The sequence below is a fragment of the Scyliorhinus torazame genome, chromosome 25, assembly GCF_047496885.1.
Source record: "Scyliorhinus torazame isolate Kashiwa2021f chromosome 25, sScyTor2.1, whole genome shotgun sequence".
NCBI classification, from domain to species: domain Eukaryota; kingdom Metazoa; phylum Chordata; class Chondrichthyes; order Carcharhiniformes; family Scyliorhinidae; genus Scyliorhinus; species Scyliorhinus torazame.
In genome coordinates this window covers 7356869-7428957 of record NC_092731.1, presented here as the reverse complement: position 1 = coordinate 7428957, position 72089 = coordinate 7356869, and the positions used below count along the sequence as shown (strand labels likewise).

Genomic DNA, 72089 nt, shown 5'->3' with positions numbered 1-72089 from the left:
GCGGCACTCCCTCAGTACTGACCCTCTGAAAGTGCGGCACTGCCTCAGTACTGACCCTCTGACAGTGCGGCACTCCCTCAGTACTGACCCTCTGACAGTGCGGCACTCCCTCAGTACTGACCGTCTGACAGTGCGGCACTCCCTCAGTACTGACCCTCTGACAGTGCAGCACTCCCTCAGTGCTGACCCTCTGACAGTGCGGCACTCCCTCAGTACTGACCTCTGACAGTGCGGCACTACCTCAGTACTGATCCTCTGACAGTGCAGGACTCCCTCAGTACTGACCCTCTGACAGTGCGGCACTCCCTCAGTACTGACTCTTTGACAGTGCGGCACTCCCTCAGTACTGACCCTCTGACAGTGCGGCACCCCCTCAGTACTGACCCTCTGACAGTGCGGCACTCCCTCAGTACTGACCCTCTGACAGTGCGGCACTCCCTCAGTACTGACCCTCTGACAGTGCAGCACTCCCTCAGTACTGACCCTCTGACAGTGCGGCACTCCCTCAGTACTGACCCTCTGACAGTGCGGCACTCCCTCAGTACTGACCCTCTGACAGCGCGGCACTCCCTCAGTACTGACCCTCTGACAGTGCGGCACTCCCTCAGTACTGACCCTCTGACAGTGCGGCGCTCCCTGTTGGAAGGAGGTGAGGTTGAGGGGGTGGGGGGAATGGGGGGTAGAGGTTAGAATTAAGATGCAGTATGTGCCTGGGAGGGGTTAAGTGCGAGCTCTGGCTAAGTGGAGCCTCATAAACCCCTGCATTCTAACAATTAGACATCCGAATACAATTTTGGAAGTTTATTTAACAATTAACCACCGAGATTATGTATTGTTATTACTGGTAATTACAACATTCTCCCCCCACCCCCCCCCCCCCCCACCCCCCATCTCCTGAGCTGTGCCCCCCTCCCCCCTCACATGGCGGCTGTTGCTAAGCGATCCTGCAGGACAGTGAATGCTTGGGGCCCAGTGAAAGGTGGAACAGACACACAGCACTTCACAAAACCCAGGATTCAATTCGGTTTGCACAGATTGTCGGAATTCATTCCAATCCATTTCTCCCCAGAGCGAGTTACCCCGGCCTCATCCCCCAACAGACCTTTCGCTTAGCGTCAACCCCATTGCATTAGGGTCAATCCGGAGTCGTGCCTCAGTGAGCAGCAAACTTGCTCCCCAGGCAGAGGGTCTTGGGTTCAAGTTGCAGTCCAGGTCCTGGAGGAAAAAATCCAGACTGAGTCACACTGTGCAGTAGTGAGGGAGTGCTGCACTGTCAGAGGGTCAGTACTGAGGGAGTGCTGCACTGTCAGAGGGTCAGTGCTGAGGGAGTGCCGCACTGTCAGAGGGTCAGTACTGAGGGAGTGCCGCACTGTCAGAGGGTCAGTACTGAGGGAGTGCTGCACTGTCAGAGGGTCAGTACTGAGGGAGTGCTGCACTGTCAGAGGGTCAGTACTGAGGGAGTGCTGCACTGTCAGAGGGTCAGTACTGAGGGAGTGCTGCACTGTCAGAGGGTCAGTATTGAGGGAGTGTCGCACTGTCAGAGGGTCAGTACTGAGGGAGTGCCGCACTGTCAGAGGGTCAGTACTGAGGGAGTGCTGCACTGTCAGAGGGTCAGTATTGAGGGAGTGTCGCACTGTCAGAGGGTCAGTACTGAGGGAGTGCCGCACTGTCAGAGGGTCAGTACTGAGGGAGTGCTGCACTGTCAGAGGGTCAGTATTGAGGGAGTGTCGCACTGTCAGAGGGTCAGTACTGAGGGAGTGTCGCACTGTCAGAGGGTCAGTACTGAGGGAGTGCTGCACTGTCAGAGGGTCAGTACTGAGGGAGTGCTGCACTGTCAGAGGGTCAGTACTGAGGGAGTGCCGCACTGTCAGAGGGTCAGTACTGAGGGAGTGCCGCACTGTCAGAGGGTCAGTACTGAGGGAGTGCCGCACTGTCAGAGGGTCAGTACTGAGGGAGTACTGAGGGAGTGCCGCACTGTCAGAGGGTCAGTACTGAGGGAGTACTGCACTGTCAGAGGGTCAGTACTGAGGGAGTGCCGCACTGTCAGAGGGTCAGTACTGAGGGAGTGCCGCACTGTCAGAGGGTCACATTGATGCTGTCTGAAACACTATCGTCACTGCCTAAATGCTCAAGGGAATCTGGTTTTAATTTTTTTTGCCCTGAGCTGTGTTGATAGTTAGAAATCTTGGTGCGGTGCCCAGATTTCCCTGCTGCTCTCGCTCTATCGGGTCAATGCCCGCCTGACTCACTACACGGGCACCGTGTGACCAACCCCCCTCCACCCCGAGCCCCTCTGATATCAGTGTCCGCACCCCCCCAGTGATATGAATTGTTGCTTTGTTAGTCACTCCAAGCCTGGGGTGTAACGGTGGTGCAGTGGTTAGCACTGCTGCCTCACAGCGCTGAGGACCCGGGTTCGATCCCGGCCCTGGGTCACTGTCCGTGTGGAGTTTGCACATTCTCCCCGTGTCTGCGTGGGTCTCACCCCCACAACCCAAAGATGTGCAGGGTAGGTGGATTGGCCACGCTAAATTGCCCCTTAATTGGAAACCTTTGTTTAAATAGTCACCCCAAGGAGGTGGCAGAGGAGGGGGAGGGGGTTTGTGACCTGGTAACCATGTGTCTCACTCATCGCCTCCCACTGGCCGAATTCTGAAGGGCACCAGCCCAATACCACCGAGGAGCTCAGCCCAATATTCACATTTCCCGGTTTTGCTGGTGTTGAATTGTTATGAGGACCCCCTAAGGTGACAGGGAATCGTCGGCTGGTCTCCCTGTGGACCTCGGGGAATACAGGGTCCCCCATTGAGTGGGTGGAGGCTCGGCCAATAGGAATCATTCGGCGGCGAGCGTAAAACCCACAGCCCAGACTCATAGATTATCATAGATTATCATAGAATTTACAGTGCAGAAGGAGGCCATTCGGCCCATCGAGTCTGCACCGGCTCTTGGAAAGAGCACCCTACCCAAGGTCAACACCGCCACCCTATCCCCATAACCCAGTAACCCCACCCAACACTAAGGGCAATTTTGGACACTAAGGGCAATTTAGCACGGCCAATCCACCTAACCAGCACATCTTTGGACTGTGGGAGGAAACCGGAGCACCCGGAGGAAACCCACGCACACACGGGGAGGATGTGCAGACTCCGCACAGACAGTGACCCAAGCTGGAATCGAACCTGGGACCCTGGAGCTGTGAAGCAATTGTGCTATCCACAAGGCTACCGTGCTGCCCCTGATCGATTGCCCTCAGTGACCCGAGGCCGGAATTGAACCTGGGTCCCTCGCGCTGTGAGACGGCAGTGCTAACCTACGTGAGCACTGGGATACGTTCGCGAGGGAGGGGTTGCACCTTCAGCTGGGGTCTCTTGTGGCTGTTAAACTGGGGGCTTTTGGTAAATGTCCTGGCAACCATTTCGGGACCATGAGAAATATTAACAGGAGGAGGCCATTCAGCCCCTTGAGCCTGCTCCACCGTTCAATACCATCACGGCTGATCATCAATCTCAACTCCACCTCCCCGGGGTCAAAGGTGTTCCACCAACCCCTCCATCCTCCCCCCACCCCGGTACCTCAATCAATACTACCCCCTCACTCGACGCAATCAAAAGCAAGCTAACCGCCCTCAGCTCTAGGACAGGTGAAATGTTCAATCACCTCACAGAAAAATAAGAGAGGTGTTGTCACAGTTTTTCACCTTCCACTCATCAGGACAAATACAAGAATACCAAATTTCAAACAATCTCGACAATTTATACCGCAGGTGAAGAGGGTGCTGATTGGTTGGCAAGTCAACTCTGATTGGTTGAGGTGCTGCCCTGGCTGGAAGGAGAAGGTGGGTTGCCAACTCTGGCTGTGCACATTCCTGGAGGTTGCACCTACTGATCTCCCAAAGTCCAGCCAGCCCACCTGGTCGAACAGCACTTTTTAAAAATATTATTTTTTTCATTAGGTTTTCCTCCCATTTTTTATAAAAATAAATGCAACAGATAATAGTAGATTTTTTAAATTTTTATTAAATTAATTTGGAGGACCCAATCCATTTTTTTTACCAATTAAGGGGCAATTTAGCGTGGCCAATCCACCTACCCGGCACATCTTTGGGTTGAGGGGGTGAGACCCACGCAGACACGGGGAGAATGTGCAAACTCTACACGGACAGTGACCCGGGGCCGGGATCGAACCTGGGACCTCAGTGCCGTGAGGCAGCAGTGCTAACCACTGCGCCACCGTGCTGCCCGATAACAGAAGAATTGATGCCAAACAGGTACAGACGAAACCAGAGTTATTGCCAACATAAATGCAAGCAAAACATTACAGAATAGATTTGGAACGGAGCGGCTGGGGGGGCCCTAAGCTCTTGCCATTAATGCCGGATCAATCCAACAACCAGATACCAGGGGCAGCACGGTAGCATTGTGGATAGCACAGTTGCTTCACAGCTCCAGGGTCCCAGGTTCGAATCCGGCTTGGGTGACTGTCGGTGTGGAGTCTGCACATCCAACCCATGTGTGCGTGGGTTTCCTCCGGGTGCCCCGGTTTCCTCCCACAGCCCAAAGATGTGCAGGTTAGGTGGATTGGCCATGATAAATTGCCCTTAGTGTCCAAAATTGCCCTTAATGTTGGGTGGGGTTACTGGGTTATGGGGATAGGGTGGAGGTGTTGACCTTGGGTAGGGTGCTCTTTCCAAGAGCCGGTGCAGACTCGATGGGCCAAATGGCCTCCTTCTGCACTGTAAATGCTATGATAATCTATGATACCACAGCGAGCGGGCGGGAGAGGGGGGAAGATCCTGTTAACACAGAAGGACGACAATGCAGGTCACACACCCCAGAGTGTAGTGATTCAGACCAACAACCTGAGGTGAATTAAATTGAGTCGAGCTAAAATAAATTCGCCCGTGGGAAGATTAGCAAAAGCAAGTCAGCCAGGGTGAAGGGTATAAATTGAAGATCGGGGATCCATTCTTCTCGAGACGCATCGGATTTGGAACAGAGAACAGATGTCAAAAGTTCCGAGGGGCTGCATTCCATAATAAGCCCATGCCATTTTCGGCTAGAGGAATATTCACCACTAATCCAGGATGATTTTACAAGTGGCAAAGGTCACAATGTTATATCGCCTATCTTTTCATTGGAATCGATGATTCTCCGATCCAGGAGATGCAGGATGAGAAACGCAAGATCAGATTCTAAGGCTCTCCTAAAGATCCTCACCAGTAGCCTGACATACCTTTTTTAAAATAAATTTAGAGTACCCAATTAATTATTTCCAATTAAGGGGCAATTTAGCGCGGCCAATCCACCTACCCTGCACATCTTTGGGTTGTGGGGGTGAGACCCACACAGACACGGGGAGAATGTGCAAACTCCACACGGACAGTGACCCGGGGCCGGGATCGAACCTGGGACCTCGGCGCCGTGAGGCAGCAGTGGTAACCACTGCTCCACTGTGCTGCCCTAGCCTGAGCATACCTGACCAGTAGGACTGAATCTTGACACAGGTCCATAGACAATCGTCCTCGACTAACTGCCACTTTAGGCACATCGGGGATAAGGCAGGACCAAACCTGTGTCCAAGACGAGGTGTAATGTGAGTACGGCGTCGTATCTTGAACTAGATGTCCTTTATTTTATTGCAGACCCTGCATAATCCCATACGTTACCCCATGATTCCTCACCAATCCTGCTAGCTTAGTCATCTTCCCAGGCCTGGAGGGCGCTCAGCGCGGTGAAACAGGCCCAGCAGTTCAAACATCACAGAACTTACTCAACGATGGTTTAGGCTCCACAGAATTCAGGATTGTTTCAGCCGGGGAAATTGAGGAGTCAAGACGCAGGGAAGTCTTGCTAAGGATAAAGTCTCTGAGCTGTAAATATTTTAAAAAAGGATCATCTGGAGATGCAAATTGTTGACATAGCTGCACAAAGGAATCATCTCGGAAACATGTCTCCCAGCCGAGACCCGCCTCTAACGCTCCCAAATGTCGAATCCATGGTCGATTAGACCAGGTGGAAAGTATAGACTGCCCTGGTTAGGTGAGAGAGCGGATGTCAGTTTAGATCTCCCTTTTTTTTTAAAGAAACAATTTTATTGAGGTATTTTTGGCATATAAAACAATGACATTGTATAATACTGTACAAAGGGAAACGCAAATAACACATAGTGCAAACCACAACTCCATTCTCGCAAGGACCTGCCTAAACCACCCCCTACCCTACACTACCCTAGCACTAGTTGATAGATCAACCTCACATTGTGAATATTAATAATAACAATAGGATAATTCACACTCCGCAGAACCGGCCTTAAATTCACCGTAAAACAAGATCTGCGGAGGATTAACTGACCGTTCTGCTTCAATATCGAGCCAAGTCGCTCCTTCCTCAGCCAATTCCTTCAGAACCTTAAATGAGAGACCAGCTGACACAGCCTGACGTTTGGGAAACTAAACATCCTCCAGCACCTGGTAACCGGGGCTTGGCCAACTGAAGGCGAAGCCTCTTTTTGTTCCAAAATAAATGTACTAACCATTCCATTGATTACTCTAACAAGTCTGGCCGACAACAGAATAGGCAGCATTTGTAAAGGATGTAACAATGTGGGATATACGTTGGTTTTAATTAGGGCGATCCTCCCCAGCCGTGAAATCGGGAGCGCCGACCATTGAGTGAAGTCCCGTCTGGTAGCTGTAATCAATTGGGGAAAGTTGGCTCAATATAGGTGTTATAAGGGAGGGGTAATCCCATGGGGGGATCATCGAAAGGAGAAATTAGCAAGGGGGTGGTAGTTTACCCCTCAGCACCGCCCCCCCCCCCCGCCCCCCGCCCCCCACACCAGCATGGCCTCTGACTTAGCAAAATTAATCTTGTAACCAGGAAAGGCACTAAAACTGTCCACCTCTCCAATAATAGCGAGCAAGGGTCATCTCTGCTGTTTCATCCCCAATCCCAACCCTGATATCACAGAATTTACAGTGCAGAAGGAGGCCATTCGGCCCATCAAGTCTGCACCGGCCCTTGGGAAGAGCACCCTACCCAAGCCCACACTCCTGCCCTATCCCCGTAACCTAGTAACCCCATTTAACCTTTTCAGACACGAAGGGCACTTTATCGTGGCCTATCCGCCTAACCCGCGCATCTTTGGACTGTGGGAGGAAACCGGAGCACCCGGAGGAAACCCACGCACACACGGGGAGAACGTGCAGACTCCGCACAGACAGTGACCCAAGCCAGGAATCGAACCTGGGACACTGGCGCTGTGAAGCAACTGTGCTAACCACTGTGCTGTCGTGATGCCCTCAAGGTCCTAATGGCCTCCGCCAGTGACTCAATGGCCAATGCAAACAACAAGGGAGACAGAGGGCCTTCCTACCTCCTCCCCCTATAGAGCCCCATATTCAACGACCTTAAACCGTTTGGTGAGCACTGGACCAGCATACAATAACTGAATCCACTTAATGTAACTCCCACCCCAACCCAAAGCCTCTCGGCGCATAAGCCCGATAATTCGAACTTGGCCAGAGAGAGGATTAGAACCGGTTTCCGCGCCACAGTCAGGAGTCGCCGTTACCCCCCCCTTCCAACCCACTTTGCCCCAGAGGCACCAAACGACCCCCAAACCGTTCCGTTTGTGGCTACAAGACCCGTCTGGACCAGAGGAGGAGAGTCAACAACACAGAAACCCCTCCCATAAAAAACAAAAAAAAAGATTTAAGGGGACAGCCTTTGTTAAAACGGAGAACCTGGAGGATTATCACCACGGGATTAGCGCCGCGGGATTAACGCCACGGGATTAACGCCACGGGATTAATGCCATGGGATTAACGCCACGGGATTAACGCCACAGGATTATCACCATGGGATTAACGCCACGGGATTAACACCACGGGATTAACGCCACGGGATTAATGCCACGGGATTAACGCCACGGGATTATCACCACGGGATTAACGCCACGGGATTAACACCACGGGATTAACACCACGGGATTAATGCCACGGGATTAACGCCACGGGATTAACGCCACGGGATTATCAACACGGGATTAACGCCACGGGATTAACGCAACGGGATTAATGCCACGGGATTAACGCCACGGGATTAACGCCACGGGATTATCACCACGGGATTAACACCACGGGATTAATGCCACGGGATTAACGCCACGGGATTAATGCCACGGGATTAACGCCACGGGATTATCAACACGGGATTAACACCACGGGATTAATGCCACGGGATTAACGCCACGGGATTAACGCCACGGGATTATCAACACGGGATTAACGCCACGGGATTAACGCAACGGGATTAATGCCACGGGATTAACGCCACGGGATTAACGCCACGGGATTAACACCACGGGATTAACGCCACGGGATTAACGCAACGGGATTAACGCCACGGGATTAACGCCACGGGATTAACACCACGGGATTAGCGCCACGGGATTAACGCCACGGGATTAGCACCATAGGGTTATCGCCACAGGGTTATCGCCACGGGATTAGCGGCACGGGATTAACGCCACGGGATTAACGCCACGGGATTAACGCCACGGGATTATCACCACGGGATTAACGCCACGGGATTAGCGCCACGGGATTAACGCCACGGGATTAACGGCACAGGATTAACGCCACGGGATTAACGCCACGGGATTAATGCCAGGGGATTAACGGCACGGGATTAACGCCACGGGATTAACGCCACGGGATTAACGCCACAGGGTTATCGCCACAGGGTTAACGCCATGGGATTAACGCCACGGGATTAACGCCACGGGATTAACGCCACGGGATTAACGCCACGGGATTAACGCCACAGGGTTATCGCCATGGGATTAATGCCACGGGAATAGCGCCACGGGATTAATGCCAGGGGACTAACGGCACGGGATTAACGCCACGGGATTAACGCCACGGGATTAAAGCCACGGGATTAGCGTCACGGGATTAATGCCACGGGAATAGTGCCACGGGATTAACACCATGGCTAAACTGTTGTTAAAATCCGGATACCTTCTCCAGAACAAGGAGGAGAAAGGAAAGACGGACGCTCGGATACAATCTTAAAGGTCCCGGGGTAAAGAAGAATTCACTCTCAGAGCTGTGAGTTGTTTCAATCTTCATCGAAGCCCCGATGCTCGGCCTGTGCCAAACCTCAATCCCTCACGGAGCCAGGAACCTCCTCGCCCTGCCGTCGCCGTGACCCTCCTCGCCGTCTCCGGGACCCTCTTCGCCCTGCCGTCTCCGGGACCCTCTTTGCCGTCTCCGGGACCCTCCTCGCCGTCTCCGGGACCCTCCTCGCCGTCTCCGGGACCCTCCTCGCCCTGCCGTCTCCGGGACCCTCCTCGCCGTCTCCGGGGCCCTCCTCGCCCTGCCGTCTCCGTGACCCTCCTCGCCGTCTCTGGGAACCTCCTCGCCCTGCCGTCTCCGTGACCCTCCTCGCCGTCTCCGGGACCCTCCTCGCCCTGCCGTCTCCGTGACCCTCCTCGCCGTCTCCGGGAACCTCCTCACTCTGCCGTCTCCGGGACCCTCCTCGCTCTGCCGTCTCCCGGACCCCCCACGTCGTCTCCGGGGCCCTCCTCGCCGTCTCCGGGGCCCTCCTCGCCCTGCCGTTTCCGGGACTCTCCTCGCCGTCTCCGGGACCCTTCTCGCCGTCTCCGGGAACCTCCGCGCTCTGCCGTCTCCGGGACCCTCCTCACTGTCTCCGGGAACCTCCTCGCTCTGCCGTCTCCGGGGCCCTCCTCGCCGTCTCCGGGGCCCTCCTCGCCGTCTCCGGGGCCCTCCTCGCCCTGCCGTTTCCGGGACTCTCCTCGCTGTCTCCGGGACCCTCCACGCCGTCTCCGGGACCCTCCACGCCGTCTCCGGGGCCCTCCTCGCCGTCTCCGGGAACCTCCTCGCCCTGCCGTCTCCGGGACCCTCCCCGCCGTCTCCGGGTCCCTCCTCGCTCTGCCGTCTCCGGGACCCTCCTCGCTCTGCCATTTCCGGGACCCTCCTCGCTCTGCCATCTCCGGGACCCTCCTCGCCGTCTCCGGGACCCTCCTCGCCGTCGCCGGGACCCTCCTCGCTCTGCCGTCTCCGGGGCCCTCCTCGCCGTCTCCGGGACCTTCCTAGCTCTGCCGTCTCTGGGACCCTCCTCGCCGTCTCCGGGACCCTCCTCGCCGTCTCCGGGACCCTCCTCGCTCTGCCATCTCCGGGAATCTCCTCGCCGTCTCCGGGACCCTCCTCGCTCTGCCGTCTCCGGGACCCTCCTCGCCGTCTCAGGGACCCTCCTCGCTCTGCCGTCTCCGGGACCCTCCTCGCTATGCCGTCTCCGGGACCCTCCTCGCTCAGCCGTCTCCGGGACCCTCATCGCTCTGCCGTCTCCGGGACCCTCCTCGCTCTGCCGTCTCCGGGACCATCCTCGCTCTGCCGTCTCCGGGACCCTCCTCGCCGTCTCCGGGACCCTCCTCACTCTGCCGTCTCCGGGACCCTCCTCGCCATCTCCGGGACCCTCCTCACTCTGCCGTCTCCGGGACCCTCCTCGCTGTCTCCGGGACCCTCCTCGCTCTGCCGTCTCCGGGACCCTCCTCGCTCTGCCGTCTCCGGGTTCCTCCTCGTTCTGCCGTCTCCGGGACCCTCCTCGCTCTGCCGTCTCCGGGACCCTCCTCGCCGTCTCCGGGACCCTCCTCACTCTGCCGTCTCCGGGACCCTCCTCGCCGTCTCCGGGACCCTCCTCACTCTGCCGTCTCCGGGACCCTCCTCGCCATCTCCGGGACCCTCCTCGCTCTGCCGTCTCCGGGACCCTCCTCGCCGTCTCCGGGACCCTCATCGCTCTGCCGTCTCCGGGACCCTCCTCGCTCTGCCGTCTCCAGGACCCTCCTCGCTCTGCCATTTCCGGAACCCTCCTCGATCTGCCGTCTCCGGGACCCTCCACGCTCTGCCGTCTCCGGGACCCTCCTCGCCGTCTCCGGGACCCTCCTCACTCTGCCGTCTCCGGGACCCTCCTCGCCATCTCCGGGACCCTCATCGCTCTGCCGTCTCCGGGACCCTCCTCGCTCTGCCGTCTCCAGGACCCTCCTCGCTCTGCCATTTCCGGAACCCTCCTCGTTCTGCCGTCTCCGGGACCCTCCTCGCTCTGCCGTCTCCGGGACCCTCCTCGCCGTCTCCGGGACCCTCCTCACTCTGCCGTCTCCGGGACCCTCCTCGCCATCTCCGGGACCCTCCTCGCTCTGCCGTCTCCGGGACCCTCCTCGCCGTCTCCGGGACCCTCATCGCTCTGCCGTCTCCGGGACCCTCCTCGCTCTGCCGTCTCCAGGACCCTCCTCGCTCTGCCATTTCCGGAACCCTCCTCGATCTGCCGCCTCCGGGACCCTCCTCGCTCTGCCGTCTCCGGGACCCTCCTCGCTGTCTCCGGGGCCCTCCTCGCTCTGCCGTTTCCGGGACCCTCCTCCCTCTGCCGTCTCCGGGACCCTCCTTGCCATCTCCGGGACCCTCCTTGCTCTGCCGTCTCCAGGGCCCTCCTCGCTCTGCCATTTCCGGAACCCTCCTCGCTCTGCCGTTTCCGGGACCCTCCTCGCCGTCTCCGGGACCCTTAAGGATGTGGGAGGGAATGATTCGGGAGCTGGGATGAAACCACCCCCTGGCCTCAAAGATAAGACACTCTGTGTTCCGCTTTCGCAACCAGCTCGGGAAAAGGTGCCAGCCAGTCCTCGAAGAGACAGGCGACATCAAACAGCGTTTTATCGACCTCCTCCCTCACCAGCCAAACACAATACTTAAAATAAACCAAACAGTTTCCGCTAAGTCGTGGCTCCAGTTTTTCTGCCGGACCTGCCCCACAGCAGGGGCTCATTCCCGCGGACTCCTGGGCAACGCTGGAGGGTTGCCCACCTCAGATGGCCGGTAAACGCGGCCGTGTTTCGAGTGGCGCCAGGCCCAGTCGTGCTGACGCTCGTCGGCAACATCTGGATCAGCTAGCCCCAGGTCGGGTTCCGGACAAAGGCAAAGGCCATTCGGCCCCTCGAGCAGGCTCCGTCAGTCAATGAGATCGCGGCTGACGTCCGCTTACCTGCCCTGGTTCCGTTTCCCCTCACCCCCCTTAAACCAACAGAAACCTTTCAATCTCACTTTTGACGTTATCCATTCACAGGCCAGCCTCCTCGCCCATTGCGATGGGACAGACTTGTCTGGTTAAAACCCAGCCCAGGTTGCACATTCCTTTAGCTACGCTGCCCTCCAGTGGTGCAGCCCAGACCTGCAGCTTCTACCCAGCATCATATCCATAAAAGTCAAAATGGCAAAAAGGGCTTGAGGCAGCGTTGGCCTCACAGCCCAAAGCGGGGCCAATATGGGTCCAAAATAGGTCCATTTTCTGGCTGTTTGGTCCTTTTTAAAAGACTGCCTCGTGCCGAGATGTGACTCTTTAAAAAGATTTGCGGCTAAGCGCAGACACCACTTTGTCCCAAAGAAAACGTCACAATTCAGTATTCCCGCCACTAATCCACATCCCAGAAAAGGTGCTATCAAATCAGGAGTTCCCTGGAACCTGGGGCTTCCCAGAGAACTCCTAACGGATTCCGGGCAATTTTCAGGTCAGTTGAAAATTGTGCAAAATCTTTCAATGTATAATTTTTTTTTAAAAAACACTCAGTAAATGTTATATTTTTGTTTGACAATGTATACCGAGTGGGAGGAGGGAGGCGCCATTGGCAGTTCCACACAATTCCACAATATATTTGAGGGTTCCCTTGATGTGTTCTGCTTCTTCCTGTAGCTGCTCCTTGATGTATAATCTGACAAAGGAAGGTTCAGACTTGGAGATTGAACAGTTAACAATTCTCCTACTTGAGTTCGACTCTACTGCTAATCTTACTATAGTAACTCAATCTAACTACCCAGTCTGCTCTAACCCATGCGGTGGGTGTGATGCTTCCTGATCTGCCCCTGTCTCTCGGAGTGTCGCCTATGGAAAGAGAGAGAGCATGTGTGCCCTGTCCTTTTTTCTGGGTAGCCCCCTTGTGGTAGTATCACCTCTGGGTGTCTTGACTGCCCATTGGTCGTGTCCTATCTTACTGACCTATTCGTTGAGTGTCTGTGTGTTATGATGTCTCTGGTGCTCCCTCTAGAGTTTATTTAGTTCTAGTATATTTACATTAACCCTTTGTGCATTTACAGTGATGCATATCACCACAGCCCTAACCTAAAAAATGAAGGAATTGAACGCGAGCCGCTCTCCCGAGAGGTGGGGGCGAGGGGTGGGTGGTCGGAGCTCCAAGTTCCACTTCAGCACATTGTCCAGGCTGAGTTTTTTTAGCTCTGGTTGGAGGCAATCCTGGAGGTTTGGTCACATGATAGCCCGATCACATGACACCTGCAACCCTGCTGAATGGGTTGGGCCCTTTGGAAGTCGAGAACCTTGCTCCGGATTACAGACCAGCTCCTGTTGCTAGAGATGGTTAAAGAATCCGGGAGCCAGTCATCAGCAACAAACAGGCGGGGGAGGAACTTTTTACCGAATCATTAATCACCAGTAACTCACTGAAGCGACACTCAGTAAAGTCCGCTCTCCAGCCAGACAGCCTCATGCATTGTAGATACATCTCCAGGGCACAGGTCAGGGTGGGGCGGAATCCTCTCCACTTGCCTGGATGAGCGCAGCTCCAACAGTCCACGTATCAGTCCCCCAAACCTTGCTCTCCCAAATCCTATCCCACGTAGTCTCACTCACCCCGTTTCCTGGCTACAAAGGTGCCTAGTTCACTAATTTGTCCTCGCAGTCATATCCCTCCAGGCCCCTCACACCCTTTCCACCTCCACAAGCACATCCGGCCCTACGGCACGGTGGCACAGTGGTTAGCTCTGCTGCCTCACAGCGCCAGGGACCTGGTTCGATTCTGGCCTTGGGTCACTGTCTGTGCGGAGTCTGCACGTTCTCCCCGTGTCTGGGTGGGTTTCCTCCGGGTGCTCCGGTTTCCTCCCACAGTCCAAAGATGTGCAGGTTAGGTGGACTGGCCGTGCTAAATTGCCCCTAGTGTCCAAATATATGCAGGTTTGGTGGGGTTACGGGAATAGGGCAGGGGATGAAGGCTTGGGTAGACTGTGCTGTCAGAGGGTCGGTGCAGATCCAGTGGGCCAAATGGCCTTTCTGCTCTGTAGGGATTCTATGGTACAAAAAATTAATAATAACGCCCCCCCCCCCCACTTACAGTATCTCTACACTCCCCCATTCTGAACGCAACCCCCCCACTTCCAGTATCTCTACACTCCTCCCCCCCCCCCCCATTCTGAACTTGAGTATCCAGTTTTCCGTAACTCCACCATTGGAAGGGCAGCACAGTGGGTTAGCACTGCTGCCTCAAGGCGCCGAGGTCCCAGGTTCGATCCCGGCTCTGGGTCACTGTCCGTGTGGAGTTTGCACATTCTCCCCGTGTCTACGTGGGTTTCGCCCCCACAACCCAAAGATGTGCAGGGCAGGTGGATTGGCCACGCTAAATTGGAAAAAATAAATTGGGTACTCCGAACTCCACCATTGGCTAATCCCACTCATTCCCTTGCTAAACCACCCCGCCCTCTGCACCCAGACAGCCATGAAAACCTTCCTGCACGGCGCTCAAAACAGCATCAATAAACTGCCCCTGTCGATCCAAATACAAGAACCTAAACCCAACTGGTTCCCTGTAAACGATGTAATAACCTCATTAAACACCAGGAAATTAAACACCAGGAAATTAAACACCAGGTTTCACCGTGACCTGTGCAGGGACTGATCGCTCTCTTACTGCGACCTGTCAAATTAATGAGAAGCAAACTCTACCCAGAAGTCACGTGAATCAGCCAATCACATTCACAGAAACAATGCATCTCTATGCCTTGTAAAAGAGACACCGAAAGAGACGACACGATAATTGGAGAGACCAGAGGAGAGAACAAAGACAACTGCAGCGATCAAAGGTTATTACTTATTAAACAAGCACTGAATCGCCCACTATCAACATCCTGGGGGTTACCATTAACCAGAAACTGAACCCAGCCATATAAATACTGTGGCTACCAGGGCAGGTCAGAGGCGGAGAATACTGCAGTGAATAACTCACCTCCAGACTCCCCAAAGCCTGTCCACCATCTACAGGCACAAGTCAGGAGTGTGATGGAAAACTCTCCACTTGCCTGGATGAGTGTAGCTCAAACAGTCAAGAAGCTCGACACCATCCAGGACAAAGCAGCCCCGCTTGATAGCTCCCCCTTCCACAAACATTCAAACCCTCCACCACCGACGCACAGCGGCAGCTGTGTGCATCATCTACAAGGTGCACTGCAGGAGCTCACCAAGGTTCCTTAGGCAGCACCTTCCAAACCAACGACCACTACCATCTAGAAGGACAAGAGCAGCAGACACCTGGGAACCCCACCACCTGGAGGCTCCCCTCCAAATCACTCACCACCCTGACTTGGAAATACATCACCGTTCCTTCACTGTCGCTGCAGCAATATCCTGGAACTCCCTCCCTAACAGCACAGTGGGTGTAAAGATCCTTCGGTTTATTCCCTTATTTTTTGCACACAGGGGCTGTTTAGCACAGGGCTAAATCGCTGGCTTTGAAAGCAGACCAAGGCAGACCAGCAGCGCAGTTCAATTCCCGTAACAGCCTCCCCGAACAGGCGCCGGAATGTGGCGACTAGGGGCTTTTCACAGTAACTTCATTTGAAGCCTACTTGTGACAATAAGCGATTTTCATTTCATTCATTTTACTATTACAATTTTGATCCATGGATGATTAATGGGCCTGTGACTTTAATTCAAGCTGGAGCGATCAGCAGTGACTGTTTGGTTGACTTGGCTGGCAGCCAATGAACTGGCTCAAAATGCTGGGCTTGCCCGGTAACCAGTGGTGATTGGTTCTGTCTCTCGCCCGTACAAGGCTGGGTTGTTTTTAGTTTCACTTTTGGTTCAGAAGCTGGAAGCAGCAGCTCGGGCAGGATGAAATCGCTCTTAAAAAAGATTCCAGTGTCAGACGCTGCACTCACCCAGGGAGGCTGGATGTCATTTTATTGAAGCTGCAAAGGTTTGCGATGAAAACCCGGGCTGGGGGCCGGGAATGGAGCGAGACAAAGGGGGCGGGACTCTCCCTTGCCCACCGATATGGTAATCTGCAATCAGGCAGAGAATCGCTGCCAATGCCCAAATCGGCAGAGACGCTGGTTTCTGACTCTCCGCCACCCCCTCCGAAATGGCATCACCGTGGCGCACGCCGTGTACCGCTGAAACGGCTTGGAGCAGTCATCGGACGGCCTTCCCTCACTGCTCCGCCCCGCCAGGCCAAATTGCTGACCACTCGGTGGAGGTACTGCAACCTCAAAAAAAGTTTTACAATTGATATAAACAATAAAGATTATTACCCGAATGGAGGGACTGAAAGTAGGGCTGTTAAATGTGCAGGCGACACAAAGATGGGTGGGAAGGCAAATGGTGAAAGGTCAGAAGGAGGCTACAAAGTGACAGAGTGGGCAGGCGTCTCGGCAAAGATTTGGAAAATGGAGCATAATGCAGCAAAATGGGAAATGGTCCACTTTGGCAGAAAGAAAGCAGCTCATTATCCAAATAGTGAGAGATTCCAAATCCCCGAGAGAGGGGTCTGGGCGAGCGAGCGTGCGCAAAGAGAGCGAGCGTGCGCAAAGAGAGCGAGCGTGCGCAAAGAGAGCGAGCACATTCTCAAAAAGGTGGAGGAAGCAGTCATAGAATTCCAATAGCACAGAAGGAGGCCATTCTGCCCATCAAGTGTACACCGACCCTTTGGCCAAGCAGGATTATTGGGGGCTAGAAGTGTGGAGTTAGAGGTTACATCAGCCACAAATCTTAAATAATGGAGCAGGTTCTGGGGTAAGTTAGAATGTTTGTATTTTTTTTTTTTAAAAAGACAATAAAAAGCAGCAAAAATTCTAAAAGACTTTATTAAAATTACATTGGTTTTCTGACATTCCCAAGCACCCGAGTATTAGCCCTACACAAGTTTATTGGAGAAAGAATAATCACAACACGTACAGACAGATTACAATTTAAGAATTCCATCTTCAGTTCCTCGGTTTTCTCGCTCGGTCATTGTCAAAATTTCATCAAGTCTAGAGCTGATAAACTCAGTCTGTTTCTTTAACAGCTGATTTGCAAGATTACACAGACGAGAAGATGCACAACGCAGTATTTTTAAATATATAAAGTCTCAAAAATCTTAGAAGATTGGTATTTGTAAAAAAACGACGAGGAGTGCCTATCTGAACTGGAGGGTCACGGATTGGAAGTGTCACAGTCACCGAGGGACTACCGACATAAACCATAACACACCAACAAATCAGCACTCCGTTCCAGGAACTGCGGTGTACTTGGAAAGAGAATGCACTGGAGGGTGTTGGAAAATAGGAAGGGAGAACAGGAGAGCGAGCACGAAGGAGGGGGGGGGGTGAAAACATCAGACAGCGACTGGAATATTTCAGATGGTTAAGTACAGATCCCAAACCCCTACACGCCACACTGGAGCCTGTACCCAAAGAAGGATTTGGAAATCCCATCTCCTCCCGCTGGGTGCAAGCACGATTGTGGACTTATTGCAATGTTGGGTGTTCATGTTTGTGATGGCTTTGTAAAAAATAAAAATAAAGTCCCAAATTTTGCAAAACATTGACCACCCAAACACCCCCTTCCCCTTCCCCCCCCCCCCCCCTCAATCAAACCTCACGCCAAAATAGAGCAAGCTGACCATAGCAGAGCAGGGTCAAAGTATTCCACAAACTGGGAGGTAGTTTGAACACTTAGAAGAATTGGGCGGGAGATCCGGAGGCCCCCCAACATGGCCACTGCTTGACCCCCCCACCACACACATCTTCCTCTCCCAAAGTCCAGGTTGGACACAGCGTCATACCTGGACTACAAACACATGGCCACTCGATGTAATGCAAGTGTCAGCTTATTGACATCTGGTTCCCACATGGTGAACAAGGTGAAAAGTCTCTGCCAGGATCAATCGATGGGAGATCGATAAAGATTTACAGCAATCCTCTATAACACAAACAGGTTTCAGCGATAAATTCAGAGACTCGCTGATCCTCAGTAGCACATCTGTGTTACTGAGTACTAGAAACGAGATGGAAATCAGGCTTTCCCAGATGCATACTTCGCCTGCAAACATCACACCGTGCAAAATATTTGGGCAAATTTCCATAATTAACTCAAGTTGGACTGAGAAACACTCAGCGCCGACCTCAAACCTTGCGTGGTTTGAAAGCTTAGTCCCTTTGTCAGCAGAAATCTCGTTAATCGAGCATCTTGCCTCCACGGAGTTGCGCCTCGCAGCGCAAGGTCAAGTTGAGGGTTGAAGCATTTTTGATTTGAACTTAGCAACTCTTTCAGAACTCTAGTTTCGCCCCCCCTCCACCCCCCCCCAGCAAGAGAACCAATAAAAATGGAAGGATAATATGGGGGGGGGGGGGGGGGAAAGAGAAAGAGGGGGTCACACTCAAAACCTTGTTAGTTTCACAAGTTACATTCGTGGTTAATGCTTAAAATTAGTTGATATTGTAGCCTCCAAACTTGGGGGGGAAAAAAAAAAAAGGATAAGCACATTGTAGTGGATTTGGTCCCAAAAGAATGGAGGTGTATGCTCAGTAGTGATTCAGCGGCAGTAATTGGGAATAATCGCAGCAATTTAAATAAAACTAACCCAAATTCATTCTTCAGTGGATTGGTTCCATAATTAATGAGCTTTGATCTAAAGCACAGGCAAGCAACAGGTATCTAATTGGCCGCATCCTTCAAAATGCTCCCACAGGAGACTGCGGCTAACTTTCCCGTACCCTGTCCGATGTGTACATCACGTTACAGTTCGTCAGAACTCGAAGGCTCCACAGGCTTGCTGTTGAATTAGAAGGTTTTGACGTCGAGCCAAATGCAAAACCAAATGCAAACCGAACCAAAAAAAAAAAAAAAGGGTTGGGAAGGCTATACACAAATTCGAACCCAAACAATTTGCCCCTCGGTGAGGCGCAGTATCTCAACCCCAATTCAAAGACTTGCCCCAATCCAAAAACTTGGGCAAGTTTTAGTGTAGTTCTCTCTCACGACCTGAAGCACAGAGAGAGAGAGAGATCGATCCAATCTTCTTCCTCTAAACAGCAAATTATTGCAAGGGACCAACTGCTTGCTGTATCAAAGTATACCCTTTATCAAAAAGCAGATTAAACTAGAGGAGATAGGAGTGGAAATAGGCAGGGGTTTCCGAATCGGAGACGGATTCTCCCTCTTTGTGACAATGCTGGAGACAAAGATGCAGGATAGAGTTGTAAAATGTTTTTGTTTTTTTGCCACAGACTGGAATAGATTTTAGAGCGAGCTCCATTTTACAGGTTCTGAACATTGCTGATGAGCGTCTCTTTGTCCTCTCCGCGTGGGGCGCGCCGATAGGAGACGACATGGTCCGTCCTGGTCAGCCTGACGATGAAGTAGATGACTCCCGCCAGCAGAACGAGGATACAGATCGACAGAAGGACAACCATCAAGATCGCTGTTAAAACAAAGAGGAAAAAGTTCTGATTGAGTTATTTAACCAATTTTTAGAAAGATAGAAGGCCATTCGGCACATAGAGTCTGCACCGACCCACTTAAGCCCTCACTTCCACCCTATCCCCATAACCCAATAACCCCTCCTAACCTTTTTGGTCACCAAGGGCAATTTATCATGGCCAATCCACCTAACCTGCACATCTTTGGACTGTGGGAGGAAACCGGAGCACCCGGAGGAAACCCACGCAGACACGGAGAGAACATGCAGACTCCGCACAGACAGTGACCCAAGCCGGAATCGAACCTGGGACCCTGGCGCTGTACCGTGTTGCCCCCTTCTAGCATCTCCACCACTCAACACAGTCTAATTATTCAGGCCAGAAGGTAAGTAACGTTCAGTCATTGGGTGGCACAGTGGTTAGCACTGCTGCCTTAGCACTGCTGCCTTAGCACCAGGGACCCGGGTTTAATTCCAGCCTCAGGTCACTGTCTGTGTGGAATCTGCACGTTCTCTCCGTGTCTGTGGGTTTCCTCCCACAGTCCAAAGATGTGCAGGTTAGGTGAATTGGCCCCTTAGTGTTCAAAGGTTAGGTGCGGTTACAGGGGAGTGCCCTAGCTCGGGTGCTCTTTCAGAATGTTGGTGCTGACTCAATGGGCTGAATGGCCTCCTCCTGCATTGTAGGGAAGCTTCTCCTGTCACTAAATGACCTCTCTTCATGAGCAAAACTCTCCAGCCCAGTCTCCAGACGAGAGATTCTGCTCTCCCCATTTCCAACTCGGACAGCACAGAAACAGGACATTCGGCCCAATGCTGGTGTCGATGCTCCACACCAGCTATCCCTCTCTCTCTCTCCCCCCCCCCCCCCCTCCCCTCCCCCTCCCCCCCCCCCCCCCCCCCCCATCACAACATGGCCGGATTTAACTAGATTAACAAGAGCAGTGCTCTGTTACAGGTCAGACAGTAACGGACGCAGTCAGCAACTTGGCAGATCAGTGCTTTGTGCTGTTCAAGTAGAATATTCTGTCAGTGGAGCTCGAACTCACGGACCCTCATCCCCTTCCTCAGGAATCAGACTGGTTTCTCAAGCAGGACAGAATCAGTTACAGGAGGATGGACAAAGTCACTAGGGGGTGCTGTGTGAGGCAGGTAGGTTCGATGTGGACTGCACTCGATGCAGAGATGCGAGAAACAGACGTCTAACACTGTGGAAGATCCAACACTGTTTTATTGAACGATAGAACTGATATACATATTCAGCTGTGGGTCGACACTATACTGAACTGACTGGAGACCTTGTACTAGCCTGACCAGACTCACTAGCTACCGCATGGTGTTTGCACTGACTAGCTCGTGAACTCTGACTGTCTCAGTGGCTGGGTCCCGAGAGAGCGGGAAACCTAGTGCCCGCTGACTTTATAGTGGTAGTGTCCTGTCTGGTGATTGGCTGTGCTGTCTGCTTACTGGTCATCCTGTGTGTCAATCACTGCCTGACTGCATCTCATTATATACACGAGTGGATATTATGACAGGGGGTGTTTTAGGATTTGCTCTGTGCTGATCACAAATCTTGGATGGGATTTGCTTTCAGCTCCGGTGCTGTTTCCCAGTCTCACTCCCCTCCAGCATTATGCGAACATAGTGCCAATGGAGAAGAGGGTCAGTAACTCTTATTTTTAAATTTAGAACACCCAATTCATTTTTTCCAATTATGGGGCAATTTAGCGCGGCCAATCCACCTACCCTGCACATAGTGTGTGTTGTGGGGGTGAGACCCACGCAGACACGGGGAGAATGTGCAAACTCCACACGGACAGTGACCCAGAGCTGGGATCGAACCTGGGACCTCGGCGCCGTGAGGCCGCAGTGCTAACCACTGCGCCACCGTGCTGCCCCGAGGGTCAGTAACATCTCCCCCAGTGTGATTACCCCCACGTATCGGAGGAACGCAAAACAGACACCACCCCCACCCTGCACTGCTGTGGCACCATTCACCCAACATTCCATTAACAGAACTCAGAACAAACCCTCCGCTGGCCAGAGCCTAGTTTATAATGAACGAAAGCCACAGCGAACGTTATAAACCGGAGAAACTGGCCAGCAGCCCGAATGGACTTGGATAGTGTAACACTGCGGTTCGGTTACTGCATTAGTAATTCAGGTGGTATGGACTAATAATCCTGGGAAACACGAAGGACCAGAGGGACCTTGGTGAGCATGTGCACCAGTCCCTCAAGGTAGCAGAGCAGGTGGATAGTGGTTGAGAAGGCAGGGGGGCACAGTAGCGCAGTGGTTAGCACTGTTGCTTCACAGCGCCAGGGTCCCGGGTTCGATTCCCGGCTTGGGTCACTGTCTGTGCGGAGTCTGCACGTTCTCCCCGTGTCTGCGTGGGTTTCCTCCGGGCGCTCCGGTTTCCTCCCACAAGTCCTGAAAGACGTGCTGGTTAGGTGAATTGGACATTGAATTCTCCCTCCCTGTACCCGAACAGGCGCCAGAGTGTGGCGACTAGGGGCTTTTCACAGTAACTTCATTGCAGTGTTAATGTGAGCCTACTTGTGACAATAAAGATTGTTACTATAATTCTTTATTAGCCGAGCACAGTTTAAGAGCAGGGAGGTTTTGCTGGAACTGTATGTTAGTTAGGCCACAGCCAGAGTATTGTGGGCAGTTCTGGAATCCACATTACAGGAGGGATGTGATTGCACTGGAAAGGGTGCAGAGGAGATTTACCAGGATGTTGCCTGGGCTGGAGAGTGTTAGCTATGAAGAGGGATTGGATAGACTGGGGTTGTTTCCCTTGGAGCAGAGGAGACTGAGGGGAGGGGGACGGACGTGATTGAGATGTAGCAAATTATGAGAGGCACAGAGTAGACAGGAAGAAACTATTCCTGTTGGTGGAGGGATCAGTGACCAGGGGGCAGAGATTTAAGGGAAGGGGCAGGAGGTTTAGAGGGAATGTGACCAGGTTTTGACTGGTGTTGAACATAGTGAGGTGTTGCTGGTTTCAGGAGTGGAGAGTGGATTCCTTTAAAGGCTACAGGATAGTAGTTGGTTGAAGCATCTCATTTACAGGATGACGGCGTCGTCGGCTAGCCCAGCATTTATTGCCCACCCCTAGTTGCCCTTCAGAAGGTGGTGGGTGAGCCGCTGCAGTCCCTGCGGTGTAGGTCCACCCACTGTGCTGTTAGGGAGGGAGTTCCAGGATTTTGATCCAGCGACAGTGAAGGAACGTCCGATATATTTCCAAGTCGTCTTGGTGAGCGACTTGGAGGGGAACCCCCAGGTGGTGGGGTTCCCAGTTTTTGGCTGCCCTTGTCGTGGGTTTGGAAGGTGACTGACCCGAGTGACGTCGCGGGTTTCAACCTTCACAGTAACAGGGACAACCTTCGACCTGTCCAGGGATGATACGACACGGGGGGGGGGGGGGAGAACAGCTCAGACCGTCACGGTGGTGGTCCGAGTTAGACCATCGCCCACAGACCGAACTCCTGCCCCGAGACACCCATTCCTGGTGGCTTCGGAACACAGTGTCCGCTGAAGCCGTTAAAAGGATTAGACTCAACTTCCTCACCCATACAATAAACAAAAATCGCCCTCCAGTTAAACCCCCCCCCCCAGCTGTTTAAAATAAATACAACTGAATGAACATTTGATATTGGTCACTTTTACCAGATGCATGGTGACGGAATTGAGAATGGTTGTGATAATCATAGTTTCCATTGTTATCCTGCTTCCTATTACCTAGAAAGACAAACAAATTGAGTGAGTTCATGATGGCTTAGGATGAAAGGGCATCATTAAATTAAATCCCATCCAACTGTCAGGGTGCCAGTGGTCAACACAGCTGCCTCTCAGCACCAGGGACTCCGGCTCGATGCTGACCTTGGATGAATAAACTCGGTTTGTTCTCACTGGAACGACGGAGGTTGAGGGGCGACCTGATAGAGGTCTACAAACTTATGAGGGGCATAGACAGAGTGGATAGTCAGAGGCTTTTCCCCAGGGTAGAGGGGTCAATTACTAGGGGGCATAGGTTTAAGGTGCGAGGGGCAAGGTTTAGAGTAGATGTACGAGGCAAGTTTTTTTTACGCAGAGGGTAGTGGGTGCCTGGAACTCACTACCGGAGGAGGTGGTGGAAGCAGGGACGATAGTGACATTTAAGGGGCATCTTGACAAATGCATGAATAGGATGGGAATAGAGGGATACGGACCCAGGAAGTGTAGAAGATTGTAGTTTAGTCGGGCAGCATGGTCGGCGCGGGCTTGGAGGGCCGAAGGGCCTGTTCCTGTGCTGTACCTTTTTTGTTCTTCGGATCGGCCATGATCGATGTGCAGGGTTACAGGGATAGGGCAGGGGAGTGGGCCCAGGTGGAGTGCCTTTTCGGAGGGTCGGCGCAGACTTGATGGACTGAATTGCCCTTCTGTACTGTAGGGATTCTAATGGAACACATTCCCAGTAGATTCAGTTCTAACCTGTTACGGTGTTAGTCACAGTGCTCTGGGCCGCACTCTGACTTGGGGGGTTGGTGATTAGATTCCCACTCGGGTCCACCTAGATTTGGGGCTCAAGGACCCCCCCCCCGGCCCCGGGGCTGTGCCAAGGGAGTGCTGGGTCACGCCATGCTGGCCCTCAGTGCTGTCGTAGGAGGTGATAAACAATCTTACCCAGAGAGCGACGAGAACATGCATTTCAACACCACATAAAAAAGGTGGCCGAGGGAATATGACACGAGATGAAGTCAAGACCATTCAGCCCGCTCCGCGATTCAATGAGATCATGGCTGATCGGATAATCCTAGACTCTTTCTGCCTTATCCCCATAACCCTCGAATTCCTTATCGACTAAAAATCTGTCCATCTCAGCCTTAAGTTTAAGAATACGGAAAGGTTCAGGAGGGAGAAAGGTTCAGGAGGGAGAAGGGACAGGCTCCATCCACCCTCAGATGGATAACAGATTATCCCACGTCAGTTGTTACAAAGACAAGCAGGGAATCTCGAACAAATTATCAAGCTCAATATTTATCGCACCAACAGCACCGGAAACAAAGAGATAGTCTGGTCATGCCGACGGTGCTGTTTTTGGGATCTTGCTGTGCCCAGCCTGACCGCCACGTTTCCTGCGGTGACGACACTACTTCATTGGCAGTCAGTTCCCCTCCGAGCCGCACACCATCTTGAAAATACATTGTCCGTTCCTTTAGGTGTACAAACGTGAGGTTATCCACTTCGGTTGCGAAAATAGGAAGGCAGGTTATTATTTGAATGGGTGTAAATTGAGAGATACCACTCAAATTGGATACTCAGCAAGACCTTAGTGTCCTTGTGAGTCAGTCGCTAAAAGCAACTGCGGAGAGGGCAGCACGGTGGCGCAGTGGGTTAGCACTGCAGCCTCACGGTACCGAGGTCCCAGGTTCGATCCCGGCTCTGGGTCACTGTCCGTGTGGAGTTTGCACATTCTCCCCGTGTCTGCGTGGGTTTCGCCCCCACAACCCAAAGATGTGCAGGGTAGGTGGATTGGCCGCGCTAAATTGCTCCTTAATTGGAAAAAAATTAATTGGGTACTTCTAAATTTTCAAAGAAAGTAAGCGCGTAGGTACAACAAGCAGTAAAGGTGGCAAATGGTGTGTTGGCCTTCATAGCGAGAGGATTGGAGTACAGGAAGAGAGATATTTTACTGCAATTGTATAGGGCATTGGCGAGGCCACACCCAGAGTATTGTGGGCAGCTTTGGTGTCCTTATCTGAGGAAGGATGTTCTTGCTTATGGAGGGAGAGCAGCGAAGGTTTACCTGAGTGATTCCTGGGATGGTCGGACTGTCATACGAGGAGAGACTAAGTCAGTTCGGATTATATTCTTTGGAGTTAAGAGCGAGAGGGGATCTCATAGAAACGTACAAAATTCTAATAGGATTAGACAGGGTAGATTCAGAAAGAATGTTCCCGATGGTGGGGGCGTCCAGAACTAGGGGTCACAGTTTGAGGATAAGGGGTAAACCTTTTAGGACTGAGGTGAGGAGAAACTTCTTCACCCAGAGAGTGGTGACTCTGTGGAATCCGCTCCCACAGAAAGTAGTTGAGGCCAAAACATGTAATTGCAAGAAGGAATTAGATACAGCTCTTGGGGCTGAAGGGATATGGCATGGGGGGGGGGGGGGGGGGGGGGGGAGAAAATCAGGGTATTGAACTTGATGATCAGCCCATGATCATTATGAATGGCGGAGCAGGCTCGAAGGGCCGAATGGCCTTCTCCTGCTTCTATTTTCTATGTTACTATGTCACTGTCAAAATCTTGGAACGCCCTCCCTAACAGCACAGTGGGTGTACCTACACCACAGGGATTGCAGCGGTCCAAGGCAGCAGCTCACCACCACCACCACCTCAAGGGGCAGTTAGGGACGGGGGCAATAAACATCCAGACCCCAAAAATCAGAATTAATTTTCAACATCCCATCTTCAGGAGACTCCGCACTCACCGGTCTTTCCCGAGCACCTGTCCAAGCACGCATTGTGATCCTCGTAGTTGTTCTTGTTGCCCCCGCACCCTCCGTAGGTGAAGCGGTTACAGCTTTGGGTACGCGGATCGTAATACCAGCGTGGGAACGCCGCACGGCATTTCCCAGTCTCAGCCACGGCATAGCAGGAAGCTGGGAGGAATGGTGGAAAGCAGCGATTACGTAGCAAACAGAGGCCTTTCCATCTAAATCAACATGAGCCATAAGACACAGGAGCAGAATTAGGCCACTCGGCCCATCGAGTCTGCTCCGCCATTCAATCATGGCTGATATTTTCTCATCCCCATTCTCCTGCCTTCTCCCCATAACCCCTTATTAATCAATAACCTATCTATCTCTGTCTTGGAGACTATGATTTGGCCTCCACAGCCTTCTGCGGCAAAGAGTTCCACAGATTCACCACCCTCTGGCTGAAGAAATTCCTCCTCATCTGTTTTAAAGGATCGTCCCTTTAGTCTGAGATGGTGTCCTCTGCTTCTAGTTTTCCCTACAAGTGGAAACATCCTCTCCACATCCACTCCATCCAGGCCTCGCAGCAAGTGCAGGAAACGCTCAGGCAGCACCTGTGGAGGGGAATAACGTCTCAGACGACACTCTGCGGTCTGTACAACAACCCCGCCAGCCCCTGGTTCCCCTCTCCCGCCATACCCTCGCGGGTGGTCACACTCACAGGAGCACCTCCCATTAACGAACTGCACAACAGGTCCACACCACACAGGTTGTGCAGAGGAGTCATCGAGGCCTGGAAGCTGGAACTCGAATCACAGGATGGTTACAGCAGCAAGGAGGCCATTCGGCCTTCCTTTCCCATTCCATCTCCCTGCTAAAGCAACCCGCCCAGTCCCAAGGCCCCACCTTCACACCCAGTGAGAAAGTCATTGAATTAGCAAAGGTATCCACAGTAAATGCTGGAAAAAAATCATGTCTGGCAGCATCTGGGGGGGGGGGGGGGGGGGGTTAACGTTCTGAGTCCATGTGACTCTTCCTCCAAGCTAAAAATGGAGAAATGAGATGATTTTATTCTGCTCAGGATCGGAGCAATATGGAGGCTCAGGTGATAGGTGGGACTAGATTCAACAAAGATGCCATGGGTATAGGTCAAATTACAGAAAAATACAGTGAAGAGGCCATTCGGCCCATCGAGTCGGCACCAACACATGAAAAACCCCTGACCTGTCTACATAATCCCATTTGCCAACACGCAGCTGATTTCCTTGAACACTACGTTCAAGGTGGTGTTCAAAGGAGTGTTAAAGACAAAAGAAGATCCCAATTGCTTCTATCAAATTATCCAACTCTCCAGTCCCGCCTCCCCCACACTCTAGCATTCCAAATTATAACCGCACTGTTGTCTTCGCTAACTTTGCCAATCACCTCAAATTGGTGTCGGGACGCACCTCCCCAGGGACTTTGTCCAGACCCTTCAGGATTTTGAAAACTTCTCCCAAATCTCAACAGTCCCAGCTTCTTCAACCTACCCCTGTAACCAGTCTGGTCCACACCCTCGCCCAATGCCACGCCCAGAACTGGACTCTCTACTCCAGCAAGGTGCACCTTTCTCCTCAGTCAGGGTGACTGACCATTGGAGGGGCAAGCTGATGGACACCTGGGGAAACCGCGCTTTCCACATCCACCTGAGAGAGACAGAAGGCCTCGGGGAGGATCTCGTGTCCCAGTTTCAAGAATTCAACAAGGTAATCAACACTATTATCATCGCAGAATGGATTAATCAACAGCATCCCAAAACACAAGCGATCGCTCGGCAGGAAAGCAGTCCTGATCTCCGGGACCTGGGATTCATCAGGGAGTCTCCTGATTTCAATGTCAGTAATCACAGTGTCTGCCTCACCTTCATCATCCTCATCATAATCTTTATCCTGGAGCTTGTGGGGCTCGGGAAGAATCTCTGGAAGAGAATCACCAGCCACTTTATCCCAGCATTCAACAACAACAACAACAACAACAGCATTTCTATATCTCGAGAGGAGTTAGCAAAAAAAAAAAAAAAGTCATGGAGTCTCGGCCGGGGGAAATAGGTGATCATCATTTTGTTTGAACAGGTAGACATCCTTGAAAACATCCTTGAAAAGCAAGAGACGCGGAGAGGGTTTAGGGAAGGAATTCCAGAGGTTAGGAGCCCCAGGCACAGCCGTCAACCGTGAGGTGGCAAAAGTCAGCGATGCCAGAATTTGGGGAGTGCAGTGGGTCAGGGGGCTGCAGAAGGGGACAGATAGGGAGGGGCGAGAACGGGAGGACGAGAGTTCGGAATTGGAAGCATTGCTGGACCGGGAGACATAGATCGGTGCTCGATGGCCACCACAGTCACGATGGGCCGAATGGCCCCTTCCCGTACTGTAAATCCTCTTTATGGCGAATGTAGATGAGCGAGCGCAGGAGCCGAAGGGTGAACACGATTTTGTGCAGGGTTAGCAGAGGGGGCAGGAAGGTGACCGGATCAACTGAAGTCAGGGTGTGGGACGAGGGTTTCAGCAGCCGACAAGCTGAGGCAGGGGTGGGGGAAGAGCGATATTGCAGTAGGTGGCAGGGCAGAGTCTCGGTGATGGGAGCAGATACGCGATGTCCACGGGGCAGACTCACCCTGGTGTCCAGCACATGCTGCTATACAGTCATGCTCACTCTCGTAGTTATTCGCGTTGCCCTTGCAGCCTCCATAAGTGAACTTGGTGCAGGTTTGGGTCCGTGTATCGAAATACCAGCGGGGAAAGGCTGCCCGGCAGTTACCAACTTTCTTGGGTGCATTACATTGCTCTGCAAGAGGCACACAAGTGTTCAAAATGATTTAACAATAAGAACTTCCTAGACTTGTCCCACCAGCTGACACCGCCCCCCAGCAGCAGAGTAAAACCGGTGTTTAGTGTCGACTCTGCACACACCCAGGGGGTCAGGAAAAAGCTTTTTATAAAGTTTTAAAAATAATTTAGAGTACCCAATTCATTTTTTCCAATTAAGGGACAATTTAGTGTGGCCAATCCACCTAGCCTGCACATCTTTGGGTTGTGGGGGTGAGACCCACGCAGACACGGGGAGAATGTGCAAACTCCACACGGACAGTGACCCAGAGCCGGGATCGAACCTGGGACCTCGGCGCCGTGAGGCAGCAGTGCTAACCACATTGCTGTTTGCGGGATCCCGCTGTGCACCGATCATGCCACAGACACCGCTACAGCGACCGTTCGTTGGCCGCAAGAGAACTGACAAATCCAGGGGTCGTGAACGGCGCCGCAGAAATACAAATCCCGTTTAAAAAACAGCGGGCGCTGTCTAATGACCATGAGCATTCCGTTAACATGGAGTCAGGTGACTGTGTTTCTGGGGTCACCACACGATTGGAGGGGAGTATTCATAGATAGGATGTGGGCGTCGCTCGCTGGGCCTGCAGTTAGTACCCAGCCCCGGGTCACTGCCCGTGTCTCCCGGTATCTGTGTGGGTCGCACCCCCCACAACCCATACGACGTGCAGGGCGGGTGGATTGGGCTCGCCAGAGATTGCCCAGTAATTGGGGGGGGGGGGGGGGGGGGGACGACACACACACACACACACACACTTTAGCCTCTGGCAAGAGGATTCTTTGATGATCCATTAAAGGTTAAATTCACTGCAGGAATCAGCATCTGACGAAACCAGGGTTGCTCTGCTTAAATGATCCGAAATAGGCATGTTAGCTCCCATGGCCGTACCCCTTCGATTTCACAAGGCCAGCAGAGCCAGAGGAGGCATTTCATTCGACAAACAAACTATAGAGTTCCCTCGACACCTCTTGCTCCCCCATTTCAAAATAAATCATTGAAACGACAGTGAAAACATTGCACAGCGAGATACAGCCACCTACCATTGTCCAGGGAGTTGGATCCCTGATGTCCAGTCAGGCGGATGTAACTATCGTGAACTGGAATGTAGAGGAAAAAAAAAAGTCAGACCTGTTCCTTCAGCCCAAACCTCCCAACACAATCGTTAAAACTGCCTTAGCCGCACAGTGCTCGAGAACAGAATCAGACTTTCTTGTCCACTCTCCACGTTGCAGAATTCTCGTTACCCCTGAAGGTTTTTATTATTTATTTATGGGGATGTGGGTGGAAAGGCCCAGCATTCACTGCCCATCTGTTGTGTTCCTTGTTGTAGCCACAAAGAGAAAACATCAGAATCACTAGTGCAGAAGCAGGCCACTCGGCCCATCGAGTCTTCACCTCCCTTTGGGCAGCACGGTAGCACACGTGGATAGCACGGTCTTCACAGCGCCAGGGTCGATTCCCCGCTGGGTCACTGTCTGTGCGGAGTCTGCACGTTCTCCCCCTGTCTGCGTGGGTTTCCTCCGGGTGCTCCGGTTTCCTCCCACAGTCCAAAGATGTGCAGGTTAGGTGGATTGGCCATGGTAAATTGCCCTTTGTGTCCAAAAAAAGTTCAGAGGGATTGTTGGGGATAGGAAGTGAGGGCTTAAGTGGGTCGGCGCAGACTCGATGGGTCGAATGGCCTCCTTCTGCACTGTTCTATGTATCTATGTAGGCCCATCATTGTGTAACATGTGACATTACACCAGCCAATGGTGTAACTCTAATACACACGCCCCTCCCTCTTTACCCCTTTAGTGACTCCAGTATTTTTACTCAAGCAAACCCCAACACAGATCCAACCCATTATTCCATAACTAACACTGTTATGTTACGGATACACATGTACATTAGTAAGACAGTCTCTCGGTTGGACATCCGCCTCGTTTTGGCTGAACACGACATTCAGCAACTTGGCTTTTAGGGGTACTGGGAGTGTCGGTGACATCTGACAAAACCAATTCAGGAACTCTCTCTGGTTGTGTGGATGACTCTATAACAGGTTCCAGAATCTCGGAGTTGTAGACCTCAAGCCTGGCATGTCTCTGTCCATGCTGTATGGTGGAAATTCAGTACTGATTCTCTCACTATGTGCAGACAATAATTGGTCAGCAGGCCAACGCCCAATTCGTTCATCGTTGGTTTGCACAGTACGTGAAATCGGACCCGTTTTGGCTGGTATAACTGGAGTCCATTTTTCACCTGAGGAGAAGTTTCTCGCAAGAACACGTCTCTCATGGTCAGAGACTCTGCTTTTCGAAAGCTGTTCCCTTCCAGCCACTTGCGTCTGATGTTGCTGCCCGACTATCTCTGAAACTGAAGGGGGAGTCAAACAGTGTGTGCAGTTGCCTTTTAAACATAAGTATAGCCGGTGAGCTTTGTGTTGTTGATTGTTCCGTAGTTGTCGATTTCAAGATGGCAACCTCCAGCCACTTCAAATGTGCATCAACCATGACCAAAAACCAAGTGTCCTTTGACTGGTCCCTTATAATCGACATGGATTCTTTGCCATGGCCTGGTAGGCCATTTCCATGGATACAAAGGTTGTAGTGGGGAGGGCAGCACGGTGGCACAGTGGTTAGCATTGCTGCCTCATGGCGGAGGTCCCAGGTTAGATCCCGGCTCTGGGTCACGGAGTTTGCACATTCTCCCCGTGTCTGCGTGGGTTTTGCCCCCACAACCCAAAGATGTGCAGGGTAGGTGGATTGGTCACACTAAATTGCCCCTTAATTGGAAACAATTAATTGGGTACTCTAGATTTATTTAAAAAAAGGTTGTAGTGGGGGTACATTTCTCAACGACGCACAGGGCTGGCATAACCCCACCTTCTCCATTTAGGCATCGAACCCAGGCCACCAGAAGTAGCTTCTCACCAACTCTTCCATTCTAACTAGACCAGAGTGACCCTCGTGTAGCTGATCCAGGATTCTGCTCCTTAGACACAGCGGAATGATTACTCTAATACCCCACAACAATACTCCATTTTGTCATTTCAACTCAAAATCCTACCTGACCAGGTGCCAATCTGGATTCTGTTTTGGTGTTAGAGTGCCTTTTTGAATCATGGCCCATACCTTCCCCATCACCGGATATGATCGGGTAAACCTTCGCTACCCGAGGAGTTGTTACTGGAACATTTTCCACATGAAACAGAAAGTATCTCGTTGAGGTGTTTTCAGATTCATGCTCGTCTTTTTGGACTTATTGATCTTGCAGCGTCCGTCTAGACAAAGCACCCGCATTAGCGCGTTGTTCAGACCTACGATATTCAAATACGTAATCGTGTGCTGACAAGATTAATGGCCAATGTTGTAATCGACTAGCAGCGAGCGAAGGGATCCCCTTATGTGGCCCAAGAATTGTTGTTAAGGGACGATGGCGGTCAAGAGTAAATTGACTGACGGCCAATTAAATAATGGCGGAACCATTGAATACCAAAACAATGCAGAGAGCTTCTTTCTCAAATTGAGCATAGTTGGACTCAGCGTTAGTCAATGTCCTGGAAGCAAAAGCTATTGGTCGCTCTTTGTCGGACGGCATGATATGCGAGACAACTGCTCCACCCCCACAGGGTGATGTGTCACAAACTGCAGTTCCAGTTTTCGGTTACAATGGGCCAATAACTCATGATTCCTGTAAAATAGTCAAGCTTGCTTGTTATAAAGCAGCATTCGTAAAGGAACCTTGGTGCTAAGTGCGATACAAAACTATTCATAGTAATTTAATAATCCTAAAAACAACCTTAGCTGAGTCACGTCCTGCAGTCACGAAGCATCCAGTGTAGACCATCTTGGTCGATAATGTGTCCAAGGTAGCGAATATAAGATTTTAAAAATTCACACTTTTCTTTCTAGACCCCGAGATTAGTTGCAGCCGAGCAAGAGTAGCTTCTGTGTTCTTTACAAGCTCTATTCTATTTGAACCATTGATCAAAATGTGGTCCAGGTAGCATTGCACGCGTGATAGATAGACCACTCAAGATCTGGCCCACTGATTGTTGAAGAGAGCCAATACTTGCCGTTATTCTGAATGAAAGCCTCCGATACCGAAACAGACCCTGGTCTGTTACTATGGTCAGTAATGGTGGAGACTCAATAACTACATTCATTGGCAGATGGGAGAGATCAATTGTCCTTCAAAAAGATCTTCGATAAGTGGTGGAGATACTGATCTGCTCATAATACAGGATTGATAGTCATTCGAAATCCCCGCATACAAGTTGCAAAATGAACCACATCACAAGAGTCTTACCAGCTTTGCAGTACCGGACATCAGATTTATCATAACATTGGGATGTCCCTTCACACAGACTGTTACGAGAGACACAGCAACCATCGCCACACCGAAAGTCACTCGCTAAACACGGCGTTGAACAGTCTGAAATACAACAAGGGCATGGAGTGAGCGGGGAAACAAAGCAGATCTCGTTCCCATCCCAGCAACCGGTCAAAGTCACATCAGGCCAACACTGACTGGCCCTCCGTGTTTCTCAAGGGAGTGAAAACATTGGAGGTGAGGCGAGGCTGGAGGAGATTATAGAGGTAGGGAGGAACAAGGGATATATAAGCCTTCTGGAGAGCTCTAGAATATCCACCCCATCGAGGGGGCCGACCCCAGTTACTTCACAAGGAAAGAGCAGATCACCCTTTCAGAAGCTGTGCCCATCATATACCGACCACTGACAGACCTCTCACATTCGGTTACTCAGTTGGCTTTATTTAAAGTCACTTTGCCACATCTCACTTGCTGAGTGAAGGTGAAACACACAAACTCAATTTAGGGACATTAAGCTGCAAACGTCAGCAGGTTCACCAGATTGATTCAGGGATGAAAGGGTTGATGTATGAGGAGAGATTAAACAGTTTGGGTTGGGGGTGGCACGGTGACGCAGTGGTTAGCACTGCTGCCTCACGGTGCCGAGGTCCCGGGTTCGATCCCAGCTCTGGGTCGCTGTCCATGTGGAGTTTGCACATTCTCCCCGTGTTTGTGTGGGTTTCACCCCCACAACCCAAAGATGTGCAGGGTAGGTGGATTGGCCACGCTAAATTGCCCCTTAATTGGGAAAGAGAGAATTGGGTACTCTAATTTATAGGGCATGTGTGTTGCCCTATTATGTATTTTCTTTTATTTCCTTTTCATATACTTAATGATCTGTTCAGCTGCTCGCAGAAAAATACTTTCTGTACTTGGTACACGTGACAAACAAATCGATCCATTTTAAAAAAAAATAAAATAAAATAAACAGCTTGGGCTGATACTCGCTGGAGTTTAGAAGGATAAGACGGGATCCGATTGCGGTATGTAAAATACTGAAAGGGATTGATAAAGTAAATATGGACCAAATGTTCCCCCTTGTGGGACAATCTAGAACGACAGGTCAGATATAGGTTAGGGGGGGGGGGCGGGGGGGGGGGGGGGTGGTAGATTTGGAACGGAGATGAGGAGGAACTACTTCTCGCAGAGGGTGGTGAATTTGTGGAACTCGCTGCCCCATAGTGCGGTGGAATCGGAGTCATTCAATAGTTAAGAGGGAGAGAGATATATTTCTGATTTAGAAGGGATTCGGGGAACAGGTAGAGAGGTGGCTTTGAGACCAGGAAGAGGTCAGCCAGGATCTGATTGAACGGCAGCGCAGGCTCGAGGGCACAATTGCCGACGTCTGCTCCCAATTCCAGTGTTCAACTTACCCTTCAGACTCTGCAAGCTTCTGATCGATACCGTCACTGCGTTGACTGATGGTACAAATAAAATTACATCAATTCTTTTTAGGTTAACATTGTTTAGATGTTTTATTTAAAAATCACACGTCACAAATGCAGTTGCAGATTTGGCCACTAGGGTTTTTTTTTAATGAAAGCATTTAGATGAGTGTTTAGTCCGAAGCGGATCAGACTACAGGCCAAGCGCTGAACAATGGGATTACAACAAATGGGTGCTTGGTGGTGGGTTCAGACTCGAGGGGCCACTTTCTCTGCTGTAAAACCGGAATCTTCGAAGAGGAGGAGCTCAACCTGCTGTCCCGACCAACATTTATACCCAGTCAATAAACAGACTATCGCCAGATCCACCACATCTGGTCAGGAGGTCGTTTTTGACCAGCACAGACATGGGCTGAAGGATCTTTTGTGCTGTGGGACTCGATGACTATCATTGCTCTGTGGGATCTTGCTGTGCGCAGGTTAGTGGCTTCATGGAAGCACTTTCTGGAAATGTCCCAGAAATCCCAGCTCCTTTATTCACTGGTTACACCCACTGCTGGACACCAGAGTAGAGGGGCCGAATTCCCACCTTTAGGGGTTCGATGAACCAAATTTCACCGCCCTCTTCACTGGTACTCACCTGTGACTCCGTCGCAATGCTCAAGACACGCTTGCTCAGAGATGAAGTTGTTCCCGTTGCCGAGGCAACCTCCGTAAATGAATATTTTGCAAGTCTTGTCAGCAGCATCGTAGAAAAACCGTCGAAATGCCGCACGACATGGTCCAGTCTGCAATGGGCTGGTGCAATCCACTGAAAGTTTAATTCACAACAAGTTATTCCGGGCCATAAAATGGCATTAGCCAACAGTGTGCGAACTTAAAATGCCAAAGCTATTAAAAAAAAGTTATAAACTCCCAACCTGGATGTGCCCCAAAGTGTACACTGATATTTCCACAAGGTGCATTGCTGGTGGTCACCAGCAGGGGGTGTTCACACGTACACTGATTGGTGGGACTGCTCTCGGCCCAGCGGGTGAGGTTTTCACCTCAAAAGGCAGCGGGTTGCTGACCCGATTCCCGAAGGCTGGAGTGACACAACCCCGGTTGACTGAGCGGCACTCCCCCTCAGCCCTGCACCATCAGGGGTACGGCCTTGCACAGGAGGCATTAAACAGCCTCTCGGATAAATGGAACCAATCGCACAGCACCAACAGCGGGGAGTGGACCCTGGAGCCCCGGACGATGTTTACCTCAGCCAAAACCATTAAAAAAAAAACAATTCATCTCGTAATTATCACGTAGCTGTTAGTGGGATCTTACTGTGCACAAACTGGTTGTCATGTTTCCAATTTTACAACAATAACGAGTCAGCAAAAGTTCATTAAATTACCCAATTCATCTTTTCCAATTAAGGGGCAATTTAGCCTGGCCAATCCACCTACCCTGCACATCTTTGGGTTGTGGGGGTGAGACCCACGCAAACACGGGGAGAATGTGCAAACTCCACACGGACAGTGACCCAGGGCCGGGATCGAACCTGGGACCTCGGCACGGTGATGTAGCAGTGCTAACCCACTGCGCCACCGTGCTGCCCGTGACTCAGCTAGAGTTCATGAAAGGTGCTATAGAAATGCAGCTTCTGTGGGGGGGGAAGTAGGCCTCCGCCCAGTCTGTACTCCAGCCAACGAGAGAAAACAAAAAAAGCAGCAAGCCTTTGAAACAGTAATGGGCCATTCAGCGCCTCGAGCCTATCCTATCCGTCAATAAGATGAGGGTCAACGCTTAAAAGACAATTAACACCCTCACGATTTGGAACATCTCGATCAAATCTCCTCTTAGCAAGTTCGCCCCTTAATTACCACCGAGAATTTGGTCAATGGACCTCGCTGAGTCACTCTCGGCTGACCTCAGCCCCCAGTCAGTGCCTGTGTCAATGGGAGGCGAGGGGGGAGGGGGGTGGTGGGTTGAGGGGTGGGGTACCCTCAATAACGACACGAGTGTAAACGGTAAAGAAGGCTTTAATTTTTTTTTCTTCAAAAGAATATACTTTATTCATAAAATTTATCATAAGCATTACAGAACATTTTGAATTGTCTCGACTGTACATTTCCGGCAGAGCTACACATTGCCTTGACTTTCTTCCATTCAATTTTGATAATATTACACACATATCACTCTTTCAATTTTGATAATATTACACACATATCACTCTTTAAGTTACAATTCCTTCTTAAATATTTACTTTGTCATGTTTATTTTATACATTGGAGTGTTGGTGGCCCCGACAGAGGGGGGTTTACACTGTTACCCGCCCCTCGGTGTACATTGGGGGGTTTGCACTGTTCCCCGCCCCTCGGTGTACATTTGCTGGAAAGACCTTACACAGTGGTCTTTCCCCATTGCGCCTTGGCGGCAGCTGCCCCAAGCTTGAGTGCGTCCCTCAGCATGTAGTCCTGGACCTTGGAATGTGCCAGTCTGCAACACTCGGTCGAGGACAATTCTTTGCACTGGAAGATCAGCAAGTTTCGGGCAGACCAAAGAGCATCTTTCACCGAGTTGATGACCTTCCAGCAGCAGTTGATGTTTGTCTCGGTGTGTGTCCCTGGAAACAGTCCGTAGAGCAGAGTCCTGTGTCACAGAGCTGCTCGGGATGAACCTTGACAAATACCACTGCATCTCTCCCCAGACCTTCTTTGCAAAGGCACATTCCACAAGGAGGTGTGTGACCGTCTCATTTCCCCCACAGCCACTTATAAGCTAAGAACTAGTCTGGTGCCGAGACGGGTGCTAACTGGGTGCCGCCCGCAAGGCGGTCCCTTATATACGGCTCCCAGATGGGCGGAGCCAGAGGCAGAGTCCCCAGGGCTCCAAGCCCAATCTTAAAGGGGACATCACCTCACATGACGACAAGGGTACAGTAACACAGTAACCGCTCATCACAAGGGGGAAATGGGACTTCCCTTTCTACAGGGTTGTTAAAGACAGTGGAACATTCCAAACCATTACAACCATTTGCTTTTAACTGCGTGGTAATGTAGGAAATTTGGCAGCCAATTTGTGCATAGCAAGATCCCTTACAACCGCAGCTATATAACGGGTGAACGGAGGGATACACGGATACAGTGGAGCAGAACTCCCCAAAGGGAGTAGACAGGATCGCACTTTCGCACCTCTACCCGACAGTTCAGTATTGGCTGAACGCTGGGCAGACAGAGAGCATTGGCCTCTGACTGGGTGCTGAAATCGGTGGAGTATGGCTCACCACAACCCCCTGACTCACGAGGCAGAGAGTACCGAGGGATCACACACTCGAGGTTATAGCCTTTTCGCACAAGGCCCGGAAATCGCTGACGTCTCATCGGATCGCACACTCCGGAATTGAACCCGCGCTGCTGGTCTGCATTACAAGCCAGCTGTTTAGCCCACTGTGCTGAACCAGTCCCAGACTGGGTCTCTCCACGTTTGCTGCTGCCCGACCGGCTGAATGTTTCCTTCAATTTGACTCTAGATTTCAGATTTCCAGCATCTGCAGTATTTTAGTTCTAGACGATTGGTGAAGAGGAGGAGGCACAATGGGAGGTGTTTAAAACCAGGAGTTTGCACGATCTTCCCTGTGTTTCCTCCGGGTGCTCCGGTTTCCTCCCACAGTCCAAAGATGTGCAGATTAGGAGGGGTTACTGGGATAGGGTGGAAGTGAGGGCTAAAGTGGGTTGCTGCAGAGTCGAGGGAGAGAGAGAGAGAGAGAGAGAGAGAGACACAGAGAGAGAGAGAGACAGAGACAGAGAGAGAGAGACAGAGAGAGAGAGAGAGAGACAGAGAGAGAGAGAGAGAGACAGAGAGAGAGAGAGACAGAGAGAGAGAGAGACAGAGAGAGACAGAGAGAGACAGAGAGAGACAGAGAGAGACAGAGAGAGACAGAGAGAGACAGAGAGAGACAGAGAGAGACAGAGAGAGACAGAGAGAGAGAGAGACAGAGAGAGAGAGAGACAGAGAGAGAGAGAGACAGAGAGACAGAGAGAGAGAGAGACAGAGAGACAGAGAGAGAGAGAGAGAGAGAGACAGAGAGACAGAGAGACAGAGAGAGACACAGAGACACAGAGACACAGAGACACAGAGACACAGAGACACAGAGACACAGAGACACAGAGACACAGAGACACAGAGACACAGAGACACAGAGACACAGAGACACAGAGACACAGAGACACAGAGACAGAGAGACAGAGAGACACAGAGACAGAGAGACAGAGAGAGAGACAGAGAGAGAGACAGAGAGAGAGACAGAGAGAGAGACAGAGAGAGAGACAGAGAGAGAGACAGAGAGAGAGACAGAGAGAGAGACAGAGAGAGAGACAGAGAGAGAGACAGAGAGAGAGACAGAGAGAGAGACAGAGAGAGAGAGACAGAGAGAGAGAGACAGAGAGAGAGAGACAGAGAGAGAGAGACAGAGAGAGAGAGACAGAGAGAGAGAGACAGAGAGAGAGAGACAGAGAGAGAGAGACAGAGAGAGAGAGACAGAGAGAGAGAGAGAGACAGAGAGAGAGAGACAGAGAGAGAGAGACAGAGAGAGAGACAGAGAGAGAGACAGAGAGAGAGACAGAGAGAGAGACAGAGAGAGAGACAGAGAGAGAGACAGAGACAGAGAGACAGAGACAGAGACAGAGACAGAGACAGAGACAGAGAGAGAGACAGAGACAGAGACAGAGAGAGAGACAGAGACAGAGAGAGAGACAGAGACAGAGAGAGAGACAGAGACAGAGAGAGAGACAGAGACAGAGAGAGAGACAGAGACAGAGACAGAGACAGAGACAGAGACAGAGACAGAGAGAGAGGTTAGGTGGACTGGTCACGATAAATATACCTTGGTGCCCAAAATGTGCAGGTTAAAGGTGCTCTTTTAGAGAGTTGAGGCAGACTCGATGGGCTGAATGGCCTTCGTCTGCACTGTATTCTACACAGATTCAATGGCAATCTTCAAAAGCGGAATTGGATTGGATAAATACTAGGAGAAGGGATTGGTAACATAACCACAAGACGCTTGCAAACCACACCTTCCATTAGGTGGGCCTTTGAACCAGAGTGATCTGTACTGTGGTTAGGAACCCACTACTTCAGCAGAACGGTTTTTAAGTTACTCAACAACAAACACTTGCACTCACGTGGTGCCAAGTGAAGGTTCCCCAAGGTGGCCACATTGCTGACAATGAGATATTAGGGCCAGTGAGCACAAATCTTAGTCAATGGCCTCAAATATGCAATAATAATCTTTGTCACAAGTAGGCTTCCATTAACGCTGCAATGAAGTTACTGTGAAAAGCCCCGAGTCGCCACATTCCGGCGCCTGTTCGGGTACACTGAGGGAGAATTCAGAATGTCCAATTCACCTAACAGCATGTCTGTCGGGACTAGTGGGTGGAAACCGGAGCACCCGGAGGAAACCCACGCAGACACGGGGAGAACGTGCAGACTCCGCACAGACAGTGACCCAAGCCGGGAATCAAAACCCTGGCACTGTGAAGCAACAATGCTAACCACTGTGCTACCGTGCTGCCCGCCAAACGTTTGATGTAATGACAGCAGCACTCCTTCTACAAAATCACTTGTTAATTCTCCCCCTCGGCTTCTATATTCCAGCTTTACTGTCTCCATCTCAGTCTATCATACCTCCCATGTCTCAAAATATTCGCAAGAGAGATTGTCTCGTAAAAACCTCTAATTCCTATCATTATGCTACCCCGCTAATTTAACCATGGCCCGTTTTCCGAAAGTAGTCACTTTCCAGGGCGTGAGAGTTTGTTCTCAGTTGTTCCTTTTCCAAAACACACTATGTAATTTTGCAAATCTGGCTGGAAGCTCACACCCAAAACACGAACCCATCTGACTATTAGCACAGGACCCAACGCGAACTGCTCAAAATGTCATTCTCCCAGGTTATTTCAGTACGACTCCTGCTCCCCCAGTAACTTCACGTGACAAAGACCGCAGGAACGTCGCTGAAAGTGGAGGATGACAGAGTGGGGCTGATTGGATAGACTTTTTCTTTTATATATAAAACAGCACCAGCTCTATGGCCAGAATGGCCTCCTTCTGTGCCATGATAAAATGCTCAGTAGCAAACTTCCCCTTGCAATTTGTGTTGTAATGGAATTAAATTTAATTTTGAAATCCCTTTGTTGCATTGGGTTCGATTCCGGTCTTGACAGTCTGTCAGGGGACTGAAACAGTCATCAGAATCTCTCCACGAGGAAGCAATCGTAATTTCCGCAGTGTGGAGCTCAGTTTATTTACCAGTAGGCAGACCGATCCTGGTAAACAGTTCAGGGAGAAACACACACTGGAAGAGGCCATTCAACCTGCCGCATTTATGCTGACCAATGAGAAACTAGTCCCATTTTCCAGCGCTTGTAATAATCTTTATTGTCACAAGTAGGCTTACATTAACACTGCAGAGGAGAATGTGCAAACTCCACACAGACAGTGACCCAGAGCCGGGATCGAACCTGGGACCTCGGTGCCCTGAGGCAGCGGTGCTAACCACTGCTCCACCGTGCTGCCGACATTTATGATATTAAATGAGCTGTATACACGAGGTTGCCAACTCACCAATTAATCCACCCATTTAATTACATTTTCACAGATTGTCACAAGTGCGATTTGAACTGCCAATCCCACTTTAGGAAGAGTGCAAAGATCTCGGAAGGGGATGTAAAGGCTCAAGAGGATTTACGAGAAGGGTTCCGAGGATGAGGGACCTCTGGGGAAGCTGGGGCACTTCCTAGGGAGGAGAAGGTCCGAGAGGAAATTTGATAGAAGGGCTCAAAATCACGAAGGGCCTGGTCAGGGTTGAGAGCACGAGAGCAAGGCGAGTGGAGGAGGCAGATTCAACCACTCGAGGCTTTCAAAAGAGAAAGGCTATAATGAAAGGCTGGGGGACTGGGCTGGGTTCTTTTGAGAGACAGCATGGGTATGTCCTGTTTCAGTGTTGGAACGCTTCTCCATAAAAGGCTCAAGGCCCTAGAGAGGAGAAGGCCCTCCACGTACACAGAGGGACAGGACACAGGTTAAAAACTTCCTCAGGCAGTCTTTGCCAGAAAACACCCGACATGAAATGAACATTGCAGCTGTAACCTGTAACAGCAAGTCAAATGGAACCCGACACGACAGTATGCAAAAACCCAGATCTGATTTGCACATTATGTAATGTCAAATGTGACATGATTTAAAGTCATGCATGCTGACTACCACAAAATAAACCCACAAGGTTTTGTTTCCACAGAAAACAGAAAGGGGACCTTCCTCTTTCAGTATTTAGACTCAAACCAAACCTCTTCCCGTCACCTCTCCCCAATTCTCCTGGTTACCAAGCGTAGCATCTTCCCCCTTGAAATCCCTCAACACCCGACTTTGGACATGACCCCACACACACACACACACACAGGTGCAAACAATTGTCCTGCGTCAATCCATTCCGACGACCCCTCTCCAAGCAATAGTTTGCTGCTGGCAGTTGGATTAAGGGTTGCCAACTCTGTTGGCACATATTCCAGGAGGATTTATCACATGACCTCAGACATCCTCGCTGCCATTGGCCGGCATACTGACCTTGCACAACCCCATCTTCCCACACCGATTGGACAGTGGACAACCCCCTCCCTGCTTGCCCTCGCCCGATTGGGCAATTTCTCACCATCTGGTAAACCTCTTCCCTCTCCACCTTCAATGCATTTATCACAAAAACGCTTTTCAAAAAAAAAAAAAAAAAAATTCTGTTTTTTGCTCCAGAGTGTGCCGGTAATGAAATCTTCGACTGCAGATTGCAGGGCAATCCAGAAAGGTCGGAGGTTGCAGATGACAAATTGATGGGAGGAGGAGGAAAGTCTTACAGGATGGTCAGACAGGCAGAACAGAGGCTAATGGAATTTAGGTAAAGGAAGGGAGTAGCTACAGAGAGTGAATGCCCTGGCAGTAATCTCCCCAAAATCCTTAAATTCCAGCAAAGTCCCAGAGGATTGGAAAACTGCTAACAGACCGGACCCTAAAGGGAGGGAGGCAAATGTAAATAATTGTAGGCTGGGGGGGGGGCAGCACGGTGGCACAGTGGTTAGCACTGCTGCCTCACGGCACCGAGGTCTCGGGTTCGATCCCGGCTCTGGGTCACTGTCAGTGTGGAGTTTGCACATTCTCCCAGTGTCTGCGTGGGTCTCACCCCCACAACACAAAGATGTGCAGGGTGGGTGGATTGGCCGCGCTAAATTGCCATTGGAAAAAATGAATTGGATACTCTAAATTTAAAAAAAAAACAATTGTAGGTCAGTTAGCTTATCAGTCATTGGGTAAATGCTACCAAGTCCATTTCAAAGGATGCAGTAGCAGATCATTTCGAAATACACGTTTTAAAACACGACTTCACCAAAGAGAAATTGTACCTGACAAATTTATTAGAATTCTTTTGAAGTGGTAACAAGCAGGATAAAGGCGAACCAGTAGATGCAATATACTTTGATTTCCAAAAAGTTTTTGATGAGGTATTCGATGAGTTTTCCGCACTGTAAATTCTGTGAGGTATCACACAAAAGGCTACTTAAGAGCCCGGGGTGTTGTGGGTAGTACATTAGCACAGATAGAGGATTGGCTAGTTGATAGAAGTCAAGAGAGTTGGGACAAGAGGGGCATTTTCAGGATGGCAATCTGTAACTAATGGAGTGTCACAGGGATCACTGCTGGGACCACAATTAATATTAATGACTTGGATGAGGGAAGTGAATACTCTTATTGCCAATTTTGCAGATGACACAAAAATAGGTGGGAAGGCAAGAGGCGAGGATGACTGTCACAAAACTTGGCAGACGGAATATACAAAAATGTGAAGTTTGAACTTGGGAAGAATAAAGGAGCGGAATATTATTTAAATGGAGAGAGATTGCAGAAAGCTGCAGCACAGAGGGATCTGGGGGTCCTAGTGCAAATATCACAAAAAGCCAAGTTGCAAATTCAGCAAGTAATTGGAGAGACAAATGGAATGTTGGCCTTTATTTAAGAGGTAATAGAGTATAAAAATAGGGAAGTCTTGCTGAACTCATACAAGTTATTAGGTAGACCACACCTGGAATATTGTGAACAGTTTTGGCCCCCTTATCTAAGGAAAGACATACCGGCATTGGAGGCCGTCCAGAGAAGGTTCACCAAGTTGATCTTGGGTATGGAGGGACTTTCTTATGAGGGGAAGTCAAGTCCGTACTCGAGAGGTGACCTTATTAAGACCTCACTGAACACCTTTTGGAAATCAAAGTATATTACATCTACCGGTTGCCCTTTATCTATTCTGCTTGGCAGGGCAGCATGGTGGCACAGTGGGTTAGCCCTGTTGCCTCACGGTGCCGAGGTCCCAGGGTCACTGTCCGCGAGGAGATTGCACATTCTCCCAGTGTTTGCGTGGGTTTCACCCCCACAACCCAAAGATGTGCAGGGTAGGTGGATTGGCCATGCTAAATTGCCCCTTAATTGGAAAAAATGAATTGGGTACTCTAAATTTAAAAAAGAGAAAAACTATCCTGCTTGTTACCACTTCAAAAGAACTCTAATTTGTCAGGCATAATTTCTCCTTTGTGAAGCCAGCTTTGCGCATTTCCAAATGCTCTATGACATTCTTTGACGTGGAGGTGCTGGCATTGGACTGGGGTGAGCACAGTAAGAAGTCTTACAACACCAGGTTAAAGTCCAACAATCAGCACAGAGGACCCGAGGAAGGAGCTGTGCTCCGAAAGCTAGTGATTTGAAACAAACCTGTTGGACTTTAACCTGGTGTTGTATTACATTATTCTTTATAATGGATACTCAGGAGGTTTGACGGGGTCGATGCTGAGAGGTTGTTTCCTCTTGTGGGAGAGTCTAGGACCAGAGGGCAGAATCTCAGAGTGAGGGGTCGCCCATTTCAGACAGAGATGAGGAGGAATTTCTTCTCTGAGGGGAGTGAATCTGCGGAATTCTTTATCGCAGACAGATGTAGAGGCTGGGTCGCTAAGTATGTTCAAGGCTGAGACAGATTGTTATTCAGTGAGGGAATCGAGGGTTATGGGGATAAGGCGGGAAGGTGGAGTTGAGGATTATCACGTCAGATCAGTCACTATCTCATTAAATGGTGGAAGACTCGATGGGCCGAATGGCCAACTTCTGCTCCTACGTCTTATGGTCTAATCCTGAAAAGAGCAGAGAAGGCCGAGGGGGGGGACCTGATGGAGGTGTATCAAATTATGAGGGGTATAGATAGGGTGGATAGGAAGGAACATCTTCCCTTAGTGGCGGGGTCAATAACCAGGGGGCATCGATTTCATAAGGGGCAGGAGAATTAGAGGGGATTTGAGGAAAAGCTTTTTAACCCAGAGGGTGGGGGGGGGGGGGGGGAGAATCTGGAATCGCAGAGCATTTGGAACGCCATCGCAGACAAGGCTACGGAGCTGGGAAATGGAATGAGCAGAGATAGGTGCTTGATGGCAGTGCAAATGCAATGGGCTGAAGAGCCTGTGTGCTGTAGAACTCGGACTATGACCTCAGGCTAGGGTGAGGGAGGTAGTAAAATATGTTAGTGACAGACTGGTTTGCTGGCAAACTTATTGGAGAACTCAACGTCCTCACGCACTGGCTGCAGGAACACATCATTGCCAAGTGTCGGCCTGCATGTGTACAGAAATGTGGGCCCCACCACTCAGGAAGACTAGACATGTACTAGCCACTTTAAATCATTATTAGGATAAGAGCAAAAAAGGTAAAAAACTTCTATGACTTTACAAAAAGAGATCACCATCGAAGATTCTATTTTTCGATCGAAGGCAATTAAGAAAAATAATTCTACCAATTTGAACCCGTTGAAACCTCCAGGCACAAGGGGGTTGCTCACCAACCTTCCCATTCCCAAACCTGTTCAACTGGTTTAAACAACATCCCAATGCAATCACGCGTGGTCGGTAATTACCCGATTTGGAACACACAAAGTTCAGGGCTTCACTATGAGCTGCCCAGACCCCAAGCCGCACTTTACAAGAACAGGCACCGTGACAAAGGCCAACATCATGGCGTAGTTGTACAAACAATCTGGGGCAGGTTTAGCATACTGGGCTAAATCGCTGGCTTTTAAAGCAGACCAAAGCAGGCCAGCAGCACGGTTTAATTCCCGTACCAGCCTTCCTGAACAGGCGCCGGAATGTGGCGACTAGGGGCTTTTCACAGTAACTTCATTTGAAGCCTACTTGTGACAATAAGCGATTTTCATTCATTTCATTTCAACACAGGAGACGACATGGCTTTAGTGGGTAGCACAAGTGATTAGCACTGTAGCTTCACGGCGCCAGGGTCCCAGGTTAGATTCCTGCCTCGGGCCACTGTCTGTGTGGAGTCTGCATGTTCCCCCCGTGTGTGCGTGGGTTTCCTCTGGGTGCTCCGGTTTCCTCCCACAGTCCAAAGACGTGCAGGTTAGGTGGATTGGCCATGATAAATTGTCCTTAGTGTCCAAAAAAGGTTAGGAGGGGTTATGGGGATAGGGTGGAAGTGAGGGCTTAAGTGGGTCGTGCAGACTCGATGGGCTGAATGGCCTCCTTCTGCACTGTATGTTCTATGACCACACACCCTCAAAGAAACCACTAAACAAGTTGCGAAGTCTCCAATACACCATTGCTGCCCTCAACAGCAGCTCATTCCTTGCAATAAGTAACCTTTATGTGACTGCAGTAAGAAGTCTTAGAACACCAGGTTTATAGTCCAACAGGTTTGTTTCGAATCAGTAGCTTATCGGAGCACTGCTCCTTCCTCGGGTGAATCACCAGATTCACCCAATGTGCTCACCCCAGTCCAACGCCAGCATCTCCACTTTGTGACAGGCCAGTGGTGGAATTTTCCTCAATCGCACCCACGTCCCTGGAAGTGCGTACACAGGAGACTCGTGGTGAGAACACAGGGAGAGATAAGTGAACACAATAAATGATAGAAATGGCACCTTGGAGTGCGTGCCCTCACGCCCTGACCAGGACGGGGGGGGGGGAACCTTCTTTTGGCGGTTCGGGGCAATTTATCACGGCCAATCCACCCAACCTGCACATCTTTGGACTGTGGGAGGAAACCGGAGCACCCGGAGGAAACCCACGCAGACATGGGGAGAACGTGCAGACTCCGCCCAGACAGTGACCCAAGCCGGGAATCGAACCTGGGACCTTGGAGCGGTGAAGTAACAGTGCTAACCACTGGGGGTTCGGCTGGATTGCCATTTCGGCTGGCACGGACAGGATCGGTCAAATGGCCTCATGCTTCGAATGATCGGAATTCCATAATTACTGGAATGAAGCTAGGATTGTCCCTCTTCCAGCAGAGAAGGGCGAGGGGAGATTTAAAGATTGGACAGATCACATTTTGGGCCTCTGACCTTTCCCTTCAAAGCACTGCGCTCGTGGATATCGGGGTTACCGAGGATGGAGCTCCAGAGATATCAGCTATGTCCTCCCCCCGCACCAGCTGCTGTCAGATAAGCATTACCTCATGTCTGTCAGTCATGGTACAGTGGGACACACCCTCCCCTCCGCCAGAAGGGAGTAGGTTCAAGTTGAACTACGAAGCCGTGCGCACAAACTCCAGGCTAACCCCCGCAGGGCAGTTCGGAGGGAAAGGCAGCTGCCACCTTTCAGTGGCGATGTTAAGCAGAGTACACACCCTCACAGATGATCGAGCATCCGAGTCAAAATCCCCTCCACCCACCGACAGAAATAACAGGCCCAGGACAGAGTAGAGGAGATTTACAAGAACACGGCCAGGGCTGGAAAATTGCAGCCATGAGGAAAGTTTGCGGAGATTCGGAACAGAGGAGACCTTGGGGTGACTTGATTGAGGTTTAAACCTCGAGAGAGTAGACAGGAAAAGCTCATTCTCCTAGTGGAGGGGGTCAGTACCGGGGACAGAGATTTAAGGCAAGTGATGGGTTTAGAGGGGATATTAGGAAGAACTATTTCACCCAGAGGTGGGCGTCACGAGTGTCTTTCCCCAAGCTGGTGGTGGAGGCTGAAATGTTCGTCTCATGGTTACCTGGATCTGCGAAGCTGGGGTTAGAATAGACAGCGGTTTGTTTTTCAGCTGGTAGAGGGCGATGGGCTCTTTCTGTGCCAGGGCCTTTCCGTGACTCAAATCGCCACCTGCCTTCATTAAAAATAGACATTCTCGCAGCCCCAACTGCCCTCCAGAAGGAACCCCCTTCGGAGGTTCAGTCTCGGGATACTGCCCTCCAGAAGGAAGCACCCATCAGAGGTTCAGTCTCGGGATAAGAGGGCTGATCATTTCGGACTGAGGTGCAGAGAAACGTCTTCACTCAGAGGGGCAGTGAATCTTTGGAATTCCCCCGGAGGGTTTGGCTTGCTCCATCACGGAGTACATGGCCGGGATGGAGAGATTCTTGTCCTCTCCAGAATGAGGAAGACCGGGAGGCAGTGGGGGAAGTTGAAGTTTTAGGATCTGCCAGGTGAAAAATCGGAGGTGAAAAATGGGCAGCACAGTAGCTAGCACTGTTGCTTCACAGCACCAGGGTCCAGTGTTCGATTCCCGGCTTGGGTCACTGTCTGTGCTGAGCCTGCACGTTCTCCCAGTGTCTGCGTAGGTTTCCTCCGGGTGCTCCGGTTTCATCCCACAAGTCCCGAAAGACGCGTTATGAGGTAATTTGGACATTCTGAATTCTCCCTCTGTGTACCCGAACAGGCGCCGGAGTGGGGCGATTCGGGCATTCACACAGTAAGTTCACTGCAGTGTTAATGTACTTGTGACACTAATAAATATTATTATAAAACCACAAGACTGAATCTGCAGGAACACTGTTCCAATTCACAGTGTCAGCAAGGAAAACCGATACACATCAGGAACCTGCCCAGTCCGGCGCAGGAATCAAGAACAACATCGCTGTTTTAACTATCTCAACGTCATCCAAACCCTTTGTCGGGCCTTCCTGCAACACTCCCACCTCATTCCATCCAGCTCGGTCAACAATTCAGCCTCTCCCACATCATTGTTGCGCAGTTCTAACAAATAATCAGATTCACCAGAGAGATTGAAACCGAGATCATTTGTTTATTCATGCCAGGGAGTTTAGCAATCTTTTCCTCAAAACTCTTGGATGTACATTTCAGTGGGATTGGCCACTATTAAATGGATCCGGTGCTCATTAATTAGTTAAATAACTCGCTTATTCACCGTCGTGACATTCCTCTACTTTGATGACAATTAACTTTGGAATCAAACCACACTTGCAGAACAAAAGTGGCCAAACTAGTTTTACCGGATTGAATATTCACATCATCCGACTACACAATAGAGGTAGTGATTACACAGAACACACCCAATAAGCTCAAAGTTCTGTGTGGGTGTCCCTGTTGACATCAAAGTTCAGATCATAAAGCCACTGTTGCCAGCTACAGATCCTCCCGTGGCTATTGGGTCCTTAAACAATTTGCGGGCCAGTGTCAAATTCCCTTTTGAGCTGGGCACGGTGGCGCAGTGGTTAGCACTGCTGCCTTATGGCGCCAAGGTCCCAGGTTCGATCCCGGCTCTGGGTCAGTCTGTGTGGAGTTTGCACATTCTCAGTGTCTGTGGGGGTTTCGCCCCCACAACCCAAAGATGTGCAGGCTAGGTGGATTGGCCATGCTAAATTGCCCCTTAATTAGGAAAAATGTATTGGGTACTCTAAATTATAAATGGTCAAATTCATTGCGATATTGGATTGGGTTAATGCAGACTCATCACTTCCCAACGTCACTCCGCTCTGGGAATAGGATAGAGGTGGAGGCGAGTAGGACAAGTTAAGATGCCGCAGCCTGGTGACAAACTCTGGAAGGATTGGCATCCATTCAAATGGATGGTTCTTTGGAGCCAGCAGCAAATTCTTGCCAGGGGTTTGCCGGTCCGCTGGCTATTGGTACATCGCACCAGACTGTCAGAACACTACAAACATCAGGATGTGGACCAGACCGGATATCTCATTCCCAATGACATCATGCCTCAGGAGCACTGACATTGGAGTCACATTCGAACTCCTGCAAATCACTCAAATCACTCCATGTTTAACAATCAATCATTCCTTCAGCTGGGGTTATTCAGCAGTTAGCACTGCTGCCTCACAGCACCAGGGACGTGGGGTGGCACGGTGACAGTGGTTAGCACTGCTGCCTCACAGCGCCAGGGACCCGGGGTGGCACAGTGACAGTGGTTAGCACTGCTGCCTCACAGCGCCAGGGACCTGGGGTGGCACAGTGACAGTGGTTAGCACTGCTGCCTCACAGCGCCAGGGACCCGGGGTGGCACAGTGACAGTGGTTAGCACTGCTGCCTCCCAGCACCAGGGACCCAGGGTGGCACAGACAGTGGTTAGCACTACTGCCTCAGCGCCAGGGACCCAGGGTGGCACGGTGACACAGCAGTTAGCACTGCTGCCTCACAGTTCCCGGGACCCAGGGTGGCACGGTAGCACAGTGGTTAGCACTGGTGCATCACAGCACCAGGGAGCCAGGTTCAATTCCCCTCTGGGTCACTGTCTGTGTGGAGTCTGCACGTTCTCTCCGTGTCTGTGTGGGTTTCCTCCGGGTGCTCCGGTTTCCTCCCACAGTCCAAAGATGTGCAGGTTAGACGGGGTTACAGGGATAGGGTGGTGGGAGAGTGGGCCTGGGTAGGGTGCTCTTTCAGAGGCTCGATGTGGGAACGGTTCTAGTAGGAACACCCTTATTCAAAATGTGGAGAAGCCGGCGTTGGACTGGGGTGAGCAGTGAGAAGTCTTACAACACCAGGTTAAAGTCCAACAAGGTTTGTTTGGAATCACTAGCTTTCGGAGCACTGCTCCTTTCACCTGAGCAGTGATTCACCTGAGGAAGGAGCGGTGCTCCAAAAGCTAGTGATTCGTAACAAACCTGTTGGACTTTAACCTGATGTTGTAAGACTTCTTACTTATTCAAAAAGTAAGAGAGGCAGAAGGTAGGAAACTATAGACCGGTTCGGTTAACATTAGTCTTTGGGAAATTGTTAGAATCCATTATTAAAGTAAGTAATAACTAACATGACATTTGCAAAGTCAAAACGCAGTCCATCAGAGACTGCATGGTTTTATGTAGGGTAAATCATGTTTGACTGGTTTGCTAGAGTTCTTCAAAGATGTAACAAGCAAGGGCAGCACGGTGGCGCAGTGGGTTAGCCCTGCTGCCTCCCGGCGCCGAGGTCCCAGGTTCGATCCCGGCCCTGGGTCACTGTCCGTGTGGAGTTTGCACATTCTCCCCGTGTCTGCTTGGGTTTCGCCCCCACAACCCAAAGATGTGCAGGGTAGGTGGATTGGCCGCGCTACATTGCCCCTTAATTGGACAAACTGAATTGGGTACTCTAAATTTATTCTTTTTAAAAAGATGTAACAAGCTGGATAATGGGGATGCTGTAGATGCAGTATATCTCGACTTCCAGAAGGCATTTGATAAGGTGCCGCACAAAAGGTTAATACACAAGGTTAGATCACATGGGGGTGGGGGTTATTGATTAGCTGTTTGATAGGAGACTGGCTGACAGACAGAAGACAGTCGGGATAAATGGGTCTTTGTCTGCAAGGCAAGATGTAACTAGCGGGGTACCACAAACTATTTACAATCTATAAAAACTGCAAATGTCAGCACAGTCCCAGGTGACCAGAGGCTGCCTTCCCCTTTAAGGGGGAGAGCTGACTGGCGGTGATTTAACCCGAGGGTCACCACACCTCAGGCGAGGGGAAAAGTTGAGGGCGGGGCTTTCACCTCAGCCGGTACGGTGAATTGAAGCCGCACTGCTGGCCTCGCTCTACATCACAAACCAGCCGTACAACCAGCTGAGCTAAGCCGGCCCCGGTTTACAATCGAGATCGAGGACTTGGACTCAGGGATAGAAGGTACGAGCGCCAAATTTGTGGATGGCACCAAAATATGTGGGATAGTAAGTGGTGGATAGCAAGTTGCAATGAGGAAATAAAAAGTTTACAACTAGATAGAGATGGGTTAGTTGAATGGGCCAAATTTGGCAGATGGAGTTTAATGTGGACAATTGTGAGGTTAGTCAGAAAAATAGAAAGGCAAATTCTCATCTAAATTGAGAGAAACTTGTGCTTCTGTGCAGAGGGATGTACTTGTGCATGAATCACAAAGTTAGTATGCAGGTGCAGCAGGTAGTAAGGATGGCAAATTGAATCTTGGAATTTACGGCTAAAGGAGTAGAGTATAAAAGTAGGGATATGTTGCTCTAACTGTACAATGCATTGGGGAGACCGCTCCGCACCTGGAGGACTGTGCACAATTTGTCCCCTTATTTGAGAAAGGATGTAGTTGAATTAGAGGCAGTACAGAGGAGGTTCACTAGATTGATTTCAGAGATTGAGGAGTTCGTCTTTTGAAGAGCGATCGAACAGTTTCGGACTGCACTCTCTCGAGTTTAGAAGAATAAGGGGAGATCTAATGGAGGTTTACAAGATGATAAAAGGTGGAGTAGATGCTTCCTCTTGTGGGGTAATCCAGAATAACAGGCAATAGTTTTAGGATGGGGGAGTGGGTAGCAGATTTAAAACAGGGTTGAGGAGAAATTACTTTTCTCAAAGATTGAATCCGTGGAATTCGTTACCCCAGACTGCAGTGGATGTTGGGTCATTGAGTAAATTAGAGGAGGAGATAGACAGATTTTTTAATTAGCAAGGGGGGTTTGAAGGGTTATGGAGAACGAGCAGGAAAGTGGAGTAGAGACCGAGAGGAGATCAGCCATGATCGACTGGCAGAGCTCGCTTGAGGGGCCGAATTGCCAACTCCTGCTCCACGTTGTCATGTTCTGAAATTCAGCCCGGGCTGTGCAGCCCCTGGGATGCATGTTCCAAAAGGTGCTTGGTAAAATCAAGTTGTTGTTATCATGCTAGGTTTTCAGTATGCCTAAAAGGTCATTTGAAATTCTACGTAAACGCAAATAAAGCCAGGGGTATGTCAAAAATCCAAATCGAATTAATATTACTGACATTAAATCATCTACCACACAGTTCAAACCTTACAACAACCACACCAAACTCCTTGAATCAATGTTTTGTTTTGTACTTTACTATAAATTTGGAGTATCCAATTATTTTTTCCAATTAAGGGGCAATGTAGCGCGGCCAATCCACCTACCCTGCACATCTTTGGGATGTGGGAGTGAGACCTATGCAGACATGGGGAGAATGTGCAAACTCCACACGGACAGTGACCCGGGGCCGGGATTCGAACCCGGGTCCTCGGCGCCGTAAGGCAGCAGTGCTAACCACTGCGCCAATGTGCCGCCTCTCCTTGAATGAAATTTGATGACCAACTGGTTGAGCAGAACTCCTCGGAGTGGAATCTGCCGCCCACACGAACATGTGACGGACGTCTGACACTTGCATAATCCTCTGAGCAAGTCAAGACAGGCAGTAATTACTGGTTTGCCATTGGTGCGCACATTCCAAGGACAAATATTTTCCAGAAGGACACCTATGAAGTAATGGTTCACCAGACCAATTGCTGTGGCAGGATTGTCGAATGAGGAGAGATTGGTTAGACTGGGCCTCCATTTTCACTGGAGTTAGAATAATGAAGGGGGGTGGGGGAGCCAATTGAAATGTATAACGACAGAGTTAAAGGGCGGCGCAGTGGTTAGCACTGCTGCCTCACGCCGCCGAGGACCCGGGTTTGATCCCGGCCCCGGTCACAGCCCGTGTGGAGTTTGCACATTCTCCCAGTGTCATCATAGATATCGTAGAATTTACAGTGAGGCCATTCAGCCCATCGGGTCTGCACTGGCCCTTGGAAAGAGCACCTCGGCGCCGGAGCGAGGCAAGCTGTGCCCTGCATACACTAATTCTATCTCTTGTTCCATCCTTCTAACTCTTTAACAATGTTCTAATTCAATTACTTTCTCTACACCTTGCTATAACTGTAACATTATATTCTGCAGTCTCTCCTTCTTCCCTATGAATGGTATGCATTAAAAAAAATTTTTTTTAATATGTTTATTCAAAGTTTTTCCAACAAAAATTTTCAACCAACCAATTAAACCCCCCCCCGGAACAGAAAAGAAAGAGGAGAACAGAACAGAACCATATCAATCAAACATACAGAACTTATACAATGGGGTTTCCTCCCGCACATATGCTTTTTTTTTTTTTAATACAAGTACCCCTAGGAAAATCCCCTCCCCCCGCCCACCCAGAGTCATGTACCTCGTCGGAGAGAGCGGCAGCGGTGCCGTCACCAGCGCCCTCAGGCTCGTTCCTTTGCAGGACGCCATCTCCAATCTCTTCCATGCCACCCCCTCTCCCTCTATTACCCACTTACGGATCATCGCCACGTTGGCTGCCCAATAATAGCCACCCAGATTCGGCAACGCCAGCCCTCCTCTGTCCCTACTACACTCCAGAAACTCCCTCCTTACCCTCGGGGTCTTGTTTGCCCACACAAAACCCATGATGCTCCTACCTACCCGCTTAAAAAAGGCCTTGGCAATCATAATAGGAAGGCACAGGAACACAAAAAGAAACCTCGGGAGGACCATCATTTTAATCGACTGTACCCTGCCCGCTAGAGAGAGTGGCAATACATCCCATCTTTTGACGTCCTCCTCCATCTGCTCCACCAGCTGCGTCCGGTATGCATTGTTTGTGCAACATGCAAGAACAACTGTATACTAATACATGTGACAATAATAAATCCAATCAAACCTACCCACCCCACACCTCCACGCTATCCCCGTAACCCAGCAACCCCACCCAACGCAACCCTTTTGGACACTAAGGGCAATTTAGCATGGCCAATCCACCTAACCTGCACATCTTCGGACTGTGGGAGGAAACCCACGCAGACACGGAGAACATGCAGGCTCCGCACAATGAGCCAAGCCGGGAATCGAACTTGGGACCCTGGACTGTGAGGCAACTGTGCTACCATGCTGCACATGTCTGCGTGGGTTTCACCCCCACAACCTGAAGATGTGCAGGGTAGGTGGATTGGCCACGCTAAATTGCTCCTTATTTGGGAAAAAAAGGAATTGGGTACTCTAAACTTTTTTTTTTTTTAAAAAGAAAAACAGTGCCGGACTGACTGGATACGGGGGGGGGGGGGGGGGGGGATTAAGACTGAAATGAGGAGAAACCCCTTCACTCAGGGTGGTGAACCTGTGGAATTCGGAATCATAGAATCCCTACAGTGCAGAAGGAGGCCATTCGACCCATCGAGTCTGCACCAGCCCTTGGAACGAGCGCCCTATGTAAACCCAAATCCCCACCTATCCCCATAACCCCACCTAACTTTTTGGGACACCCAAGGACAATTTATCATGGCCAATCCACCTAACCTGCACGTCTTTGGACTGTGGGAGGAAACCGGAGCACCCGGAGGAAACCCACGCAGACACGGGGAGGACGTGCAGACTCCGCACAGACAGTGGCCCGAGGCAGGAATCGAACCTGGGACCCTGGAGCCGTGAGGCAACAGTGCAGAGTTCTAGATCTAAAGGTATTCAGGGCATAGGAGAGCACCGGAGTATATTTCTAACAGATTTGGATGATCATGTTAAATGGCAGAGCAGACCCGAAGGACCTCCTCCTGTGCCTATTTTCTTTGTTGTGAAAGGTGCTATACAAATTCACGTCTTTAATAGTTAAATAAATAGGTTTAATAAACCTGTTCAGTAACCCCCAAATTTACAACTGGGGAGGGCAAGTTAAGAAGAATAAGAATTTGGTAGATCGGAGCAAAATCATTTTGTTTTTTGGGAAAGAAGAATAGGCCCAGAAATACCCTCAAAAGGAATTAAATCAGGAAATGTATTTTTTTTTTTGTTACACACAAGAGATAGAGAATCTCGAACTCAATGAAGGATTCTGAACAATTCCGGCACTGGAGGTTAATGGAACGAAAAGGAATATTGGGGCCAAAAGCAGGTGAACGGCTCTAACAGATAGGCAGAACTGAATATAGCCTTTGTTTTAAAGTATACAAGCTTTACTGTTTGATTCTGGATGTGTACAGTCAACATTTCCCCTCCCAGTTATTGCCTCACACAACACCTTCGCACCAGAAATCCTACCCTGTCCCCAAGCACTGAACCTTCCATCTACACCACACAGACCACCCCCCTCCTTCACCAACGCCATTTTCCTCATTCGCAGGTATTTTTGAGAAAGAGAGAGAGAGAGAGAGAGAGACACGCAGGTATTTTTGAGAGAGAGAGACAAGAGACACGCAGGTATTTTTGAGAGAGAGAGGGGAAATTAAGAAACAAAGCCCACGGCTCAGTTTAGATTCAGGCTAGAGTCTGTAACCCGAATAGCAGCAATAAATATTTCCACACGCATTCTCCCAGGTTTAAACCTTCTTCAATAAAACTTACTGGAGTGGTTCCAACTCCAAAATCACCTGGTGAACCTTGGGAGGTGTTATATTAAAACATTTTATATTAATTATTAAACTATAGCACCAATTACAGTTCAACCTAACACACAGTTAGAGCTCACATCAAACTTTGCTCATCTGTACGAAGAGAATTCGGAAAATAAGTGCCCTTTGTTTGGGATTGTTGTTACTCTTCCTCCCCCCCGCCCTGTGGGAACTGGCTCTATCTGGGGCAGGGGGAAAGAAAGAAATTGGGGGGAAAAGAGAGGCAGCACAGTGGTTAGCTCTGCTGCCTCAGGAACCCAGGCTCGATTCCCGGCTTGGGTCACTGTCTGTGCGGAGTCTGCACGTCCTCCCCGTGTGTGTGTGGGTTTCCTCCGGGTGCTCCGGTTTCCTCCCACAGTCCACAAGATGTGCAGGTGAAGTGGATCGGCCATGGTAGATTGCCCCTTTAGGTGTCCAAAAAGGGTTAGGTGGGGTTACGGGGGATAGGGCCCCCAAGGTAGGGCGTCCTTTCATTGGGTCGGTGCAGACGCGGTGGACCTCCTCCTGCACTTTGGGATTCTATGAATAGGGTCTAGCGTGGAGAGGACATTGGATCGGGGGAAGAGAAGCTCAGTTACATCTCTGAAGAATTCACTGTTTCGGTCACCACAGAAGGTGCCGAACCGGAGCTCCCCCCTCCCCCAGACACACACACACATTCCCAGCTGTTATCTTTATCAATACAAAACACAATGGCACTGACCTTTTGGGGGGGCGAAGGGGTCGGTGCTCCTGGGGATGGGGACAAAGCGGCTGTTGGTCTGGTAGCCCGGCCGCGGGGTGAAGGTGCAGACAGTCTGCTGGCTGGACAGACAGTTGACCAGGAAGCAGGTGAACTCTGCCCCTGCCGCTCCTTCCTCCAGCAGCGCCAGGTCACAACCCTGGGTATCACAGCACTGCTGCAGGCAGGGGAGAGAGCTATTCACCAGGCTGACCGCCAGCAGCCTGGCTCCGTCCCCGAAGCTCCGGCCGTGCAGCGAGAGGTCCTTGGAGAGGTTGTAGGAAGCGACGCAGCTGTGCAGCGAGGTGTCGGAGCTGGCTGGAGCCGGGAACAGGAGAGCCAGCAGGGGCCAGAGGGACCAACTCTGCGCCATTCCCCACAGCAACAAAACACCCCCCAAATCCGGAGTGAAACTGACCAACTCTCCTCTTCCAAACTGACCCAGAAACTGACCAACCCTCACTCCAAAACTGACCCAGGAACTGACCAACTCTCCTCTTCCAAACTGACCCAGAAACTGACCAACTCTCACTCCAAAACTGACCCAGAAATGGGTCGACTTTGAGCAGTGTTTCCGGAAACCCGCAGTAAATTTACCACCTGCAGGCCGGCACACCTTTGTCCCAAGTGAACTTGCAGACAGCTTTCAGCTCAAACTTTATATCTTCCACTTCCCTGTAGCTGACGTCAGCGACAGGAGCCAACAGGAAGCCCGGAATTAATTGGCCCCAACTTTTAATTATTCATCAACTTCCATCTCACTCGGCTCCTCCAACATAATATAGTTTGGTTTAAAGAAAAATTGGGGGGTGGGGGGAGGACACCCAGAGTTAATTATTTTAATTATTATCTCTTTACATCACAATGAGGAACTGTGAGAATTTGTAAACCCCCCCCCCCCTCACCTCACTCACACACACATCACCCCTTCAACATTTGAATAACATTTGGAAAATAGCATTTCCAATCGCCAAACCAGTTGTTCAAATCCCAGTGGGAGATAAGTTATTAATCTCCTGGTTTTAAAGGATGCTCCACTCATTAATGAGTTTATTAATTCGAGTTTCCCCCTCCCACTCCTCCCCCACAAACACACAGGGAGGGAGCTGACCCCTGTTATCGAGACATTTCACAGTTATTTCAAAATATGCTTTTGTAAAGATGAAGTCACTATAGAATTAATTAAAGACCTCACCCCCAGGAGTTTTCCTTTTCCAGAATGATGTCTGGAAGTGATGAGTTAGTTAGTTTGATGGCATGCTCTTTTCCAATGAACTTTATTTGCATAATTATTCATGTCTAATTTCCCAGTTGAGCAATGTACCCTTTCCAGTTCCAAATCAGCCTTTGATGTATTTAAGAGCTTATCACCTGATTTTTCATGAGGACTGCACAAGTCCCAGCGCTGTTTGACACACTATGGACCAGTTGAACCAGGAACATTCCTTGTCACAATGGGCGTCTCGGCACTCTACACCAGCATCCCCCATGACGACGGCATTGCTGCAACAGCCTCAGTACTCAACACCGACAACTGCCAATCTCCAGACGCAATTCTGCAACTCATCCTCTTCATTCTGGATCACAACGTCTTCACCTTCGACAACAAGTTCTTCATCCAGACGCACGGAACAGCCATGGGGACCAAATTCGCACCCCAATACGCCAACATCTTCATGCACAAGTTTGAACAAGATCACTCTTGAAGGGCCTTCAACCGATGTTATACACCAGATACATCGATGACATTTTTTTCCTTTGGACCCACGGTGAAGAATCACTGAAATGACTACACGATGACATCAATAAGTTCCACCCCACCATCAGACTCACCATGGACTACTCTCCAATATCAGTTGCATTCTTGGACACACTCGTCTCCATCAAGGACGGTCACCTCAGCACTTCGCTTTACCGCAAACCCACGGATAACCTCATGATGCTCCACTTCTCCAGCTTCCACCCTAAACACATTAAAGAAGCCATCCCCTATGGACAAGCGCTCCGTATACACAGGATCTGCTCAGACGAGGAGGAGTGTAACAGACATCTACAGACGTTGAAAGATGCCCTCGTACGAACGGGATATGGCACTCGACTCATCGATCGACAGTTCCAACGCGCCACAGCAAAAAACCGCACCGACCTCCTCAGAAGACAAACATGGGACACAACCGACAGAATACCCTTCGTCGTCCAGTACTTTCCCGGAGCGTAGAAACTACAACATCTTCTTCACAGCCTTCAACACGTCATCGATGAAGATGGACATCTTGCCAAGGTCATCCCCACACTCCCACTACTTGCCTTCAAACAACCGCGCAACCTCAAACAAACCATTGTTTGCAGCAAACTACCCAGCCTTCAGAACAGTGACCACGACACCACACAACCCTACCATGGCAATCTCTGCAAGACATGCCAGATCATCGACATGGATACCACCATGACACGTGAGAACACCACCCACCAGGTACGCGGTACATACTCGTGCGACTCGGCCAACGTTGTCTACCTCATACGCTGCAGGAAAGGATGTCCCGAAGCGTGGTACATTGGCGAGACCATGCAGATGCTGCGACAACGAATGAACGGACATCGCGCGACAATCACCAGGCAGGAATGTTCCCTTCCAGTCGGGGAACACTTCAGCAGTCAAGGGCATTCAGCCTCTGATCTCCGGGTAAGCGTTCTCCAAGGCGGCCTTCAGGACGCGCGACAACGCAGAATCGCCGAGCAGAAGCTTATAGCCAAGTTCCGCACACATGAGTGCGGCCTCAACCGGGACCTGGGATTCATGTCACATTACATTCATCCCCCACCATCTGGCCTGCGAAATCCTACCAACTGTCCTGGCTTGACACAATTCACACCTCTTTAACCTGGGGTTACCCCATCTCTGGATCTGTAAAGATTTAATCACCTGCTAATGCTCGCATTCCAAGCATTGTCTGGCATCTTTGAATCTGTCTATATATATGTTTCTGGAACATACCTCTTCATTCACCTGAGGAAGGAGCAGCGCTCCGAAAGCTAGTGACATCGAAACAAACCTGTTGGACTTTAACCTGGTGTTGTAAGACTTCTTACTGTGCTCACCCCAGTCCAACGCCGGCATCTCCACATCATGACACACTATCAGACAACATTCCCGACTACACCCTACCCCTCCCACACATGAGTTTAAACTAGTATGGCAGGGGGGTGGGAACGGGAGCAATAGGTCAGAAGGTGAAAGCATTGAGGGAGAACTAGGGAATAGGGACAGTGTGGCTCTGAGGCAGAGCAGACAGGGAGAAGTTGGTGAACACAGCGGGTCTGGCCGCCTGAAGTACATATGTTTTAATGCAAGAAGTATTATGGGTAAGGCAGATGAACTTAGAGCTTGGATTAGTACTTGGAACTATGATGTTGTTGCCATTACAGAGACTTGGTTGAGGGAAGGGCAGGATTGGCATCTAAACGCTCCAGGATTTAGATGTTTCAGGCGGGATAGAGGAGGATGTAAAAGGGGAGGCGGAGTTGTGCTACTGGTTAGGGAGAATATCACAGCTGTACTACGGGAGGACACCTCAGAGGGCAGTGAGGCTATATGGGTAGAGATCAGGAATAAGAAGGGTGCAGTCACAATGTTGGGGGTTTACTACAGGCCTCCAAACAGCCAGCGGGAGATAGAGGAGCAGATAGGTAGACAGATTTTGGAAAAGAGTAAAAACAACAGGGTTGTTGTGATGGGAGACTTCAACTTCCCCAATATTGACTGGGACTCACTTAGTGCCAGGGGCTTAGACAGGGCAGAGTCTGTAAGGAGCATTCAGGAGGGCTTCTTAAAACAATATGTAGACAGTCCAACTAGGGAAGGGGCTGTACTAGACCTGGTATTGGGGAATGAGCCCGGCCAGGTGGTAGAAGTTTCAGTAGGGGAGCATTTTGGGAACAGTGACCACAATTAAGTAAGTTTTAAAGTGCTGGTGGACAAGGATAAGAGTGGTCCTAGGGTGAATGTGCTAAATTGGGGGAAGGCTAATTATAATAATATTAGGCGGGAACTGAAGAACCTAGATTGGGGGCGGATGGTTTTAAAAAAAAAAAAAATTTTTATTAAAGCTTTTCATAAAATATCAATAACAAAATGAGAAAGAAAAAAGAACCCAACAGGGTTAAGTACAAAACACAATCGAAAAAAGCAACCCCCCAAACCCCTCCCCCCGTACCTAAATAATAAATTAACATTAACACCCCGACTTAAGACAACAGGTGTATACATCCCCTCAGACCCTCCATGTAAATAACATAAACAAAAATAAAGTAAACCTCCCCCCCCCCCCGAGCTGCTGCTGCCATTGACCAATGTCTATCGTTCTGCCAGAAAGTCTAAGAACGGTTGCCACCGCCTAAAGAACCCTTGTACCGACCCTCTCAAGGCAAATTTCACCCTCTCCAATTTAATGAACCCTGCCGTATCGCTGATCCAGGATTCCACGCTTGGGGGCCTCGCATCTTTCCACTGAAGGAGAATCCTCCGCCGGGCTACCAGGGACGCAAAGGCCAGAATTCCGGCCTCTTTCGCCTCCTGCACTCCCGGCTCCTCTGCCACCCCAAATATTGCGAGCCCCCAGCCCGGTCTGACCCTGGATCCTACCACCCTCGACATCGTCCTCGCTATGCCCTTCCAAAATTCCTCCAGCGCTGGGTATGCCCAGAACATATGGGTGTGATTTGCTGGGCTCCCTGAGCACCTAACACACCTGTCCTCACCCCCAAAGAACCGGCTCATCCTTGTCCCGGTCATGTGTGCCCTGTGCAGCACCTTAAACTGTATGAGGCTGAGCCTCGCGCATGAAGAGGAAGAGTTCACCCTCCCTAGGGCATCTGCCCACGTCCCCTCTTCGATCTCCTCTCCCAACTCCTCCTCCCACTTACCTTTCAACTCCACCACCGAGGCCTCCTCCTCCTGCATCACCTGGTAAGTTTCCGAGATCTTCCCCAATCCCACCCACCCCCCCGAGAGCACCCTGTCCTGTACTGTGTGTGGCAGTAGCCGTGGGAATTCCACCACCTGCAGTCTGGCAAACGCCCTTACCTGTAAGTACCTGAAGGTGTTCCCCGGGGGGGAGCCCGTACTTCTCCTCCAGCTCACCCAAGCTCGCGAACTTCCCGTCCATAAACAGGTCCCCTAACTTTCGTATCCGTGCCCTGTGCCACCCCGAAAACCCTCCACCTGTTCTTCCTGGGGCGAACCGGTGGTTCCCCCGTAATGGGGTCCACTCCGAGGCCCCCACTTCCCCCCTGTGCCGCCTCCACTGTCCTTAAATTTTGAGGGCCGCCACCACCACCGGGCTCGTGGTATACCTCCTTGGAGGGAGTGGCAGCGGCGCCGTTGCCAGCGCTCCCAGACTCGTACCCACACAGGACGCCGTCTCCAGCCTCTTCCATGCAGCCCCCTCCCCCTCCATCACCCACTTGCGCACCATTGTCGCATTGGCGGCCCAGTAGTACCCACAGAGGTTGGGCAACGCCAGTCCCCCCCTCTCTCTACTCCGCTCCAGGAACACCCTTCTCACCCTCGGAGTCCGTCGCGCCCACACAAACCCCATTATACTCCTGTTAACCCGCCTGAAAAAAGCCTTCGGGATAAACACGTGGAGGCACTGGAACAGGAACAAAATCCTTGGGAGCACCGTCATTTTGATTGACTGCACCCTACCCGCCAGGGACAGCTGCAACGCGTCCCACCTCTTGAACTCCTCCTCCATTTGCTCCACCAGCCTTGTAAAGTTAAGCCTATGCAGGGCCCCCCAGCTCCTGGCCACCTGGACCCCAAATATCTGAAGCTCCTCTCCGCCCTTTTTAATGGGAGCTCGCCAATCCCCCTCTCATAGCTGAACTACGAACAGCTCGCTCTTCCCCATATTGAGCGTGTACCCCGAAAAGTCCCCGAATTCCCTAAGCATCCTCATTACCTCCGGCATTCCTCCCACCGGGTCCGCCACATACAGCAGCAGGTCGTCCGCATAAAGCGACACCCTATGCTCCTCCCCACCACGCACCAACCCCCTCCAGTTCCTTGATTCCCTCAGTGCCATAGCCAGGGGTTCAATCGCCAGTGTGAAGAGCAGGGGGGACAGGGGACACCCCTGTCTCGTCCCTCGGTGCAACCGAAAGTACTCGGACCTCCTCCTATTTGTGGCCACACTCGCCATCAGGACCTCGTACAACAGCCTAACACACCTGACAAACCCCTCCCCAAACCCGAATCTCTTCAGCACCTCCCACAGGTACCCCCACTCTACCCTATCGAAGGCCTTCTCAGCGTCCATCGCCACCACTATCTCTGCCTCCCCCTCCCTCGCCGGCATCATGATAACGTTCAAAAGCCTCCGCACATTCGGGTTCAACTGTCTCCCCTTCACAAACCCCGTCTGGTCTTCATGGATGATCTGCGGCACACAATCCTCAATCCTCGTGGCTAAGACCTTCGCCAGCACCTTGGCATCTACATTTAGCAAGGAAATCGGTCTGTAAGACCCACATTGCAGGGGATCCTTGTCCCGCTTCAGAATCAAGGAGATCAGTGCCCGGGACATCGTCGGGGATAAAGCCCCCCCTCCCTTGCCTCATTAAAGGTCCTAACTAACAGCGGGCCCAACAGGTCCATATATTTTTTATAGAACTCGACCGGGAAACCGTCCGGCCCCGGTGCCTTCCCCGCCTGCATGCTTCCTATCCCTTTGATCAGCTCCTCCAGCCCAATCGGGGCCCCCAGTCCCGCCACCAGTCCCTCTTCCACCTTTGGAAACCTCAATTGGTCCAGGAAACGGCCCATCCCTCCCTCCTCCCGTGGGGGCTCGGATCAGTACAATTCCTCGTAAAAGTCCCTGAAGATCCCATTGATGCCACCCCCACTCCGCACCACGCTCCCTCCCCTGTCCTTAACTCCCCCGATCTCCCTAGCTGCGTCCCGCTTCCGAAGTTGATGTGCCAGCATTCGGCTTGCCTTTTCCCCATACTCGTAGACCGCCCCCTGGGCCTTCCTCCACTTCACCTCCACCTTCCTGGTGGTCACCAGGTCGAATTCGGCCTGGAGGCTGCGCCTCTTCCTCAACAATCAATCCTTCCTCAGGCTCTTCCGCATACCTCCTGTCTACCCTCACCATCTCCCCCACCAGCCTCTCCCTCTCCCCCCCCCCCCGCTCCCTCCGCTCCTTGTGGGCCCTGATGGAGATCAGCTCTCCCCTCACCACAGCCTTCAGTGCCTCCCATACCATCCCCCCTCGGACCTCCCCGTTGTTGTTGGTCTCCAGGTACCTCTCTATACTTCCTCGGACCCGCTCGCTCACCTCCTCGTCCGCCAACAGCCCCACCTCCAAGCGCCACAGCGAGCGCTGGTCCCTCTCCTCCCCCATCCCCAAGTCCACCCAATGCGGGGCGTGGTCCGAAATGGCTATTGCCGAATACTCGGTATCCTCTACTCTTGCTATTAGCGCCCTACTCAAAATGAAAAAGTTGATTCGAGAATAAGCCTTATGGACATGTGAGAAGAATGAAAATTCCCTAGCCCCCGGCCTTGCAAATCTCCAAGGGTCCACCCCTCCCATTTGGTCTATAAATCCCCTCAACACTCCAGCCGCCGCCGGCTTCCTACCCGTCCTAGACCTGGAGCGATCCAGTGCAGGATCCAGCACCGTGTTAAAGTCTCCCCCCATTATCAGGCCCCCCACTTCCAAATCTGGGATCCGACCCAACATACGCCGCATAAAACCCGCATCGTCCCAGTTCGGCGCATACACATTGACCAGTACCACCCTCTCTCCCTGCAACTTACCACTTACCATTATGTACCTACCGCCATTATCTGCCACAATGCTCGATGCCTCGAATGACACCTTCTTTCCCACCAAGATCGCCACCCCTCGATTTTTGGCATCTAGCCCCGAGTGAAACACCCGACCTACCCACCCTTTCCTCAATCTTACCTGGTCTGCCACCTTCAGGTGTGTCTCCTGGAGCATGACCACATCCGCCTTGAGCCCCTACAGGTGCGCGAACACGCGGGCCCGCTTAACCGGCCCATTCAGTCCCCTTACATTTCAGGTTATCAGCCGGATTAGGGGGCTACCCGCCCCCCTACCCCGCCGACTAGCCATGACCCCTCCTCGGCCAGCCACGCGCCCGCACCCCACACCAGGCCCGTTCCCCACAGCGGCATACCCCCGTCTTGACCCACCCCACTCGCTCCAGCTCCTCCTTGATCTTAGCAGCAGCAACTCGATTCCCCCCCCCCCCCCCGGCTAGGACCCATCCTAGCTGGTTTGGGGGCGGATGTTTGAGGGTAAATCAACATCTGACATGTGGGAGGCTTTCAAGTGTCAGTTGAAAGGAATTCAGGACCGGCATGTTCCTGTGAGGAAGAAGGATAAATACGGCAATTTTCGGGAACCTTGGATGACGAGTGATATTGTAGGCCTCGTCAAAAAGGAGGCATTTGTCAGGGCTAAAAGGCTGGGAACAGACGAAGCCTGTGTGGAAAATAGGGAAAGTAGGAAGGAACTTAAGCAAGGAGTCAGGAGGGCTAGAAGGGGTCACGGAAAGTCATTGGCAAATAGGGTTAAGGAAAATCCCAAGGCTTTTTACACATACATAAAAAGCAAGAGGGTAGCCAGGGAAAGGGTTGGCCCACTGAAGGATAGGCAAAGGAATCTATGTGTGGAGCCAGAGGAAATGGGCGAGGTACTAAATGAATACTTTGCATCAGTATTCATCAAAGAGAAGGAATTGGCGGATGTTGAGTCTGGAGAAGGGTGTGTAGATAGCCTGGGTCACATTGAGATCCACAAAGACGAGGTGTTGGGTGTCTTGAAAAATATTAAGGTAGATAAGTCCCCAGGGCCTGATGGGATCTACCCCAGAATATTGAAGGAGGCTAGAGAGGAAATTGCTGAGGCCTTGACAGAAATCTTTGGATCCTCACTGTCTTCAGGTGATGTCCCGGAGGACTGGAGAATAGCCAATGTTGTTCCTCTGTTTAAGAAGGGTAGCAAGGATAATCCAGGGAACTACAGGCCGGTGAGCCTTACGTCAGTGGTAGGGAAATTACTGGAGAGAATTCTTCGAGACAGGATCTTCTCCCATTTGGAAGCAAATGGACGTATTAGTGAGAGGCAGCATGGTTTTGTGAAGGGGAGGTCGTGTCTCACTAACTTGATAGAGTTTTTCGAAGAGGTCACAAAGATGATTGATGCAGGTAGGGCAGTGGATGTTGTCTATATGGACTTCAATAAGGCCTTTGACAAGGTCCCTCATGGTAGACTAGTACAAAAGGTGAATTCACACGGGATCAGGGGTGAACTGGCAAGGTGGATACAGAACTGGCTAGGCCATAGAAGGCAGAGAGTAGCAATGGAAGGGTGCTTTTCTAATTGGAGGGCTGTGACCACTGGTGTTCCACAGGGATCAGTGCTGGGACCTTTGCTGTTTGTAGTATATATAAATGATTTGGAGGAAAATGTAACTGGTCTGATTAGTAAGTTTGCAGACGACACAAAGGTTGGTGGAATTGCGGATAGCGATGAGGACTGTCAGAGGATACAGCAGGATTTAGATTGTTTGGAGACTTGGGCGGAGAGATGGCAGAGGGAGTTAATCCGGACAAATGTGAGGTAATGCATTTTGGAAGGTCTAATGCAGGTAGGGAATATACAGTGAATGATAGAACCCTCAAGAGTATCGACAGGCAGAGAGATCTAGGAGTACAGGTCCACAGGTCACTGAAAGGGGCAACACAGGTGGAGAAGGTAGTCAAGAAGGCATACGGCATGCTTGCCTTCATTGGCCGGGGCATTGAGTATAAGAATTGGCAAGTCATGTTGCAGCTGTATAGAACCTTAGTTAGGCCACACTTGGAGTATAGTGTTCAATTCTGGTCGCCACACTACCAGAAGGATGTGGAGGCTTTAGAGAGGGTGCAGAAGAGATTTACCAGGATGTTGCCTGGTATGGAGGGCATTAGCTATGAGGAGCGGTTGAATAAATTCGGTTTGTTCTCACTGGAACGACGGAGGTTGAGGGGCGACCTGATAGAGGTCTACAAAATTATGAGGGGCATAGACAGAGTGGATAGTCAGATGCTTTTCCCCAGGGTAGAGGGGTCAATTACTAGGGGGCATAGGTTTCAGGTGAGAGGGGCAAGGTTTAGAGTAGATGCCAAGAGAGAATTTCATGAGAGAATATCAAACCAAGCTAGAGTCACAGACAGACTCTCGGTGGTTGTGGCAAGGACTAAACAACATATCGGGCTACAAAGCGAAGCCGAACAGTATCTCTGGCAGCAGCGCACCCCTCCCCGATGAACTCAATGCATTCTATGCTCGGTTCGAGCAGGTAACCAACAATCCGCTGGCGAGTGCCCCAGCAGCCCATGATTCACCCATACCCACCATCACAGCTTCCGAAGTCAAATTGGCCTTCCTGAAAGTGACCCCTCGGAAGGCGACGGGCCCGGACGGGATCCCTGGTCGTGCACTCAGAGCCTGCGCGGACCAACTGGCAGAGGTATTCACGGACATCTTTAACCTGTCCCTACTCCACTCTGAGGTCCCCACCTGCTTCAAGAAGACCACCATCATACCGGTACCAAAGAAGAACCAGGCAACATGCCTCAATGACTACCGACCAGTGGCCCTGACTTCAGTCGTAATGAAGTGCTTCGAGAGGTTGATCATGAAGCGCATCACCTCCATACTCCCAGAACGCCTTGATCCACTGCAATTCGCATACCGCTGCAACCGGTCCACATCAGACACCATTTCCCTGGCCCTACACTCATCCCTAGAGCATCTCGACAACAAGGACTCCTACATCAGACTCCTATTTATTGACTACAGCTCCGCCTTCAACACCATAATCCCAGCCAAGCTCATATCAAAGCTCCAAAACCTAGGACTTGGCTCCCCACTCTGCAACTGGATCCTCGATTTTCTGACCAACAGACCACAATCAGTAAGAATGAACAACAACACCTCCTCCACAATAGTCCTCAACACCGGCGCCCCGCAAGGCTGCGTACTTAGCCCCCTACTCTACTCCCTGTACACACACGACTGCGTGGCAAAACTTGGTTCCAACTCCATCTACAAGTTTGCTGACGATACGACCATAGTGGGCCGGATCTCGAATAACGATGAGTCCGAATACAGGAGGGAGATAGAGTGGTGTTGAGTGGAGTGGTGTAGCGACAACAATCTCTCCCTCAATGCCAGCAAAACTAAAGAGCTGGTAATTGACTTCATGAAGCAAAGTACTGTACACACCCCTGTCAACATCAACGGGGCCGAGGTGGAGATGGTTAGCAGTTTCAAATTCCTAGGGGTGCACATCTCCAAAAATCTGTCCTGGTCCACCCACGTCGACGCTACCACCAAGAAAGCACAACAGCGCCTATTCGTCCTCAGGAAACTAAGGAAATTCGGCATGTCCACATTGACTCTTACCAACTTTTACAGATGCACCATAGAAAGCATCCTATCGGGCTACATCACAGCCTGGTATGGCAACTGCTCGGTCCAGGACAGCAAGAAACTTCAGAGAGTCGTGAACACCGCCCAGTCCATCACACAAACCTGCCTCCCATCCATTGACTCCATCTACACCTCCCGCTGCCTGGGGAAAGCGGGCAGCATAATCAAAGACCCCTCCCACCCGGCTTACTCACTCTTCCAACTTCTTCCATCGGGCAGGAGATACAGAAGTCTGAGAACACGCACGAACAGACTCAAAAACAGCTTCTTCCCCACTGTCACCAGACTCCTAAATGACCCTCTTATGGACTGATTTCATTAACACTACACCCTGTATGCTTCATCCGATGCCAGTGCTTATGTAGTTACATTGCATATGTTGTGTTGCCCTATTATGTATTTTCTTTTATTCCCTTTTCTTCTCATGTACTTAATGATCTGTTGAGCTGCTCGCAGAAAAATACTTTTCACTGTACCTCGGTACACGTGACAATAAACAAATCCAATCCAATCCAATGTACGAGGCAAGTTTTTTAAGCAGAGGGTAGTGGGTGCCTGGAACTCGCTACCGGAGGAGGTGGTGGAAGCAGGGACGATAGTGACATTTAAGGGGCATCTTGACAAATACATGAATAGGATGGGAATAGAGGGATACGGACCCAGGAAGTGTAGAAGATTGTAGTTTAGTCGGGCAGCATGGTCGGCACGGGCTTGGAGGGCCGAAGGGCCTGTTCCTGTGCTGTACATTTCTTTGTTCTTTATTCAATACTCCCCCCCCCCCCGCCCCCCTCCACTACACCCTCCCACCCACTACACCTTTCCCCCTAATTATAACCATCCCCCAATTGGATAACCCACTGACTGCCCACCCTCAAACCCTACCCGACACCCCCAATGACCACCTCCACTGACTACACCTCTCGCTGACCCCCCTCACTGACCCCCTGACCTCCCTCACTGACCCCCCAACCTCCCACACTGACCCGAGCCCAATGACTACCACACCCACCACTGAACAACCCCGTGCTAACCACCCAAACCCCCATGACCCACAGCTCACTGACCCCGCCCCTCTTTCATTTTAGAAAATGTTTTATTGGGGCATTTATAATTTTAACATTTTAAACAGAGAGATCCAACACAGGCAAGAAGCCTGCAATAGCTTCCCCAACTCCCCCATCGCTAAACCCTAACTACCCATACATTAGATTCCCTGCCGTTATACGTCACTTCCATGCCTCCCCTTTCCCCTCCCCGCCCTCCCGTCCCCTGCTGACAGTCAGCTTTCCTTGAAGAAGTCGATGATTGGCTGCTACCTCTGAGCGAACCCCTGTCGTGAACCCCTTAAGGCAAACTTCATTTTCTCTAGCCTAAGAAACTGTGCCATGTCACTGACCCAAACCCCCGACTTTGGAGGCTCCGGGAATTCCCTCCATCCCAGCAAAATCCGTCTCCGGGCCACCAGGGAGGCAAAGACCAAAACGTCGGCCTCTCCCCCCCCCGGGCTCCCAGACCTCCCGACACTCCAAATATTGCCACCTCTGGCCTCGGAGTCACCCTCCCTTCCAGGATCTCTGACATGACATCTCATAATCCCTGCCAAAATCCCTCCGCCTCTGACAGGCCCAAAACATGTACATGGTTCGCAGGACATCCCCCACAGCACCTATACCTGTCCTTCACCTCCTCAAAAACCTACTCATCCGGGTCACAGTCATGTGAGTCCTGGGACCACCTTAAACTGGATCAGGCTGAGCCTGGCACACAACGAGGATGCATTGACTCTCCTCAGGGCCTTCCCCCACAACCCGACTTCCAACACTCCTCGCAGCTCTTGTTCCCACTTCCTGGTCACCTCCCCAATTGGGACCCCTTCCCACCCCATCAGTTCCTTATATATTTCCGAGACCCTCCCCTCCCCAACTCCTGTTTTAGACCTCACCTTATCCTGTAGTCCCCTTAGTGGGAGGCGAGCGAAGGTCGGGACCTGCCTCGACCAAAATCACTGCGAGCACCAGAACCCTTTCCCACCCGACAACTCTAATTCCTCCTCCAGCTCCTCCAGGCTCGGGAAGCCCACCTCAATGAAGAGGTCCCCAAATCGCTCAATCCCTGCCCCCTGCCACCTCCTGAAGCCCCCGTCCAGCCCCCCACCCCCCGAAACGATCCGGTGGTTATCACAGATTGGTGACCACACCAACGCGTGGCCCCTCCCCTCTGAGTACGCTCCCAACCGTGAGTTCCTTTGATGCGAAGCGTGCTCCCCGTAAGGACGCTGGACCCTGATTCCAATAGAAACATTCAAAAGGGCAATTGCTTGAAGAAGCAGAAAATACATTTCAAGACCAATGGCAAAGGCAGTGGAACCAATTGGAAAACTCTATTAGACAGCATGGGAGAGATGGGCTGAATGGTCTCATTGTCTGCTGTAAAGGAATCTATGACCCATGTCAATGCCACGGATATCTCACTTTGTCACAACTCCGCAAGCTATCTGAAGAACGTTGTGATGAATTGGTTTAAAATGAGGCAGCTCTTGTTCTTCACCTGTACAGGACCAATTCCCCACAGTGCATGTATGTGACTCTCAATAGACTCCAACGCATGAGGCTTAAGAAATTATTTACGGGATGTGGGCGTCGCCGGCCAGCCCAGCATTTATTGCCCATCCCTAGTTGCCCTTCAGAAGGTGGCAGTGAGCTGCCTTCTTGAACCACTGCCATCCTTGAGGTGTAGGTACACCCACTGCGCTGTTAGGGAGGGTGTTCCAGGATGTCGCCCCAGCGACAGTGAAGGAACGGTGATATATTTCCCAGTCGGGGTGGTGAGTGACTCGGAGGGGAACCTCCAGGTGGTGGGGTTCCCAGGTATCAGCTGCTCTTGTCCTTCTAGATGGTCGTGGTCGTGGGTTTGGAAGGTGCTGCCTAAGGAACCTTGGTGAGTTCCTGCAGTGCATCTTGTAGATGGTACACACGGCTGCTACTGTGCGTCGGTGGTGGAGGGAGTGAATGTTTGTGGAAGGGGGAGCAATCAATGGGGCTGCTTTGTCCTGGATGGTGTCGAGCTTCTTGAGTGTTGTTGGAGCTGCGCTCATCCAGGCAAGTGGAGAGTATTCCATCACACTCCTTGTGCCTTGTAGATGGTGGACAGGCTTTGGAGGGTCAGGAGGTGAGTTACTCTCTGTAGGATTCCCAGCCTCTGACCTGCCCTGGTAGCCACAGTATTAATGTGGCTGGGTCCAGTTCAGCTTCTGATCAATGGTAACCCCCAGGATGTTGATTGTGGAGATTCAGCGATGGTAATGTCATTGAATGTCAAGGGGCGGTGGATAGATTCTCTTTTGTTGGAGATGGTCATTGCCTGACATTTGTGTTGTGAATGTAACTTGCCACTTGCCAGCCCTGCCTGGATATTGTCCGGTTCAGTATCTGAGCTAATGAAGCTGAACATTGTGCAATTAAGAGCGAACATCCACTTCTGACATTCCGATGAGATAGCTGTTGAGGACGTTCATTGAGCCAGGATCAGTGGACAGTGCACACACACATGTACACACCACGCACACCACATGCACACATACAAACACACTCACTTTCACACACACACTCTCATACACACAATCTCACACTCACTCTGACACACACTCAAACACACACGCTCACACACAATCTCACACACTGACACACACTCACACTCACACACACACACTCTGACACACACACAATCTCAAACACACACGCTCACACACAATCTCACACACTGACACACACTCACTCTCACACTCACACACACAATCTCACACACACACTCT

General features: G+C 50.9%; 1 protein-coding gene across 2 annotated transcripts; it reads right to left on the bottom strand.

The window, feature by feature from the left end:
- Positions 1-16921: 16921 nt before the first annotated feature.
- Positions 16922-57420, bottom strand: spint2 (serine peptidase inhibitor, Kunitz type, 2). 2 transcript variants are annotated; one of them, XM_072489927.1, is made up of 10 exons: positions 56745-57419; positions 35234-35404; positions 34582-34626; positions 33146-33271; positions 29899-29955; positions 28646-28816; positions 27897-27953; positions 26009-26179; positions 23206-23277; positions 16922-19539 (listed from the first exon to the last, which is right to left on the bottom strand). In XM_072489927.1, exons 1-10 carry the CDS (start codon positions 57133-57135, stop codon positions 19376-19378), a joined length of 1425 nt encoding a protein of 474 aa, XP_072346028.1. In that variant the 5' UTR covers positions 57136-57419; the 3' UTR covers positions 16922-19375. The 2 variants fall into 2 exon arrangements, with proteins under 2 accessions (XP_072346028.1, XP_072346029.1); XM_072489928.1 differs by lacking the exon at positions 23206-23277 and having other exon boundaries at positions 56745-57420.
- Positions 57421-72089: the final 14669 nt, after the last annotated feature.

Bases quoted from the DNA above. Each gene is read 5' to 3' on its own strand.
- spint2 (XM_072489927.1), bottom strand. From the start codon at position 57,135: ATGGCGCAGAGTTGGTCCCTCTGGCCCCTGCTGGCTCTCCTGTTCCCG. The intron at 35,405-56,744 runs GTCAGTGCCATT...TTAAACTTTCAG, and splicing joins CCCCTTCGCCCCCCCAAAAG to TGGATTGCACCAGCCCATTG. The intron at 23,278-26,008 runs GTGAGTGCGGAG...TTGTCTTTCTAG, and splicing joins CAGGTGCTCGGGAAAGACCG to GTAATAGGAAGCAGGATAAC.